Here is a 72,089-nt window from a genome sequence, read left to right on the forward strand (position 1 = left end):
CGAACCAGGTGGAACTATGTAGAACAAAGTGGAACCAGGTGGAATCAGTTCCAACCATGCTGAACCAGGTAGAACCAAATGGAACCAGATGGAACCAGGTAGAATCATGTGGAATTGGATGAAACCAAGTATAATTGGTTGGAATTAGGTAGAACCAGATGGAACCATGTGGACTTTGGTAGAACCATGTGGTTTTGTTTTTTTTTCATAAAAAGCTAAAATCTTCTGTGAAAGACTACAGATGATGCTCCTGTTCAGAACACGTTAGAAATATAATAAAGTTGCTCCATCTGCCACGAGGTAGAAAGGCTCCATTTCTGAAAGAATCACCTCTGCTATTATGCAGCCAAACATTTCCCATCTTATGAATTCATTATAAAATAAGGATCAGCATCTGCACTTGTGGCAGACAGTCATCAGTGGGTCCCTGCACTCAAATTACAGTTATTTTCAAGTTAATTTGATAAATAATTATTTGTACTTAGTACAGCTAATGTTCAAAGGTTTGTGAAAAGTGTCTGTTTTTCTGATGAAGAAAAGTCGATTTATTGTTCAGAAATGTAATGTTATCCAGCATGATGTAGTGCCAAACCTCTACCAGCAGAGGGCGCGTTCACTGCGAACTGGCATTAAAACATGTTTTTGTTGCTCTTTGCAGGTAAGAAGGGAAATGGGGAACTGTGTGATTGCTCTGTGAAAATGTTTAATGTGTGCTTATAACTAAGGTTTGATGTGTTATGCTGTATAAACGTTTCTTTTTCAGCTAACAGCCGGTTACATGCTAAAAATGGCTAGTTAGTAGCAGTGGCGGCTGGTGAAAAATGTTCTAGGTGGGGCTGACGTGACAATACATTGCTTTGCCTGGTCTAGTGTAAGAATTCAAATCAACAGTTAGACGATTACAGTTTCACAGTAATGATTTAATCTCTTCAAATCACCATTTTCATGGATAAAGAAACTTAAACAGTTTTCAGCAATATAATACTCTAAGCATGTTATAGAAAAAGCATCAAATATAATGAGTCAAATATTAAAGGTTATAAACTGAATTTATACATATCAACATTGTGTGTGAGTGAATCAGAGAAAGAAGAATGTGTTTGTGTTCCTGAGGTGAGTACAGTGTGATAGCTGAGTGGAGGGAATGGACAGTTTTTATTTGTACAGGAACTTTGCTCATCTGTCTTTTTGAGTGGCAAATTTCTCAATGACTCTGGTGTTGAAATCAGGGATGTCCCGTGTTAGTTTTTTCTCTATGGAGAGCAGAGCCAAAGCATTAAGGCGATCTTGTGCCATTATATTCCTTAGGAACGTTTTTATTCTCTTTAACGTTGAGAAGCACCTCTCCGATTCTGATGTGGTCATTGGCGTGGTAATCAGGATGTTGAGAAGACTTACAGTTTCTGTAAATGTGTCTTGGAGATTATTCTCCATCAGAACCTGAAAGAGAGCCAGTGCACCACTGCAGCTCTGGAACTCTTCATTACTGTAGATCAAGGACAGCTCTGGTTTAAGCCTGGCCTTGTCCAGTGAGGGATATGCTTCCACCGTAGTATCCAGCGCGGAATCTGGGAACTTCTTGTCGTGTTCTGGGAACAAGTCTCCTTGCAGCAGAGTGGCACTGACCAGGTGTTTGGTGAAGGAAAACCTCTCCTTGGCATGGCACATAATGGTGTCGCATACCTATAACATGAAAAAAAAAAAAAAAGTCTCAAAACAGGGCTTACATGTGATCGGCAGATTTTTACATCACTCCGCAATAAAGTGATAAAACGTTTACGTAAAGCTAAAGCTAATTTCTATATTGACATTATAAAAGGTGCTAATGGAAATGGGAAGATAATATGGGATAATCTGAATAAACTCCTAAGACGCAATACAGATGGACCTATTAGGGATCTGCAGCTTCAAGTAAATGGTACACTGACAGATGATTTAGGCAAAATTGTTAATTTGTTTAATACATTTTTCATTTGCTCAGTTGAAGAATTAACAAAGAATCTTAAATGCCCTGTAATCGCTAATACTTCTTTAGATCCCACTAAACCTGTATTTAATATACAAGAAATCTCTGTCCCTGAAGTTATAAAAACAATAGCGTCTTTAAAAAGTTCAAAAGCTAGAGATACATTTGGTCTGACAACACATTTCTTAAAACTTCATAAAGAAGCCCTTGCAAGTCCAATTGTACATATAGTAAACCAATCTATTAAACAAGGAATAGGAAGATTGCAAGGGTCACCCAGTTTTTAAATCTGGAGACAAAACAAAATCTGAGAACTATCGACCAATAAGTATATTACCAGTGATTTCAAAAATAGCAGAAAAATGGGTTGCTGCACAACTAACTCAACATCTAAACAATAGTGAAACATCTCTTCATCCAATGCAGTTCGGTTTTAGGAAACATCACTCCACAGAGACTGCCACCTTTTATTTTCTAGAAAATTTAAAACATCTACTTGACATGGGCGGCTTTGTGGGCGCTGTGTTCCTTGACTTGAAACGTGCTTTTGACACCATCAATCACAATGTGCTCCTTGCTAAACTAACACAATTTAATTTTTCTAACAGTGCTCTCTGCTGGATTAAATCATATCTGTCGGACCGGCAACAAGCTGTACAAATAGAACATTTCCAATCTACTTTTCTACCTTGTTCTGCTGGAGTCCCACAAGGCTCAATACTAGGACCAATCTTATTCAGTTTATATGTCAATAACTTACCCAATGTATGTAAAACTGTGAAAATCCAATTATATGCAGATGACACAGTATTATATGTTCATGCAAAAACCAAAAGTGAAGCCGCTGCAATACTCTGGTGCTATGGTGCCAGTATCTCACTGGCTCCATGACGCTTGTCTACATCTTAATACAAAAAAAACAGTTTGTATGTTTTTTTCCCGGCAGCCAGCAGAGGCCGAACAACCATTTGTGTTAGTCAATGGAGAGAGACTGGATGTGGTGGAACAATTTAAATATCTTGGAGTAGTTTTTGATTCTCATCTAAATTTTAAGCAACATGTGAAAAAAGTATTGCATGTGATTAAATTTAATCTGTCAAACTTCAAGCATATAAGACCCTTTCTGACCACAGAATCAGCTAAGGCTTATATGCACGCCATGATATTTAGTCATATCACCTACTGTTATACCACTTGGTCTCACACTTCAGAGGCCATTTTGAAGCCACTAAAGTCCCTCTTTAAGAGAACACTGAAAACTCTGGACAAAAAGCCATTACACTACCATTATTGTAACATTCTAAGTAAGTATAATATTTTGGATTTCGAAAGTTATCAAATTTTTATGGATGCTTGCCTTATTTTTAAAGTTGTAAATGGACTTGCTCCTCCTCCCTTAATGGATTTTATAGGTAAAAAACCTAGTGATCGGCCAAATACCAGAGCATCGGCCAGAGGAGACTGTAACGTACAGCGGCGTAGGACAAAATTTGGTCAAATGGTGGGGTCAATCAGAGGCTCACAAACCTGGAACACACTGCCAGCCCATGTCAGGAACTGTGGCATGTATTCAGCCTTTAAAACAGCTCTGAAACACTGGCTGAAAACCAACCAAGCATGCTCACACTAGGTTTTTTTTTTTTCTTGGGGCCTCTTAAACTCTGTGAGATTTGTCTATTGTTGTCTATTGTTATGATGTAATGTCTGTATTGTTTTTTTGTTTTCTTGTGTTGGGACTACGTGTTATCTGTCCTTTCCTGCCTTAGGACTACGGATGTAAATTAGCTTTGTGCTAACTCCGGCATATTTACATTGAAGCTTTTGCCGATGTGTTGATGAATATGCATTGTCCTAATTTAAATAAATAAATAAAATAAATAAATAAAATAAATGATATGTCATTTAAAAAAGGTAAGAACTAGGTTTTGACATTTCATTTTAAACAATAAGCTTTATACTTTTTTAAAATGCATTTTTCTTATTTTTATTTATATCTTATAACTTTAATTATTTTTTTTTACTTTTTGTATTGAATGTACACTGAGAGCAAGTAACCACCGGAATCAAATGACTTGTTTGTGAAGACTTGTTGAAAAAAATTATTCAGATTGCAATTCTCCTTTCCTTTCCTGAACAACTCCAGTTTTTATGAGCTACTATCCTGCAAGTTTTAGTTTTTCCCAGGTACAACACACTTTATTCAAATGAAGAGGTTCTCCAACAACTTGTTGTCATCTTCTGCACCTGCCTGTTAATGAGACATTGATTTGGGTCAGGTGTGTCACAGCAGGGAAACACTAAAGCCTGCAGGATAGTAGCTCACAAGGACTGGAGTTGGAGACCCCTGATCTATGTATTCATATCATCACATGACAATGTATATTTCAGTCAGTAGCACTATTTCAAACAGCTAGTGTGGTGAAAAATTGTTATTCTTCTGTCCACCAGGTGACAGCAGTAAGTGTTTACCTCCAATGCCAAACGGTGTTTCCGGTCTTCTCCCAATGTCCGCCATTTCTTTGTGGCTGGTTCCTGTACAGGTCCACTGGACTCCTGACCCACAACTAGGGAAGGAACAACCTCTGATAATACACAAACAGTACATATGATTCAAAAATCATTTCTGAAAACTGGTTAACATATAATATATAACTCTAAGACTGTATTAAATGATGAGTTACTGTATTTGAACATTAAGCTACATAGAGTCTATTCAGAGACAATTAACATTTGGGTAACACTGTGCACAGAAGTTTACCTGATAGCCTGCATGCTGTCAATGAATCTCTGGATGATTCCTGAGATGTAGTCAGAATCTATGTTTCTTTTCTGCAGCTGATTGTACCACATGTCCACATGTGGCATTATTTTGTGAAAGAGGGCCAGGAAAAAACAAAAATCATCATCCTGAAGCATTCTCATGTAGCCGCCAGCCTCTCTCTTTGTAAGACTGTCAAATTCAGGTCTGTTCCGGATGGTCTCAAAACACCTCTCCAGATCAGCCTTGTGTTCATACACTGTGTTAACAGCACGACTCTTGAAGTTCCAACGTGTTGCTGATACACTTGGAAGGCGATGCGCGACCACCTCATCAAGCACTGCCGTTCTCTTACTTGACTTGGAAAAAAAAGAAGGAAATCCCCCAATGTCAGAAAAAAGTGACTGATCTGGGGAATGTGAGATGTTGCTTGTTGCATTACTAAGTTTAACTGGGGAGCATAACAGTGAACATAGTAAGCGTTTCCATAGATGCCCTGGATCTTTCGCTGAACTCCTGCAGTGGCCCCCCTCATCACTGAAGCCCCATCATAGGCCTGGGCGATCAGCTTCTTTTCTTGTCCCTCAGGAAGGATGATGCGCAGCCTTTCTAATAAGGCACTGGCGATTGTGTCCGAGCTGGCATTGGAGAGCTTAATAAACTAAAAAAAAACGCTCCTGGACATTGTGGCTTCTGTCAATGTATCTTAGAACCAGGACTAACTGACAGTGTGTGGAAATGTCAGTTGTTTCATCAGCTTGGATGGCTAAAAAATCAGCTGTTTTGACTTCATCAATGATTTTTTTCTTTCAGAACTGCCAGCTTACAGTCGAGTAACTCGTTTTGCACGGTCTTTGAGGTGCCTCTAAAAACAGTTGCATTTTCAAGATGGTCCTTCAAGTCCCGGTCAATGGACGCCATTAAGTCAACTAAACCTCTGAAAATTCCAGGGTTTTCAGAAGTGTCCCTTTCATCATGCCCCCGCAATGCAAGTTCAAAAGCACCACAAAACTTAATGCAGTCTATGAGTTTCGATAAAATATGACGATTCTTATCAACCTCTTCGTTGTGCTTTCTTACCGCAATGCGGTGTCCGTCGTCCAACTGCGTTGCTATGCTAATCTTTCCTAGCACAGCTAGCTTGATGCAGTTTTTCATATGAACTCTTGATCGTTCATGCTTCTTGATGCGTTTGGAGAGGAGTTTCAAGTCGGTTTGTCCTGACTGTGTCCATGTTAAATCACATCTGTCACTTTTAAAAAGAATGCAGGGAAAACAGAAAAGTGCATTGGCGAGTCCACAGCCTGTAAGCCACGACTTCCGCTCGAACCAACTCCTGCAAAAACTCTGGTTGTAAACTTTGCCTTTCTCCTTGGTCTGCTGGTTGATGTTAAGGTCGGGCTTGTCGGGTCCAAATTCCTTAACACAGATTTTCTCCTCCATTGTCCTTCTTGCAAAGGGGGAAATAAATAAGGATCTCACCGAATTTGGTGGAAGTTGCTCCTCGCTCGTTAAACTCGCCATCTCTCCGCAAACTGACCGCACCACACAAGCTTCTCTCTCGTTCCCTCTCTCTGTCGCTATCGTTTTTTCTTTTTTTTTTACATCTTAAATATCGCGGCATTTCCTGCTGAGGGGCAATATTTTTATCGCCCCAAGACGAGAAGTTTCAGTGACACTGATTGGTCATATATTTATTAATTTGTCCTAGTTACACTACATGATTGGCTATGTGGGTGCACTGCTAGGGCAGTCAGACCAGAGCAACACGACAGTAACGTCTGTGTAAATTCATTATCAAATGAACGTCAGCAGGTGGCAAATGTAGCTGATACATTTTATATTGCATGTAAGCATATACTAGTGGGTAAAACCAACATTTATGAACATAAAATGAAGATATTATGAAAAATAAATTTTACATTCTCCCCATTTTATCAGGGGGGGGCGGCGCCCCAGCGCCCTCTATTGGCCGGCCGCCACTGGTTAGTAGCAAGCCTGGTTGCTTAGTAACCGATCGCGGTGTTAAGTGAATGAGAACACATAAGCGCGAAGCAGTTGCGTGTGGCAAAACTGGAGTTAAAACATGTTTTTGTTGCACTTTGCAGATACAAATAAAAGAGTCTAAAAATTAAATAGTAGTGGAGGACATCCCATTTGTACCACGCTACACACTGCATGATGTTGCCTTGCTTTAACACGGCAATATTTATCCCAAAAAGTCTTCAAGAGAGAAATACATCTTTGAAACTCTACCTCTTCATCATTTTAAGCTTCTGTTCACATTTACAGTTTACTCAACAATGGTTTGATACGACCATGATCATTACAGTACAATTCTATGATTCCTACATTGCAGAACTACTGTGTGGAGTAACGCAGTACAAATACTTCATAAGATTACTTCAGTAGAAATTTGGGGGATCTATACAGTATGGATACCAATGACAGGCGTTACGGGCGTTACCATAGCAACACCTCAATCAACTGACTTTTGACAAGTGAATGAGAGAAACTTGCTGTTTGAAGCCAACATACAATAGTTTTAATACTTAAGCATATTTTATATATATATATATATATATATATATATATATATATATATATATATATATATATATATATATATATATATGAAAAAAGAAAAAAAGACTCCAAGAGGTTTGAAACCCGGCTTTTGAAGGAAACATGTGAAACTATCCAGACATCAAAACAAAGCAAGGAGACACAAAGAACGTGTTTTTCACTTGTGAGAGTATTTTAGGTATGAAGGAGGAAACAATCATCCAGCACTGCCATTTTGGAGGAACTCAGGATCCATTTGGAGCCACAAGGAGTCACACAATACCTGCAACGACACAAAGCTGCCTATAAGTCTATAAGTTTTGCATTTGGGTCATTCCAGCATATGGTAGCTGTCACAACTGGGATCTTCCAAGTCCTACATGTCTTGCTGGATGGACACAGTTATTAGGTTTCCACAAACTCTGCAGTCATTAAATGAGACCAAACCCTTCTGCAGTAACTGGATTTCCCAGAGTGATAGCAGCAAATGATTGGATCCATATGCATCCTGTACACAAGGATACAAGAGCCTGTCACATTCATTCATGTTTTATTTCTTTTTTTTATTTCCTGTTTTATTTGCAGATGTTTTATTATATGCCCACTTTTCTTTTCTTTGCATTCTAATGTCTTTATACCATCTTACTTTATCCACTGTTAGGTTTACCAACAGCACTAACTTTTTTCATCAATTTGCTCTCATATAGTGTTTTTTTTGTTGTTGCAGGCAGATTTCCTTGTAGGAAATCTTTTTGATGAATAAGCCAGAATGATGAGTTGGAGCCACTTTTCCAGGCTAATACCCCTTCAGGAGTTTCTGCTGCACTGTTTTCCCTATGTGGCAGGTTAAAATCACAGAAATCTTGGTTGTACAGAAACTCAGAATAAAATACTTATACTGTGGTAGAATTGGCCTACCAATCATAGTTGAAACAAGGAAAAGTAAAAATCAACATTTATATAAAACTTGTCTGGAAGAAGAAATGAGATGCATATCAAACTGTGATCAACTGATTCAAAATATTGTTTTAGAATCAACTTGTGAATTAAAAAATTGTCACATGATCACAACAGAGGGTCAAAACAAATGAATTATTTGTCATGAGCCTTTCCTGATTGTGTAGTTGTCTAATAAATGGTCCTCCTTACGGTTACAGTGGTTCCATTCATCTTGATGACAGCTAAGTACAGCGTCTTTGCTCTGCTGACCTGCTGAGGAGGAGCGCAGAAGAAGAATGTAGATTTCAACAACAAGAAGGGTGAGATAATGGTTCAGATGCCTACATTTTATGTTATGTCGTCTTTTCTAGAACAAATTCCAAGACAAGTTTAATCTGTTTGAGAGCTAAAGGAACTGGATTCAGGTCTTCTGCCAGGAAGGAGTTCCTGCAGGACTGGTTACTGCTGTGTATGAAAGAAGTAAACACACACATCCTTAAAAGAAAGCAGAATAACCCGCTTCTGCACACTGCAACGATCAGCGACAAACCAAAGAGAAATCTCTAAATATAACGCCAAAGTTGATCATTTAGCAACACTGTCAGCTGACCACTGAAGTATGCATCTGTGTGAGTGGTATTTGAAATGGAACTGGGATTAAATACATTCATCTCTTATAATTAATTAAGTAATAATCTCTCCAAGTACCGCCATTTGAAAACCACGTAGACGGACATGAAGCCAGACCAGAGAGAGAGAGAGCGATAATTAAGGTAGACAGAGATTCTGTTTTAATGACGGAGAGATCTCTCTCATCTTTCATACTTTTGCTCTTTTCTGCTTTACTTTCCTTTTTCTGAAGATGTTTCTTGCTTGCGTGAAGGGTAACCTTGGTTGTACACATGTTTCATTGGCTTTCTGATTTTAAAACAATCAGAGAAAAGCCTACAATCCAATGAAAATCCAGATGACCCAGCTTGCCACCAGCACTTTAACGCACCGTGTAGGTCTGAAGCTGTGAGGCTCCTCGATGGTGTGAAAACTGATGGTGTGTGTGTGAACGCAGTTTCTCAGCACGTACTCGCCTGCTCGTACATGCATTTAACAATTTGTATGCATAGAAAGTTTAGTTGAACACAAAACTGTTTGATTTATGAGGCAAAGGTAAATTTAGGTGTGAAATATTAATGTTTGTGCATTTGTCCCACATGGGACATGTTTGGATATTCCAACATGATAAAGATCTAAAACATAAAGCCGACCTACAGCAGAATAAAGTGAAGGTTCCCTCCCAGTCTCCTGACCTCCACATCACTGAGCCAACGTGGGGAGATCTCAAGCGTGGAGTTCATATAAGGCAGCCTAAGATGTTACAGGAACTGGAGGCCGTTTGCCGAGAAGAATGCAGCTTCACCATCAGAGGAAATAAAGACCTTACTCCACAACTACCACAAAAAACTCCAAGCTGTCATTGATGTTAAACGGGGAAATGCATGTATTAATTGTGTTATGTTTGAAAAAGCTGAAAAGTTGTGGTTGGCAGCCCAGAAAGATGTGAAAACTGGCCAGCAGCTGTCGAGTGTGTCAGTGTTGATACATCTTGTTCAGTCAGTTTAGTGACTGGTGTGTAAAACATTCAGGCAGATGGTCTGAAATACTTCTGTCCCAGATCATTAACATTTCAGCCATGGGACACATGTTGGAAAGTCTAATGCACGTCCTGTTTCACCATAAACGGATGAATATGTCAATAACTAGTAAAAAGTTGTTGACCAAGTGTTAACAGTCAGAACGAAGGGGAAATTTAAAATCTCCACAAATGAAAAACTGCACAGCATTAAGAGCAAAGCCAGCCACAAAGTCTTGTAAAATATCTTTGCTTAATTGTTGTGACTGATGGATCACAGCACCCTGTAAAGGAGAAATGAGCTGAAGTAGAAAAGCAGAGGGGAATTTCTGACCAGAGAAAAGCAAGTCCACCACCTCTGCCAAAGGACCGAGGTGTGCTACAGATGGTCTGAAAGTGCTGCAGACAGATGTGGTCTGCAGGTCCAGCTGAGAGGAAAAGGATTTCTAATCACAAAAGCTGTTCAGTCTGGACACTCGTCTTCACGTTGCTGATGAGCAAAAACCTTTTTCCATTTTGAAAATCCTGCAAGCTGGAGTGTGTAAGTAGTGAATGTTCAATCTGCTCCTCAGGTTTACGTGCTTTAGTGAAAGCATCTCCAGCGCTGCGCCGTCGTCATGTTCAACAAGCTGCAGCTGTGAGCAGCACAACAAGCCAAGCTGGAGATTCATTCCTTCACCTTCTTCATGTGAGTCACATTGTCACACAAGAGTTCAGCATTTTAGCAGAAAACTCTTCCAGATTGTCCTTGTAGGCAGAGGGTTTATTGTCCCACTTTGGTCTCCATAGTACCAACATGACCTGGTTTAACCAGCACAGCCTACCTGAGTCCTGCTGCTGACCATGTCCTTCCCTTTCTGAGCACAGTGTAGCATCTTCTGATGGAAACTTCCAGCAGGATGATGCACCATGTCACAAAGCTCACATCATCTCCACCATGACGATGAGTTCACTGTCCTCCAACGGCCTCTACAGTCACATGATCCTTTTATGACAGAGCAGCCTCGCGATGTGGTGGAACGGGAAATTCTCATCGTGGTGTGATGCTTCACGTCATTATGGAGCAAAATCTCTGAGGAATTTTTAAAACATGTTTTTCAATCGATCACATAAAAATAAGGCATTACTGAAGGATAAAAGGGGGGGTCTAACCTGAAACTAGAAGGGGGACCTCATAAAGTAGTCCTTTCCTTCTTTTGAGTCATTAGGTGTAACAACATGTTTTGACCAGCAGAGGGAGACAAATGTCCATTCTCCTGATGTTTTCTTCAGGTCCAGCACAGCAGCAGTCAAGAAAAAAACAAAAATATTCTTTGTCACTAAAAATGTGACAAATCTATGATAAATATAGTCATTCATACTTTTTTTTTTTTTTATCATTTAATATATTTAAGTTTTAAGCTACAAAGACCTGCCTTCTTCACTGAAAACTATATTCTCTCAAAAGTAACATCCTGCAAACAAAAGTACATTGATACAAATATTAAATATTTGGGGTGAAAAGATTGAAGACCTTTTCATAAGCTTTTTATGATTTTCATCTTGGCTCATTTTTCAAGGTTTTATCTTTCTGCTTAGTTCTTAAATACTAAAATCATTCTGCTGAAATACTTGCCATAAACTACTATATAGTATTTCATTAAAGTTCTAAACAGCTATTGAACAGCTAAAATCTAATTTAATCAAGTAGCATTCATGATGATGGTTGAGGTAACAGATAATGCTGATGATGAGGCTGGTGATCACATTGAGACAGTTTGTGATGAGGATTTTTATCCTGGTGATGATGAAGCTGTGATGAAGAGTCCTGGTAAAGTTTATCAGGATGTGGTATCCTGCCAGCTCAATGATCCACCTGAAGATAAAGGTAAATTCTCTCACGCCTCTCAGGGATCATTTGTTTCGCTTCTTGAAGACAAAACATATCTTTTTGTTATTTTTTTGGACTCAGGAAAAAAAGTCAGTTTTCTCGATTTTAAAGAAATAAAAAAAGGCAAGTTGTGTGTTTTATCTTTTTAATTTTCCTCGTCATCTGCTTGATTTTTAAAAAATATTTGGAAAATGTGGATAATACCTGAACTCAAGGAGCACAGCGTCAGTGTGGGGTGTTGCATTCATGTTTCTTAGAAAGCGTACGTGCACGGTGGGTTTGCAGAGCTGCACATCGTGGTGAACGTTGTGTACTCACACAGACCTGCAGTGTGTGTTGCAGCCGGTGCAGCAGGTCCTTGTAATGGAGGAGGAAGAGCTCCTTGATCACATTTCTGTTGAACACAGTCTCTGGTTGACATCAATCATCTTCCCAAGTAGCCAATCGTACGCTGAGGAGAAAAAAATAATAGTTAGCATTTGGCGAAGTGATGCTTTTACCCGTTCATCTTTGTTTTAATCACAACAGTCCTGCAACCTCTCAGCTGTAGGCGTGAACCATTCGTGCACCAACAGCCACATGGTAAAGCTTTTATTTTCTACACAGCTTTTCTACTTCAGGGTTGGAGGGAAGCTGGAGCCTATCCCAGTTAGCATTGCAGAACCAACACAGAGAGACAAACGACCACTCCCTCCTAGGGAGAGTTAGTGAACCATTAACCTAACCTGTGTGTCTTTGGACGAGGATGAAGCTTAAGAACCTGGAGAGAACCCACACATACACAAGGAGAACATGCAAACTCCACACTGAAAAGCTGCTGTTCAAACCTCTCCACAGCCGAGACTTGACCCAGTAGGCGCGTTTCATCTCATGTACGATTCGATAATTAAACAATAATCTCAGTTTTCTTGCAACTTTTTTCCCATTGAGGGTTATTTTGTCACTGCGTAGCTCCTTTATACCACTTTTTACTCCATTCAGTATCCATTAAATCAAGCAACCAAACAAATTTTATCTCCACTTTCATTTTTGTCAAACTATAAATAAATCCAACATTATTTTATAATATCTTTAAATGTTTCCCTGGAATGTTCAGGAAAAATGTGTTAGTGATAGCTAGGAACAACACGGTCCTCTAACCTGAGCTGGAACGTAGCTGCTGTCCCATGTTTCTTGCTGTGTGTTGTTTACTATTTGCTGTCTGGACACTTTTGGGGGACGGGTCAATCACACAGGTGTCCTGACTGCGCTTGCTGCAGCAATATTATATTGTGGTGAAATTTATTTCATTTGATTAGGTTTTTCTATCTGAGGTCTGATAAAATAGGTTGCAGCTTTGTTGCATAGCTGGGACAGTCTAACTCTGCAGTTTGTGTTCCTCATTGCAGTTTTCAGACTGCAAACAGTTGCTGTTTGCCCTACTTATGAGCACAGCTTATTTATTCCAGTTAAACTATATATTTTATAACCTGCAGACAAGAAGTATAAGTTTAATACAATACAAGAGCTAAGGTGTGTGAAATGGAAGAGTTAAATTTGACTCTTAGTTACAGAGAGGTTTATTCTACAGGAAGGTCCTGAAACTGAATGTTGGATCTTCCAGATTGGACTTACTGTATGCATCCTAGGTTTCATCTGAAGTGGAATTTCTCTGTGCACGATTTTCCTCAAACAGAGAAGTTATGCAGGTTAATCACTTGAAAAGCACTCACAACCGGCCAAGAAAGTAAGGCTGGAACAGATTTCCGTGTGGCATGGATCAAGCTGACATAGAGTTACCCATTTATATGATCCTCGAACCATTCTCAGGGCTTAAAAGTATTCCAACACCGTGCCAGATTTCTGCTGAGTTCTTATGCCGAAAAAAATGTACCACTGAATAAGAATTTAGTAATATGGATACTTATGTTAGTCCTTATGCACTCAGCCAGAGGCTCAATGCTGACGGCGAAGATCTGGAGGGAGAGCGGTCACCCTGTTTTACCCCTTGTTTTATCTGGAAAAGCCATTCGGTCTCTGGCATTTCATTCTTGACACATTCCCACAATCAGATGGATGATTTTCTTATGAAAGACAATTTTTTCCAGAGTGCAAACAGAAAAGGCCACGACACTCGGTCGCACGCCTTTGCAGCATCCAGCGTAAACACCAGCATGTGTTTAGTTTGTATAGTGTAAGCAGTAATAGTAAGCATACGGCATACATTATCACTAAGAAATCTAATTAATAACTAATCCAGTTTGATAGGTTTATAATATGAGGTAAGATCCTAAAGCCAATTTATACTTGTAAATATTTGATCAGTATTCCAGAGAGAGTTTGGTCTATATAATGAGCATTGTTTTGGCTCTTTCCCCTCTTTTATTATAGTTGTTATGATTGTATTTTTTCAGGTGTCTGTCCATTTTCCTCTCTGGAGCACGTCATTGTACACTGTGACAAAGTGGGTAGGCATCACCATTTGTCACTGCTGCTTTTCCTGATTTTTAGGCTCTTTTTAGGGTCTTACCCAAGTGATGAAGGGAGGATTGAACCAAGTATGAGGAGAGGTAAGAGTTCTATTGTGTTGAGAAATTATTTAATAATTCTGTTTTTTTGGATATGTATTGTGCCTGGTGTTAGTGGATGGGGAAACTGTTTGGAGGGTTATCTAGGGTTACTGAGGAAGAATGATTTTATGTCTGTTTAGTGTGCTTACCAGGAAAATGATAGGTGCCGGGGATGGCCATTTTGGGTTTAGGCTGCGAGGGTATTTAAGGCCGGTTTCAATTGCAGGTATGTTTGGTCAGTAAAGATAATTGTTGACTTATATTATTCTTCCTTTGTGATTTAGTAGTTGTTTTGGTTACAACATGCGCCATTGTTTAATAAATGCTCATTTTGTTGGAGGACCTCTGCCTACTGCCATCGGTTAACCACTCTGGCCACGCCACCTACAACATACACTTAATAAAATACATAGATATAACCATCTTCTGCAGGGATTTGACCTAATTTTCCCTTTTACTTTTTATGATTTCTGTAAAGGAGGTGTGTTTGATCAGGCTGCCATTTTCAGTGTCCATCACTTGAACTTTAAGTTATCTAAATATTTTATTAATGTCTCTTTATCTACACTATGTGTATTAGGGATTATAAAGGTTTTGATAATAGTTCCTAAAACATGACAACATGCCACCATCTTTAAAAGTTTAACCTCAATTTTGCCTATTCCACAAGGTTTATCTTTCCTTGCTTGCAGTATTTTTTCCACACTGTTCTGTGAGTTTTAAATTTAAATGTACACTCATTTGAACATAGACGGATGTAATCTTTACATGGAGGGGGAGTAGCCTTTTATGTACAAAACAATATTCCAGTTAAAGTTAGAAGAGATCCGGCCATACTAGGGGTGAAGTAATATGATTGGTGATTCTTACCTAATCCAGCAACCAAAGAAGCATCTTTGGAGATTTTGAGCAGAAAGGTTGACAAACCCTTAAAGCTGTAACACTGCTTCTGGGCTTGGGTTATTTTCCTTTTTGTGGTCAGAAGTATATCGGGTCAACCATTGGGTTGAGATTGGATGTGTTTTTTGAACGTTTGTCTCACATCCTCTTATGATGGAGTTAAAGTCGAGGCCAATCCAGACTGTCGGGAGAGCAATGCAGCAGGATTTCCCCCATAGACCGCATATGAAAAATGGACGGAGCGTTCGACGGATAATCTGAATACAGGGAGCGCAGCTGGTGCACTGGGTTGTGGCCATGCTGCCACTAGGTGGCAGTCTGGGGATCCTGGCCCTCCATTGGTGTGGGCTGCGCCCTCTACCTGTGGGGGCGGGGGGCTCCTTTCGGGTTCTTAGGGTCCTGGCGCCCACGCTCTATCTGACCTGGGTGGCCGGTGCCCGGTGGGGCCGACCCCTGCCGGCCTGGGCCTCCTGGGGCCTGTTCCCCCTGACTGTGGGGGTCTCTGACTAAGGCCCTCCTTCGCCAACTCCTGGGTGGGTGCATGGCTGGCTCTGGAGTGGTGAGGTTGGGGTCTGTGCTTGGGGGTGACTGCCGGTTTCTCCTGGCCTCCCTTTTACCTATGGGTGGGCAGGGTCACGTTGGCATGATCACTCTTCTCTGAACACGTTCCACTCTGAATGTCCAGCATGTGTCACAGTCACTGAGTCATCCAGCAACTTTATTCATTAGCAGCAGGTAGCTTTCTTTCTGTCTTTCTGATTTAACTTGCTAGTTACTGGTGCTCCTGACACTTAATGATTTTGTTCTCCGCAGGGACCATGAATCTAGAGTTGGCTTGTGTGAGTGTGTATAAATATATATGTATGTATGTATGTATGTGTGTGTGTGTATATATATATATATATATATATATATATATATATATATATATATATATATATATATATATATATATATATATATATATATATATATATATATATTGTGTGTGTGTGTGTGTGTATATGTATAAATAATATGTATATGTGTGTGTATCTACATATCCAATTATCCAAAACAAATAGAAAAATAAAATGAGAACCCACTAAATCAAAGGGATCATTATATTTATAAAGCTCCCCTTGGCAAAGTAAATTTGCTCTGCAGGACACAGAACCCAGACCATCATTCTGCTTGTTAAAATGCTGGACAAGACACACAAAAAAGAAATCCAAACTGCGATTAAATACTTTTTTTTTTTATCTTTGTAATTTATTGTTTTCTTTTTTTTTTAAGTTTGTTAATGTACATGGAAGTGTCTCCAAGTACCACATTTAAAAATTGAAGCTCTAGAAAGAAAAAAAAATTAAAAAGGTGCACAATTCCTGAACAGAAGACAATGAATAAGCATGCTGTAAAAGAAAACACAATGATTATTACAGAGTCTGTCAGAAAGAAGCACCAGCTGTGTAACTGGTTGCTATGGTAATCCGAGCACATTCTATTCTTTGTGTGGGAGGGGCTTAAACATCAAGGCAAAGGTGTCTTAATGACATCATATGACATCATAGGATATTATAAAAGCCGGAACTGAAAGTTTGCCTTTCATTCCGTTCTTATCTCCGGATCTGAGTTCACGTTGAGTTTATTGCAAACACATCGAGAGCATTTCAGCAAGAGAATTATTTTCACATTGTGATACGAACATCCAGTTTTTTAGCGAATTTTGACCAACACTGAAAGAACAACTTGCAAAATGAGTCAAATCGAAACCTCTTCAGGTAAACTTTGGAGTGACATCGTAGAAGAAGAAATCCTGGATGATTTCTGTGAAGGGATTGTTATCTACCCTTACCAAAGCAACAACGAGGAGAGGAGCGACGTTTCCTCCATCGAGCTGCAAACTGCAACTCCTGAGCCAAAAAGCACCTCGCTTACAAGCTGGGAGTCCCAGGATTTTGCGAGCTTAGATGCACTTCTTGACGGCGATGTCTTTGACGGACCGTGGGAAGAAGTTACATCGAGGAAGAAACGTCGCAGAAATAAGAAGAGACTAGAATCCACTTTGGCAAACAACATTCCTGAAGTAATCCAAGAACTTAAGGAAGGAAGAGAAACGTGTTGTGACAACTTGTTTGTTTCAGACAAGTCTTTGTTGCAAAGTGGAGAATCCAAACCTGAAAGTCTCTCTGAACTGGAACAAGACCATGAAAAACCATCAATCCCAGAGCCAACTGAGGTCTCTGAAACGCCTGTGAAAGGAACAACAAAGAAACAACGGCGTAAAACCAGCAAAATGAGTCAAGTTGAAACCTGTTCAGGTAAACTTTGGAGTGACATCGTAGAAGAAGAAATCATGGATGATTTCTGTGAAGGGATTGTTATCGACCCTTCCCAAAGCAGCAACGAGGAGAGGAGTGACGTTTCCTCCATCGAGCTGCAAACCGCAACTCCTGAGCCAGAAAGCACCTCGCTTACAAGCTGGCAATCCCAGGACTTTGCGAGAATAGTCGCACTTCTTGACGGTGATGTCTTTGACGGCAATGTCTCTGACGGGCCGTGGGAAGAAGTTACATCGAAGAAAAAACGTCGCAGAAATAAGAAGAGACTAGAATCCACTTTGGCAAACAACGTTTCTGAAGTAATTCAAGAACTTAAGGAAGGAAGAGAAACGTGTTGTGACAACTTGTTTGTTTCAGACAAGTCTTTGTTGCAAAGTGGAGAATCCAAACCTGAAAGTCTCTCTGGACTGGAACAAGACCTTGAAACATCGATCCCAGAGCCAACTGAGGTCTCTGAAACGCCAGCTAAAGGAACAACAAAGAAACAACGGCGCAGAAATAAGAAGCGCCTAGAATCCTCTTCAGAAAACAAGACATCTGAAGTAATCCAAGAACTTAAGGACACACTTTCAAACATTTCATCACCTATGGAGACAGAACCAGAAAGTCTGACTGAATTAATGGACAAAAATGAAAGAGAATCGATTCCAGAACCAAAGGACGTCTCAGAGACGCCAGTTAAAGAAACCTCAAAGAAACGACGGCGTAAAAATAAGAAGCGGCCACAATCCAACGTGGAAAACGACGACCCTAAAGGTTGTCAAGAAATTTTGGACGCTGTGGAACTTCTTTTTGATGAACTTGGTTCAGAAAGTGGTTTTTCATCACTTGCAGAGACCGCACCCGAACGGCTTTCTGAATTAGTGCACGAAAATGAAACTCTATCAGTCCAAGAACCAAACGTGTCTCCGATGACAGTCACAGAAATCACATCAAAGAGACGACGGCAGAAAAATACGAAGAAACCAGAATCCACTGTAACAAACTACGACCCTAAATTCATTCAGGAGATTTTACAAAGAGTGGATCTCTTCTTTGAGCAACTTGGTTCAGGAGAGTCTGTACCAGAAAGTTTTTCTGAATTAGTGGACGGAAATGAAATAGAATCACTTCCAGAACCAAAGGAGGTTTCAGAAACACCAGTTAAAGAAACCTCAAAGAGACGACGGCGCAGAAATAAGAAGCGCCCAGAATCCATTTCAGAGAACAAGACACCTGAAGTAATCCCAGAGCTTGTAAAAGTTAAGGACACGTTTTCTGATAACGTGTTCATTTCAGAAAACATTTCCTCATTTGGAGAGATACAACCAGAAAGTCCAGCTGAAAAGAATGAAAGAGAATCGGTTCCAGAACCGAAGGAGGTCTCAGGAACGCCAGCTCAAGAAACATCAAAGAAACAACGGCGCAGAAATAAGAAGAGACCCCAGTCCAGCGTGGAAAACAACGTCCAGGAGCTAATAGAAGGCAGCGACGACCTTCTGGAGAACTTGTTCGTTTCAGAGAACAGCTCTTCACAAAGTGAAGAGTCAGAACCTGAGAGACTCTCTGAGTCAGTGGACGACAGTGAAATAGAATTGGTCTCAGAACCAAAGGAAGTTTCTGAAACACCCGAATCCACTGTGCTAAACATGGCTGAGGGAATCCGAGAGATTGCCCAAGGTAAGCACAGCTTTTCTGACAACTTGCTTGTTTCAGAGAATCATTTATCACAAGGTGGAGATACAGAATCAGAATGTTTCACTGAGTTGGAACACGACAAAGAACTAAAATGGGTTCCAGAACCGAAGGAGGTCTCAGAAACGCCAGCTAAAGAAACATCAAAGAAACGACGGCGCAGAAATAAGAAGAGACCCCAGTCCAGCGTGGAAAACAATGTCCAGGAGCTCATAGAAGGCAGCGACGACCTTCTGGAGAACTTGTTCGTTTCAGAGAACAGCTCTTCACAAAGTGAAGAGTCAGAACCTGAGAGACTCTCTGAGTTTGTTTCTGAAACTCCAGTAAAAGAAGCTGCTATGAAGAAACAGCCGAGTGAAAATGAGGCAGATATAAAACTAGATCTACCTAAAGTCAACCAACTTGAGGTAATTCTGGAACTTCCTGTCCTGCAGGAAAGCGTTCCCTCAGAAAACTGGTCTTTTACAGAAAACTTGGGTCAACTGATTGTTGAGCCAGAACCAGATGCTCTCTTTAAAGTGTCTGGAGAGGACCAGATAGGAATGGTCTCAGAAACATTAGAGATCTCTGAATCACTAGAAGACCAAGTTTCACACAGCCAACCTGAACCTGACCAGGAACCAGAATATCTCCCACCAAAGATTTATTTAGCAGAAGATTTTTATGAAGAAAGAAGGAAACCCAGACCAGAGAAGCCTTCAGCATGGAGGCGTTTCAAGAAGTCCATAACGCCAGCCCATCTACGGCAGTACAAAAGTAAGACGGACACCCAAAAGTCCAGCATCATCTCAGATACCCTGTCTCCTGCCAAAGATCTTCCAACTAACTGTTTAGAAGAGGTCTCTGAAGAAACAGAGACTCCTGAGAAGAACGTTTATTTTGCAGAAGATTTCTATGAAGAAAGAAGGAAATCCAGACCAGAGAAGCCTTCAGCATGGAGGCGTTTCAAGAAATCCATCACGCCAGCACATCTACGGCAGTACAAAAGTAAGATGGACACCAAACAAACCAGCACCATCTGAGATACCCCGTTTCCTGCCGAAGAGGTCTGAAGATACAAAGACTCCTGAAAAGAAAATATATTTAGCAGATTTCTATGAAGAAAGAAGAAAAATGCAGACCAGAGGATTCATCCAACACGCTTTCATATGATATATAACTGATAACTTGCAAAAAATGTCCACATTTACAATATTTTACACTCAAAACGTTGTCTTCAGCTTCATACATCAGATAGTTCTGGTTTGAAAAAGTTTCGACACATACAAATCGTTAAATACGTGTACACAAATCGCCTAGTACACACAGACGACCTGCATTCACACACAGGATCAGTTTACAAGTCATGAAGGGGTTTTGAGACGCCTTCAACAAGTCCAGGAGCTTCATACCTTCATACGTACACGGTGCGTTTAGGTGCTGGTGGAAAGCTGGGTCATCTGGGTTTTCATCAGATTCTCTTTACAGATTCATCAGATTACTTTACTGTTTCAAAGTAAGAAAGACACAGGCTGAATAGTTCGTCCTTCATGACAGGCAGGTATGAAGACAGACTAGAGAGAGAAAGACAAACGAGAGAGACGGAGATTCTGATTGGAAGAAGGAGAGATCTTCTCGTCTTTCATGCTTTTTCTCTGTTCTGCTTGTTTTTCTTTCCTGCTTTTTCTGTAGTTCTTTCTTGCTTGCATGAAGGGTGAACTATTCAGCCTGTGTCTTTCTTGCTTTAAAGCAATCTGAGAAGAGAATCCCATGGAAACCCAGATGACCCAGCTTTCCAGCAGCACTTTAACGCACCGTGTAGGTCTGAAGATGTGAGGCTCCTGGACTCATTGAAGACTTCTCAAAACCGCTTGATGGCGTGTGAACTGATGGTGTGCGTGAAGGCAGTTTCTCAGTGCGTACTCGCCGCTTTGTATTCGTGTATTTAAAGATTTGTATGTGTAGAAACTTGTTTCAAACATGAAACTGTTTGATTCATGAGGTGAAGATAAATTTGTGTGAAATATTCATGTGCATTTTTGTAATTTATTCAGATGAAAGTGTTAATAATTTCTAGATATTTGTGTTTGCATTTGAACACACATTTGCAAATACGCAAAAAAATGACAGAAAAATATAAATAAAATCTTATTAAATATGATATACTTGTGTAAAGCTGCTGAATTTACATCACATGTGATTTCCAGAGCATGTTCTTCCAAATGTTTATAGTTGAATCATTTATGTCATCATTTTGGGATCATTTAAACAACATATTTAACATCTGGATTGTGTTTGTATTTAATAAAATGATTCTTTAGATTGAGAGAACTTTAGTTCTACCTCCCAAAAACATCAGTAATTCTGCAGATATCCAGAAAGTTCAGTATAAACAATATAAATGTGATTTATTACAGTGAAACTTCAACACACCTAATTAGAAATATTAACCTAATTTTTTAAAAGAAGAATAAAGTTTATAAATGAATTAGGGGTTTTTACCAGGGCTGTCATAATTAAACCAATAATGTAGAGATACATCTGGTAAATTAGCACCTTCATTTTGTAACAACAGAAGTTACCATATGCTGTATTAAAATGGGATTTTGGCTGAAGTGGAGATGTAGATCCTTCACACAGCGAATCCTCCTGAACACACAACACGTCCAGCCTGGAAGCAGATGGTCTCCAGCAGCAGAAGACCACAGCGGGTTCCCTCCTGTCAGTAAGAACAGGAAACTGAGGCTACAATTCACACAGACTCACCAGAACTGGACAATAGAAGATGGAGAAACGTTGCTGGTCTGATGAGTCTCCAGTTCAGCTCCACATTCACATGGTAGGATCAGAATCTGCTGGAAACATCATGACAACATGGATCCATCCTGCCGTCAGGATCAAGGCTTCAGGCTGCTGCTGATGTCATGGTGTGGGAGGATTTCCTTGTCCCACTTTGGACCCCTTAGTACCAACATGACCTGGTTTAACCCCCACATCCTACCTGAGTGTTGCTGCTGACCATGTCCATCTATTAATGAGCACAGTGTAGCATCTTCTGATGGAAACTTCCAGCAGGATGATGCACCATGTCACAAAGCTCACATCATCTCCACCATGATGATAAAACCATTTTATATCTGATCAAATGTATGCTGTGTGTGTGTGTGTGTGTGTGTGTGTGTGTGGTAGATGTAGGTTTAAAATGTTACCAGCTGTATTACGAACTAATACGATGTATTGTGTTGAAATGTGTCGGAGAAAATCCGAACTACAACATGATGACAGTGAACTAATCTCCTCCTGTCCAGGATTTCCACCTGACGGCATGTCATAGCTGCTCTCTGTGCCGCTCTGAGTTCAGCACTGCGTGCACGCACACCCGTAGAGGTGGAGATGGAAAGTGTTGCTCCGACGTTACCGCGAGAACTTTGTGTCCATCACCAGAATGATCAACGTGTTATCTGAGATGTGAACAGAGTCTGTAAAAAGTAGAACTGTTGCCGTTTAGTCATCTGAAGAAAATTGATTAAGTTTAAAGTTCATAACTAAATTTTAATTGGAATTTTGATCCAGATATAATAATTCTTGTAAAAATGTTATATATTATATATACATTTGTGCTCATATGTATTCATCCCCTTTCATTAAAGAAAAGGCTGAATTTACAACAGTCACTCAAATAACTGGAGATTTAAAAAAGGAACAATAAATAAAAATTTGCAAAAATATCATTTAGTAATATAAAACACTGTTTTTTTTATTTAATTGAGTTGAAGAAAGAAAAAAAACAAACAAAAAAACAAATTGGTCCTGGACAAATTAGAGCACTTTTTTGTTGAACAGTGGGACAAAATACCTGTCAACAGGTGCAGAAGTCTGACTGAGAGGAACAGAAAACACCTGACTGGAGCGGAAACATTAAAGGATTGTTCAACTAAATATTAGTTTATGACCGACTTAATAAATGATCTTATTTGCTCTTTAAAAAATATTTCTATTGAACCAGAACGAGAAAAAAATTGTAATGATTTTCATGAAATTTTTATTTATTTATTATTACTCAATTTCAGCTTATTTTACAGGCAGCTCTTTTTTTTCCTTCTTTAATGAAAGGGTATGAATAAATATGAGCACAACTGTATATGTTTAACTTCCATACAGTCTTAATAAGTTTAAAGTAAATATCAGCAACTCTAAAAATCAGAACTGATGAATTATTTATTGAAGAACTCTGCAACAGATGACCTACCTGCCTGCTCAGTACAGTATTAGTGTTAACGGGACACGTGGTCACGACTAAACTGTTTAAACATCATATTGACTGCTTGCTGTGAAGTCGCGTCACATTTCCAGACTTCATCTCGGACTAATTGTCCATAAATGACTGAAATGTTGTGGAGAGAAAAAAAGACTCTGGACAGAGAAAAGATACTTTAGAAATGTCCTGATGAAACTGTTTTATTCAGTCGCTGCACATTTTCTTCCAGTTCAGAACTCAGATGATGTGTTTAAGTTAACAAACCCTAGAAAGAAGAGTGGCTCCATGTTAAGCTGTAATACAACGTAGACATGAATACAATGATGGTAGATTCAGCCTGTTCAGCTGTGTGTGTTCTCAGAGTGACACAGCTGCTGTGGTTGTTCCTCGATGGACTACAAGTAGTTCCACTTCCTGGTATAGAATTCATATTTTTCCATTTTCAGAAGGAAGCTCAATTTTTGAAAACAGACATTGAAGTTTGCTCTGATTGTTTAAACCTGTAGGTAGAATGTGTGTTACTATGTTGGGTTTCACTTGGTACTGGATCCATGTGGTTCTTTCTTTGGGTGGATTAAAACTCATTGAGCCACACACACACACACACACACACACACCAAATAAGGATTCAATCTAAATGAACAAAAGATATTAAAATAGGAAACCTTATGTTAGTCTTCAGTTGTGTTGTCACACTTCTCAACACAAAAGTGTGCGATGCCTCAAAGCCATCATATCATTTCCACTGATTCAGGTCACATACACACAGTGCGATGTATCAGCATGTGATGACACCTGTGGTGCAACTCACAGTTAAGAGTACAAATGGAAGAACTTACAGGAGGAGGTCCCAAGCCCGGGTAGATGCAGAGGGTTGCATCAGGAAGGGCATCCGGCGTAAAACATTTGCCAATTCATCCGTGTGATGATTTGCTGTGGCGACCTCTTCAGCAGGACAAGCCGAAAGGGCAACAACTGAGAGACTGCAGTGGATCACAGCTACTGATACCAAAGGGAATTGAACCCAAACTCCTACATAGTGTCAGTCATTTGTATGATATGGTTTGGAGCACAGATTCCACTTTAGTTTATCTTTTAAACACTAATTGTACCAGTTGACCTGCAGAGATCAGTCATGAAGAGAAACATGTGGTTTCAGCTTTTCTCTGCAGGGTTCCTTCATCCTGATCTGTTTCCCTGCAGGAACGAATGGAGGTGTCACTCCTGTTGGACTGGTCGCCAGCTTCCTGGGTGGGGCTGCGGTGGGCCTGGCTTACTTTATGACACAGCTTCTAATGGTCAGCAACCTTCACCTGGCAGACCCCCAGTGGCCGGTTATCTTGTACGGGGGTGTCGCCGGACTGCTGGGGTCCATCCTGGACTCCTTCCTGGGAGCTCACATGCAGTACTCAGGTAGGAACCAGAGTCAGATTGCTGATGGTCACAGCAGTGACTGCAAACTAACCGTCTCTTCTGCATTTCCAGGCTTCGACTCCAGCATCGGGAAGGTGGTGAGTTATGAGTCCGCCACCACCAGGAGGATCTGCGGGAAGCCCATCCTGGACAACAATGCAGTCAACCTGTTTTCCTCTGTCCTCATTGCTCTCTTTCTGCCCGGGATGGCCTGGGGAATGTGGCCACAGTAGATGGAAACAACTGAGACTTGACACTGACTGGTCACACCAACATGGCAGGGTGACTCTGTGCTACGGAACCTGCTTCATAGGTTGTCATCATGAGAAAAACGTGTGGAACAAACCTTCAAATAAAACATTTAACACTTGTAGCACCTTGCATCAAACGTCATGAAATGTCTGTAGGAGAAGCAGCAGCAGCAGAATTACACACTGTAGTAATTTACGTTTTTGAAGGAGGTCCAGTGGTTTAATAAACTTTACTGCTACACCTGTGTATTTGGTCCAGTGCATGAGATAAAATGTGTCATATGAGATGTTTTGTGTCTAAGTTGTGACAGCTTAACACTTTAGCAGATAGTTGCAAAGGCAACTTTCTAATGCAGAAAGTAGTTTGCTGGTCAGTAAATCTCAACCATAAAATCATGAACTTGGACAATTTCTTTCTCAGGTTTACAGCAGATATTGTGTTATACCAGCAGGTTGCCAGTGCATGTAGTGGATGACAGAGCCCCCTCTGCTGGAACAATAGGCAAATTAATAACCACGGTTCGGACCACTGTAATGATTTGTCCTTACCACCAGAGGGCGACTAGCTGAGTGGCTCCCACCGCTGTAATGATTTGTCCTTACCACTAGGGGGCGACCAGCTGAGTGGTGAAAATAGTAGTCTGGACCAGACCACTATTTTCACAACACCCCCCTCTCGCCGGATGTCCTGCAGGAACAGCTCGAACTGGTAACCACAAGCTCAATTGGCTGGAACACCTGGGATCTAACATTATGACAAAGTACATCAGTTTTCATGTCAAATGCACAAAATGAAGAAGATACAGTAGCTAGTTCAAACCCTGCTTCTTTCTGGAACCTTAATTCTAACCGGTCCCATGCAGAACCATAAAGGCCTCTTTTATGCAGGACCAGCAGAGGAAAGGGTCCTCGCTTGTCTTTGTGTTTAATCTCTTATTCTTTAGAAACATCCATTGTTTGTAAAAATTCTTTTAAAAAGAATCAAAAAATATTTTATTGTATCATTCATCTCCCTTTTAGTTGTTTTATTGTCTTGTGTTGCTGTTAATGTACAGTATTCTGTAAAACTGTGGTTGTTGATGATGCATTCATGCCATCACGTTTAATCAGTCTTTTCTTGGGCAGACATCTTGCGTCTGCAGTGCCGGTTAAGAGGTAAAAACAGGGACAGAACTGCAACATGATGGACTGTGTAAGAAGGTGAGTTTGCTGTCTGTGTGAGGACGATGTAGTGGAACATCACATCTTCATCCTGCTGAGAAGAGGCTGATTTAAAACAGGAAAGATCGGTTTTTCTTCATCCTCGTGTGAAACAGTAAGAATGAGAACTGTTGGAGGGTTAACGAACATTGGAAAAAAGTCAGAAAGGCAGAAGAAGAGTCTACATGAGGGAAAGTTGGAAATAAATGTGTTTGAAGGGAGAGATACTATGCTCAGAGATATCAGTCATTTGTATGATTCCTTACATGATTCACAAGTTCTGATCCTCTACTATCTGTAGGTGTTCCTCAGGGGTTTATTTTTGGCACAAACCGAGCGGCAAACTCAGGTGATTAAAAGTGAAGTCTATGAAGTGTCAAACATTGCAGTAAGTCTCTCATCCGCTAGGGGGCTCCACAACAAATTCCAATAGACTCTCATGTTAAAAAGATTAACTACACAGCAGAAATAAACGTTTACAGCCTGGTACAGACAACCATTTTAGGGTTAATAGGTCAAGTGTAACTTCTTGAAAACTGTGGGTGGAGTCATTTTTTTCATAGCTCCTCCATTTAGAAGAACAGAAACATGAAGGTAGAAAACCTCCGAAATGGACAGACCTCATGTATAAGTCATTAGCACAGTGGTAAGAATATGGGGGCTGCATACCTGGAGTGTCTTCAGCTATGACATCTAATCTTCTAGCAGTAAAACTTCAGAACTTTGGATGGCCATTGAAAGAGTGAGAGCTGCTCCAAAGACAGAAAAGGCACATGAGAGGATAGCTCAGGCTGATGAAGAACTGGCTAAAGTTCATCCAGCTGCAGGTTCAGCTACTTGTTAGGGAGGAAGTAAACTCTGAGCTTGCATCTCCAAGAAAAATAAAGGCAGTAGAGAGGTTGCAATTCTTCTTGCTTTAAAAGTTTCTTGCTGGGTCAGAGCCAAATTAAAAAAAAGAGTGAAAGTGTTCATAGTGAATCTGCTACAAACAAGGAGCAATAGCTCAGGCTGGTGGGAGGAATCTTTGGTGTAGACAAGCTGGGTGCAAATCTTATAATTAAACGCGTCAGTTTTCAGGTCCACTGACCAAAGTAAAAAAGATCAAGGCACCAGCAGTAAGAGTTCTCAGTAGCATGGTGGGATTGACAGAGGACTGTTGTGGTGAAGTGGCAAGTTCAAATCTTGTCTGTTGCTGCCATAAAAATAGTTTCTACCCTTGTTTTATTCTGATGGGTGTGTATTTGCAGACTTCATCTGGCTGGAAGAAGTACTAGCAGGCCTTAATGTCCTGCGGGAGGCAGCTGATGGATATCGACAGACCAAGCGGAACGCGGCTTTGCTGGTCAGTTAGGCAAAAACTTGGGGGTGGGAGGAGTTTGGCGAGTTAAACTTGAGATATTGCAGGTCAGTGGAAGGAATAATTTGAGGACTTGCTCAATTCTACCAACACATCTTCTGACAAGGAAGCCGACTCAGGGGTGGGCTTGCCTATTACCGGGGCTGAGGTCGTTGAGGTGGTTAAAAAGCTTCTCGTGGCAGGGGGTGGGTGGAGAAAGAAATCTGCTGATGGGGTCAGAAATGTAGCTTGTTTCCACTGAGAAGCTGAAATGTGCCTCACCTGGAAGACAAACTGCAGTTTGAGTCCGTTCATGTAACTTCTAAGGAGACAAACCAAATCCATCGTGGGACAGAAGCAGCATTACTCACATGGCCTTCTGCTGCCATGTGATTGGCTGGTTAGATATGACATCCAACTTGTTTTTAGGAGAAAATCTTTAATGCGAATCTGAATACGTTCTGTCCAGCGTGTCCAGTTGGAGCTCGCTCTCCCTGCAGTAATCGCAGTAAAAATAAAGAGTCTACTTGGTAACAGGACCTGTACCTGTGACGCAGGTTTCAGGGTTACAGCCTGCGAGCTGCTCAGCATTGGGTTCTTTGGACCTACCTGTAAAGGTGAGCAGCAGGCTGAGTGTGTGTGCAGCATCTGATCTGGATCTCAGCATCCTGTCTGTGTTCCAGCCTATAACAGCTCTAAGACTAGATCATGTGACGACAGGTGGAAAGGAACCATACAGAGCTTCCGTGAGGAAGTATGAACGGGACACAAATGTGACATCGAGCAGAGTGAGTATCGCTCTGATAACACTGGGATAAGGTCCAACATGGCCACCTACCATCTATGTGTTTGCTCACGTCCTCAGAATCACAAGCTACAGTATTCCAGTAACCAGTAGGGGACAGCAGAAGAACATCAATCCCCTGTGCAGCCCGACATATTACCTCGCTGACGGCTGAGTAATCTGGTTCAGGGGTGACTCACTTGGTTTACAGGTGACTCCTCTATAGGTGAAGTGATGATGACTGACAGTGTCTCCAGATGAGGCGTTCTAGTCTTCGCCACCCTGTTATCCCAAAGCTGTCTGTAAGGAAAACAACACCTGTGTATGTCGGCCATTTTGTAGGAGACAGATACACCTGTATAGAAACGAACTGAGTGCTTCCATGTAAATCTGTTTCACAAGGTTTACAATTTATCATCATACAATGTATGATGATATTCAGTGCAGAACTAAACAATGTTTGAGACATGTTTTACAATTTTAGAAGAGAGGCCAGCTCGTAGTTAGCTTCCACAGTGCTAGCAGTTAGCCTTTCCAATGCAAGCAGTCAGTCCTAATGTGAATGTGAGACACCTGAAGTGCCGCTGATGTCTCTGCAGTGGTGGATCCCTGCACAGTCTGGAAAGGCGGTTGTGCTAAAGAGGCTAAATGAGGTGAAATTGTGAGTGTGTGTGTGTTTGTGTGTGCGTGTGTGTGTGTGTGAGTGTGTGTGTGTGTGTGTGTGTGAGTGTGTGTGTGCGGGCATGTGTGTACATGTGTGCAGGGTAAAAAGAAGTGTACATGTGAGGACTACTCTGGAGACAGACTGTTGTGTAAGGTTAAGCAAGTACCAATCAGCTGCTGTCTCCAGGACAATGACCAGTGCCATCCGGATACTAAAGGTACCGACCTCCATTTTGAAGGTAAAAACACAACAATATCCTGAAGGGAGGGGCCTGTATTTGCACATTCTATGAGCCCCCAGTTCTCATCCAGGGAGCATGTCGGGGACTTCCTCCAGTTTTCCTACAGAGATCAGGTCTGAGTCCACCTCTGGTTCTCGTCCCTGGAACAAGTTCTGGCCCATCTCCGGTTCTCATCTTGGAAGCAGGTCCAGGCCTACGTCAGGTTCTCTTCCCATGGTACATCCAACATGAACAAGAACTGGATCAGGTACAAGGAAATACCTCAGGTTCCATGACAAGGTCCTGCACTGGAAATGTCTATTTTTCCCTTTGGGACCTGTTGTCTCCCCGAACCAGGAAGAAAATGTATCGATGTGAGACCGCCCGACTGTTAGCTTAGCAGTGTGTGTAAAATCCCTCCCGTGGTGTGTTTGTGTGCAGATGCGACTGTAGGATTTTTCCACCACCGTTCAAAGCTTGGTCATTCCAAGCTGACCTATGCTGCAGCTCAGCAGGCCTGCATGATGCAGGAGGGCAGCCTGGCTACTAACACTCAGCAAGTCAGTGAACACTTCCCACAGAGTCCTGACCAGAACCAGCAGGAGAGATCATATTTCTCCAGTTTTAGCCTCTCTTCATTGGCTGCCTGTTGAATCTAGAATAGAATTTAAAATCCTTCTCTTTGCATACAAAGCTCTCCACAACCCGGCACCACTATATATCAAAGACCTCATTGTTCCTTATATACCAAGCAGAGTACTTCGTTCGCAGACTGCAGGCTTACTTGTGGTTCCTAGAGTCTCAAAGAGCCGAGCAGGAGGCAGAGCCTTTGGTTATCAGGCCCCTCTCTTATGGAATAAGCTCCCAGTTAGTGTTAGGGAAGCAGACACCCTCCCCACCTTTAAGACTAGGCTGAAGACTTATCTTTTTGATAAGTCCTATAGCTAGGGATGGTTAGCATCCCTTAGTTATGCTGCTATAGGTTTAGACTGCTGAGGGACATTTCCTGATACACTGAGCTTCTTTCTTTTTCTCTTTATCTCTTTCTTTTACTGCCCCCCCCCCCCCATAACAGTGTTGCATCATTAACATGTATGTCTCCTGTCTCAGCAGGTCTCCCTGGCCGGGAGTAGCAGTTCCTGTTGTCTGTTGTCTTTCTGTCCTCTTCCCCCCACACAGCAGAGGCAGATGGCTGCCTGTCCTGAGCCGGGTTCTGCCGGAGGTTTCCTTCCTGTTAAAAGGGAGTTTTTTCCTTCCCACTGTTGCCAGACTGCTTGCTCAGGATGGGAGATTGAGTTGGACTCAACTCAATCTGTTGAGATTGAGTTGGACTCAACTCAATCTGTTGGTTTCCTTATATAGGCTATTATGAATTGGCCTTCATTATGTTTTCCCCTCTGTCTGTAAAGCGTCTTGAGATGGCATTGCCGTGATTTGACGCTATATAAATAAAGTTGAATTGAATTGAATTGAATTGAATTGAATTGAATTGAATTGAATTGAATTGAATTGAATTGAATTGAAATTGATCGATTTTCTTTGGCTGGGCCGAATTTGTTGATCCAGTCTCCTGCAGTTCTATTTCCTGCACAGGGCAGGCAGAACATGTGTGCTGGTGGCTGGCTGGACCAGGCCCAGGTGGCGTACCCCACCACCTACTCAAACACCAACTGTGGATTTGGAAACATTGGCATCATGGACAGTTAGTCCACAATAACCTGAGACTTGGGACACCTTCTGCTACTGGATCAAAGGTGAGATAAAGATCCATGGATGGATGGATGGATTGATGGCTGGATGGATGGATGGATTTTCATTGATGATAGATCATCATCTCATTTTGATCCAACATGGAAAAGAACTGGATCAGGTGGATGGAGACACTTCCATGCACTTGATCCAGTGATGGTGAGATTTGTTCAGTTTTTCAGAACTTTGGTTTTCAAAACTTTGGTTCTGAAGAACTGACTCGTTTCTCCTCCTCAGGCATCTTGCTACATTAAATTGGATCATCCATGTCCTTCAGGGACCTTTTAAAGCCCCACCCTCCACCAGGAGGTGAGTGATGTCATGTCATAGTGATGTCATAGTGTTTTTAAGCTTCTGAGTCTGACGTGGCACCACATAGGATGTGCAGATGCTGGCGGCGCTGTGGTGCGGTGGGGGTGGTGCTGCTGGTGGTCCTGGTGGTCTTTGTTGGGTATCACTTCCACCAACGCAACACCAAATCCTTCCACCTCCACGACTTCAAGGTGAGTTTGTTTATATGTTTATATGTTTACATGTTTACAAGTTTAGGCCTGGGATATAGACTGATCCAAGGTCCGTTTTGAGTGTGGCGCCACTTTGTGGCGGAGCCACTGTTACCGTAGCAACCTGGTTTTTGCTGCCATCTGCAGATGCAGACAGCAGAATGGACGTCTGGGCTGAAGACGTTAGACTGGCCCAACATTACAGATGAAAATATTTTATCATGATTTTCATTTGTTTTCATTAGTTAGTCACAATTTTTAGAATATTACAGTAATCTGATTACTCCTGTTATCAGGTTTTGTCAAAGCGCTAATTGTGTTCATCTTGGATGTAGCAGGAGGAAGATGGCGAGAATGTAGCAGCAACTCCAGCACCTCTAGTATAATATATCTCTAATCCAGTTAACAAATCCGGTCCAGAACCAACGGCGTCCGTGAAAGCTGCTGCCACAGTGAGTTAGACTGGTGTTCAGACCAGAACCTCAGACCGGACCCAGCTGCAACTCCATTCTGGTTTTCCTTCCAGAGCAGATCCCATCAAGCTGAACCAGCGGTGCGTTCAGGAGCTGAAGTAAAAACAAGATGCAGCATTTCCAGACAGACAGATTAAAGCATCATGTAACCAGCAAAAGATTTCTGTCTTTAAAACCTGGAGAAAGTTTTCTGCGTGGTAATAAAACCCTTTCAGTCTGATCATAAAGCTGCTGTTTGCCCTTATCTGTCATTTGACCCATCGCCACGACAACAGGGCGAAATGGACGTTCCCCTGGCCACTGGGGTTTTGTGTCTACATGTGAAAGCATCTTGAAGGAACAGAATAAAACAGTCCTAAACTGGAGGGAATGCTGGAGAAAAGTAAAGATAATGGTTTCATAATTCTCATTATTTTCTTCTTATTACCTTTGTAAGTCTTTTCTGTGATGGTGTGAACATGACTGCTTCTGCTGAACCCCGCCTGCTTCCTGGCAGTGGTGACGTCCATCCTGTGTCCACCAGATCAAGCTTTTTACGTTTTTCATCCTGGTCTATCAGGATCTTAATCTGATTCTGAGAAATTCTTTTTTTTTTTCTTTCTTCTTCCTGCTGCCCATCATGAAAATGACACTGATGAATATTTATTAGGGCGTCAGCTGATCGCTGGTTCGATTCCTGATCAGTACCAGAGAATCCCCTTTTATGCTGGACCATCCAAGGGAAGGGTCCTTGCTCGTCTCTTTGGTTCCTAAAAGGACATATCTGCTACATAGGCGACGAGTTGTAGAGCTGCTACAGCAGATAGATAGCTCCCTTGGAAGCTCATCTGCTCTTCATATGGAATGCACTGGTTCTCGTCCACCTTCAGTCAACCTGAACACTAGTTTTAATGCTCATCTCTTTGGGTCCTAAATGGACGCTTCTACGCTACATAGCCAGCGAGTTGTGAAAATACAACACCAGATAGATAGCTCACTAAGAAGCTCATCTGCTTCTCTTGCAGGTAACACTGGTTCGCTTCTGCCTCAGTAAACCTGAAGGTTATCTTTAGTGCTCTGTCATCAGAGGGATGGCTTCTTACTGATTGCTTTAGGCCATAAAAGGACGTTTCTACACTACATAGGTGCCAAGTTGTAGAGTTCCTCCAGTAGATAGATAGCTCACTTAGAAGCTCATCTGTGTCCCTTGTGGGAAGCGCTGGTTTGTTTCCACCTTAGGGCGCTCTGCCACTATGCCCCCAGGGCTAAGTGGCAGGGTGTAGTAGTGATCAGGCTTGGGGACCTAGGGCCTCTTTAGTAGAGTGGACCTAAAGTAGGAGAGTGGTAGGTAGTCCAGGTGCTGTAGACTAGCATGAAAGGATCAATAGGAAGTAGGCAGATACAGGTAGGTCTACAGAGAGTACTAGATGAATATAGATAGGAGGTAGAAAGGTACAAAGAGAGTTTGAAGATAGGCAGTAGCTGCAGAGCTAGGAGAGAAGAGAGGCTGAAAAAAGATCATCCAATGCAGAGATTAGACAGGTTCCAGTAGGGAATACACATAGGGAAGGAGTAGGTGAACTGCAAAACTGTTACCCTTGTCCTGCCTAACTTGGCCACCCTTCCTCTCCACATATATCACCTAGCCCTGTACCCTTTGCCTGTCCTGCCTCCATCTATCTCTCTCCCTGTCCTGCCTCCAACTACTACCTGCCCTGCCGACCTCTGTCACTCCTTCTCCCCTAGTCTGTATCCCCCCACCACTACCCCTGTCCTCCCTTAGTCTGCAACTCTTCCTCTGCCTGTCACTTGTCCTCTCCTTGCACTGTCCCTCTCCTACACCTGTTTACACCCCACCATCCCTGTCTATCTCCACTCCACCAGTTTCCACTGTAGCTCTCTCCTGCCTGTCTCCATCCAGCTAATCTTGCCTTCCTGAGCTCTAACTAACCTCCCTATGTCACAGCTCTACTAGTTAGAACTCCTGTCCTGCATCTATCTATGTCCCCAGTGTAACTGTAACTAGACCCTACAGCGGAAGTGAACCAGCGTGTCCCGTAAGTGGAGCAGATGAGCTTCTAAGTGAGCTATCTATCTGCCGTTGGATCTCTCCAACTCGCTGGCTATGAGGCGTAGAAACGCTGCTTTAGGACACAAAGTGATGACTGAGAACCCATCGCTTGGATGATCCAGCAAAACAGAAGCTTGTCAGATCCTGGCAATAGGTGGGAATCAAAACCATGCCCACCAGGTGCCCTCAACACCAGGGCACCCTCCTAACAGCCAGAGCTATTCTTTCAGACATGTAACCATGACAAAAGCATCATTTTTACTGGTTAGAGTTTGTCTCTGAAGGAAGATATATGTATGGAACCAGGCCGAAGCAGTTCGAACCAAGTAGAACCAAATGGAGCCAAATGGGACTAGGTTTAATCAGGTAGAATAATGTGGAACCAGGCAGAACCAGATGGAACCTGATCAAACCATGTGGAACCAGGTGGAATTAGGAACAACCAAATGAAAGCAAGGTCGAACCAGGTGGAACTATGTAGAACAAAGTGGAACCAGGTGGAATCAGTTCCAACCATGCTGAACCAGGTAGAACCAAATGGAACCAGATGGAACCAGGTAGAATCATGTGGAATTGGATGAAACCAAGTATAATTGGTTGGAATTAGGTAGAACCAGATGGAACCATGTGGACTTTGGTAGAACCATGTGGTAGCTGTCAGATTAATGTAGAATCAGGTAAAACCAGGTACAACCAGGTGGAACCTGGTAAACACATGAATGTTCCTCTAACATGATTCTGTTAAAGGAAAACAGACTTTAAAGCATGCATTCATGTTCCATGCTACGTAGTCCAGTTTGGATTTGTATTTATTTTGAGCTCCATTAGCTTTTGCAATACAGCTATTCTTCCTGGAGTCAATACAATAGTCATAATACAATGATTACACCAGTTCAGGTTTGCGGGGAAGCTGGAGTCTAATCCAGCAATTATCAGGTACGCCTGGACACCAGTCCATCGCAGGGCCAACAAACAACACAACTATCCAGGCTCACATTCATTCATGGTGAAAATATAGAACAGAAAGGCCACTGTCTGAATAACACCCCCACCTAGACTTGAACCCATTACCTTTGTGCTGTCAGGATGCAGTGCTAACCACTGTGCCACTTGACAGTATTTGCAGAGCACTTTTCTAGTCATATCTTGACACACTCATACTGTTGTTACGAGAATCCATGTGTTTTACACATCACATGTACTATACAGTCTACAGTACATGAGGTAGTGTAGTATATGGTAGATGGACAGACATGATGTCTGACTGAGGAGCTCAGTGGTTCGAAGATTAAGGAAACACACCTGGAGTCTGTGTGGACATGAGATAAAATCTTCTAACAGTAAGACTGTAGAACTTTCCTGGTGCTTTTATCTTTCTCATTTTGGTCTGAAAACTTTTTCTATAAGTTCCTCCACTTCCAGATGGAGAGGTGGTCACTCTTCATTGCTGACTACTCATCACTTCTTTTCCCCTAAAAAATGCTGGGCATGGGTCCAGACAGACCTCCTCACACACAGCTTTCTGAGTTCTCTTTGCTGTAGCATCAGTGGTATGTCGGCATGTGTGAGGTTGATGGCGTCTACTACGACAGACATGAACCCATGTGTCCCACATGAGGAGCAGATGAGCTTCTAAGTGACTTATCCATCTGCTGTTACTGCTGGACGACATGCTGGCTGTGTAGCGTAGCAACGTCCCTTTAGCCTGCACAAAGACAAGCGAGGTCCGTATAAAACAGGCCTTTCTGGTCCGGACACGAACCGGTGGGGATTCAGGTTCCAGTACGAAGCGGGATCTGAACAAGATCATTTTTCCAACATGTGCTCTGGGCTTTTGTACATGTGAAAACAGGGATGAATTCTGTGCAGTGAAACCCTGCATATATGTTGAGTTTAACTTGTAGTGGGGATCCTTGTGGTGTTTTCTTTCTTTGGTTGGAATATAATTATTGCGCTAATTATATTCCACCTACCTACCTAACAGGGAATATAGTGTAGTATGACAAAATATTAGCCCTGTGATTGACTGGCGAGCTGTCCAGGGTGTACCCTGGGTTTTGCCCAAAGACTGCTGGGATAGACTCCAGTTTCCCCACGACCCTGAACTGGATTAAGCAGTTAGGAAAATGAATGACTGACAAAATATTAGACTTACCAACAAGATAGTAAAACAGGAAACATAAAGACTGTTGGATGCAATTCATAAAACATTTCACCGACATTAAAGTCAAACAAGTCAAATCAAATCAAAATTTATTAAACCACTTTTCATACAATATAATGTAGCAGAAAGTGCTTAACTGTGGTGGCCGACAGGAGCAAACATACTGAATACAGAAAAAGATGCTGTTTATAAGAAAACTGAAAGAAGAAAATACAGCATTTTCACTCTCACAACAGAAGTGCTCAAACGTTCTCAAAGTTTCTACACGTTTGTCTTCTTAATCAGAAATAAGTTCTCGTGACACTGGATTTAAATCAGCCATTTGTTTGTTTTTTTTTTCATAAAAAGCTAAAATCTTCTGTGAAAGACTACAGATGATGCTCCTGTTCAGAACACGTTAGAAATATAATAAAGTTGCTCCATCTGCCACGAGGTAGAAAGGCTCCATTTCTGAAAGAATCACCTCTGCTATTATGCAGCCAAACATTTCCCATCTTATGAATTTATTATAAAATAAGGATCAGCATCTGCACTTGTGGCAGACAGTCATCAGTGGGTCCCTGCACTCAAATTACAGTTATTTTCAAGTTAATTTGATAAATAATTATTTGTACTTAGTACAGCTAATGTTCAAAGGTTTGTGAAAAGTGTCCGTTTTTCTGATGAAGAAAAGTCGATTTATTGTTCAGAAATGTAATGTTATCCAGCATGATGTAGTGCCAAACCTCTACCAGCAGAGGGCGCGTTCACTGCGAACTGGCATTAAAACATGTTTTTGTTGCTCTTTGCAGGTAAGAAGGGAAATGGGGAACTGTGTGATTGCTCTGTGAAAATGTTTAATGTGTGCTTATAACTAAGGTTTGATGTGTTATGCTGTATAAACGTTTCTTTTTCAGCTAACAGCCGGTTACATGCTAAAAATGGCTAGTTAGTAGCAGTGGCGGCTGGTGAAAAATGTTTTAGGTGGGGCTGACGTGACAATACATTGCTTTGCCTGGTCTAGTGTAAGAATTCAAATCAACAGTCAGACGATTACAGTTTCACAGTAATGATTTAATCTCCTCAAATCACCATTTTCATGGATAAAGAAACTTAAACAGTTTTCAGCAATATAATACTCTAAGCATGTTATAGAAAAAGCATCAAATATAATGAGTCAAATATTAAAGGGTATAAACTGAATTTATACATATCAACATTGTGTGTGAGTGAATCAGAGAAAGAAGAATGTGTTTGTGTTCCTGACGTGAGTACAGTGTGATAGCTGAGTGGAGGGAATGGACAGTTTTTATTTGTACAGGAACTTTGCTCATCTGTCTTTTTGAGTGGCAAATTTCTCAATGACTCTGGTGTTGAAATCAGGGATGTCCCGTGTTAGTTTTTTCTCTATGGAGAGCAGAGCCAAAGCATTAAGGCGATCTTGTGCCATTATATTCCTTAGGAATGTTTTTATTCTCTTTAACGTTGAGAAGCACCTCTCCGATTCTGATGTGGTCATTGGCGTGGTAATCAGGATGTTGAGAAGACTTACAGTTTCTGTAAATGTGTCTTGGAGATTATTCTCCATCAGAACCTGAAAGAGAGCCAGTGCACCACTGCAGCTCTGGAACTCTTCATTACTGTAGATCAAGGACAGCTCTGGTTTAAGCCTGGCCTTGTCCAGTGAGGGATATGCTTCCACCGTAGTATCCAGCGCGGAATCTGGGAACTTCTTGTCGTGTTCTGGGAACAAGTCTCCTTGCAGCAGAGTGGCACTGACCAGGTGTTTGGTGAAGGAAAACCTCTCCTTGGCATGGCACATAATGGTGTCGCATACCTATAACATGAAAAAAAAAAAAAAAGTCTCAAAACAGGGCTTACATGTGATCGGCAGATTTTTACATCACTCCGCAATAAAGTGATAAAACATTTACGTAAAGCTAAAGCTAATTTCTATATTGACATTATAAAAGGTGCTAATGGAAATGGGAAGATAATATGGGATAATCTGAATAAACTCCTAAGACGCAATACAGATGGACCTATTAGGGATCTGCAGCTTCAAGTAAATGGTACACTGACAGATGATTTAGGCAAAATTGTTAATTTGTTTAATACATTTTTCATTTGCTCAGTTGAAGAATTAACAAAGAATCTTAAATGCCCTGTAATCGCTAATACTTCTTTAGATCCCACTAAACCTGTATTTAATATACAAGAAATCTCTGTCCCTGAAGTTATAAAAACAATAGCGTCTTTAAAAAGTTCAAAAGCTAGAGATACATTTGGTCTGACAACACATTTCTTAAAACTTCATAAAGAAGGCCTTGCAAGTCCAATTGTACATATAGTAAACCAATCTATTAAACAAGGAATAGGAAGATTGCAAGGGTCACCCAGTTTTTAAATCTGGAGACAAAACAAAATCTGAGAACTATCGACCAATAAGTATATTACCAGTGATTTCAAAAATAGCAGAAAAATGGGTTGCTGCACAACTAACTCAACATCTAAACAATAGTGAAACATCTCTTCATCCAATGCAGTTCGGTTTTAGGAAACATCACTCCACAGAGACTGCCACCTTTTATTTTCTAGAAAATTTAAAACATCTACTTGACATGGGCGGCTTTGTGGGCGCTGTGTTCCTTGACTTGAAACGTGCTTTTGACACCATCAATCACAATGTGCTCCTTGCTAAACTAACACAATTTAATTTTTCTAACAGTGCTCTCTGCTGGATTAAATCATATCTGTCGGACCGGCAACAAGCTGTACAAATAGAACATTTCCAATCTACTTTTCTACCTTGTTCTGCTGGAGTCCCACAAGGCTCAATACTAGGACCAATCTTATTCAGTTTATATGTCAATAACTTACCCAATGTATGTAAAACTGTGAAAATCCAATTATATGCGGATGACACAGTATTATATGTTCATGCAAAAACCAAAAGTGAAGCCGCTGCAATACTCTCTGGTGCTATGGTGCCAGTATCTCACTGGCTCCATGACGCTTGTCTACATCTTAATACAAAAAAAACAGTTTGTATGTTTTTTTCCCAGCAGCCAGCAGAGGCCGAACAACCATTTGTGTTAGTCAATGGAGAGAGACTGGATGTGGTGAAACAATTTAAATATCTTGGAGTAGTTTTTGATTCTAATCTAAATTTTAAGCAACATGTGAAAAAAGTATTGCATGTGATTAAATTTAATCTGTCAAACTTCAAGCATATAAGACCCTTTCTGACCACAGAATAAGCTAAGGCTTATATGCACGCCATGATATTTAGTCATATCACCTACTGTTATACCACTTGGTCTCACACTTCAGAGGCCATTTTGAAGCCACTAAAGTCCCTCTTTAAGAGAACACTGAAAACTCTGGACAAAAAGCCATTACACTACCATTATTGTAACATTCTAAGTAAGTATAATATTTTGGATTTCAAAAGTTATCAAATTTTTATGGATGCTTGCCTTATTTTTAAAGTTGTAAATGGACTTGCTCCTCCTCCCTTAATGGATTTTATAGGTAAAAAACTTAGTGATCGGCCAAATACCAGAGCATCGACCAGAGGAGACTGTAACGTACAGCGGCGTAGGACAAAATTTGGTCAAATGGTGGGGTCAATCAGAGGCTCACAAACCTGGAACACACTGCCAGCCCATGTCAGGAACTGTGGCACGTATTCAGCCTTTAAAACAGCTCTGAAACACTGGCTGAAAACCAACCAAGCATGCTCACACTAGGTTTTTTTTTTTTTTCTTGGGGCCTCTTAAACTCTGTGAGATTTGTCTATTGTTGTCTATTGTTATGATGTAATGTCTGTATTGTTTTTTTGTTTTCTTGGTTGGGACTACGTGTTATCTGTCCTTTCCTGCCTTAGGACTACGGATGTAAATTAGCTTTGTGCTAACTCTGGCATATTTACATTGAAGCTTTTGCCGATGTGTTGATGAATATGCATTGTCCTAATTTAAATAAATAAATAAATAAAATAAATGACATGTCATTTAAAAAAGGTAAGAACTAGGTTTTGACATTTCATTTTAAACAATAAGCTTTATACTTTTTTAAAATGCATTTTTCTTATTTTTATTTATATCTTATAACTTTAATTATTTTTTTTTTTACTTTTTGTATTGAATGTACACTGAGAGCAAGTAACCACCGGAATCAAATGACTTGTTTGTGAAGACTTGTTGAAAAAAATTATTCAGATTGCAATTCTCCTTTCCTTTCCTGAACAACTCCAGTTTTTATGAGCTACTATCCTGCAAGTTTTAGTTTTTCCAAGGTACAACACACTTTATTCAAATGAAGAGGTTCTCCAACAACTTGTTGTCATCTTCTGCACCTGCCTGTTAATGAGACATTGATTTGGGTCAGGTGTGTCACAGCAGGGAAACACTAAAGCCTCCAGGATAGTAGCTCACAAGGACTGGAGTTGGAGACCCCTGATCTATGTATTCATATCATCACATGACAATGTATATTTCAGTCAGTAGCACTATTTCAAACAGCTAGTGTGGTGAAAAATTGTTATTCTTCTGTCCACCAGGTGACAGCAGTAAGTGTTTACCTCCAATGCCAAACGGTGTTTCCGGTCTTCTCCCAGTGTCCGCCATTTCTTTGTGGCTGGTTCCTGTACAGGTCCACTGGACTCCTGACCCACAACTAGGGAAGGAACAACCTCTCTGATAATACACAAACAGTACATATGATTAAAAAATCATTTCTGAAAACTGGTTAACATATAATATATAACTCTAAGACTGTATTAAATGATGAGTTACTGTATTTGAACATTAAGCTACATAGAGTCTATTCAGAGACAATTAACATTTGGGTAACACTGTGCACAGAAGTTTACCTGATAGCCTGCATGCTGTCAATGAATCTCTGGATGATTCCTGAGATGTAGTCAGAATCTATGTTTCTTTTCTGCAGCTGATTGTACCACATGTCCACATGTGGCATTATTTTGTGAAAGAGGGCCAGGAAAAAACAAAAATCATCATCCTGAAGCATTCTCATGTAGCCGCCAGCCTCTCTCTTTGTAAGACTGTCAAATTCAGGTCTGTTCCGGATGGTCTCAAAACACCTCTCCAGATCAGCCTTGTGTTCATACACTGTGTTAACAGCACGACTCTTGAAGTTCCAACGTGTTGCTGATACACTTGGAAGGCGATGCGCGACCACCTCATCAAGCACTGCCGTTCTCTTGCTTGACTTGGAAAAAAAAGAAGGAAATCCCCCAAAGTCAGAAAAAAAAGTGACTGATCTGGGGAATGTGAGATGTTGCTTGTTGCATTACTAAGTTTAACTGGTGGGCATAACAGTGAACATAGTAAGCGTTTCCATAGATGCCCTGGGTCTTTCGCTGAACTCCTGCAGTGGCCCCCCTCATCACTGAAGCCCCATCATAGGCCTGGGCGATCAGCTTCTTTTCTTGTCCCTCAGGAAGGATGATGCGCAGCCTTTCTAATAAGGCACTGGCGATTGTGTCCGAGCTGGCATTGGAGAGCTTAATAAACTAAAAAAAAACGCTCCTGGACATTGTGGCTTCTGTCAATGTATCTTAGAACCAGGACTAACTGACAGTGTGTGGAAATGTCAGTTGTTTCATCAGCTTGGATGGCTAAAAAATCAGCTGTTTTGACTTCATCAATGATTTTTTTCTTTCAGAACTGCCAGCTTACAGTCGAGTAACTCGTTTTGCACGGTCTTTGAGGTGCCTCTAAAAACAGTTGCATTTTCAAGATGGTCCTTCAAGTCCCGGTCAATGGACGCCATTAAGTCAACTAAACCTCTGAAAATTCCAGGGTTTTCAGAAGTGTCCCTTTCATCATGCCCCCGCAATGCAAGTTCAAAAGCACCACAAAACTTAATGCAGTCTATGAGTTTCGATAAAATATGACGATTCTTATCAACCTCTTCGTTGTGCTTTCTTACCGCAATGCGGTGTCCGTCGTCCAACTGCGTTGCTATGCTAATCTTTCCTAGCACAGCTAGCTTGATGCAGTTTTTCATATGAACTCTTGATCGTTCATGCTTCTTGATGCGTTTGGAGAGGAGTTTCAAGTCGGTTTGTCCTGACTGTGTCCATGTTAAATCACATCTGTCACTTTTAAAAAGAATGCAGGGAAAACAGAAAAGTGCATTGGCGAGTCCACAGCCTGTAAGCCACGACTTCCGCTCGAACCAACTCCTGCAAAAACTCTGGTTGTAAACTTTGCCTTTCTCCTTGGTCTGCTGGTTGATGTTAAGGTCGGGCTTGTCGGGTCCCAATTCCTTAACACAGATTTTCTCCTCCATTGTCCTTCTTGCAAAGGGGGAAATAAATAAGGATCTCACCGAATTTGGTGGAAGTTGCTCCTCGCTCGTTAAACTCGCCATCTCTCCGCAAACTGACCGCACCACACAAGCTTCTCTCTCGTTCCCTCTCTCTGTCGCTCTCGTTTTTTCTTTTTTTTTTACATCTTAAATATCGCGGCATTTCCTGCTGAGGGGCAATATTTTTATCGCCCCAAGACGAGAAGTTTCAGCGACACTGATTGGTCATATATTTATTAATTTGTCCTAGTTACACTACATGATTGGCTATGTGGGTGCACTGCTAGGGCAGTCAGACCAGAGCCCCACGACAGTAACGTCTGTGTAAATTCATTATCAAATGAACGTCAGCAGGTGGCAAATGTAGCTGATACATTTTATATTGCATGTAAGCATATACTAGTGGGTAAAACCAACATTTATGAACATAAAATGAAGATATTATGAAAAATAAATTTTACATTCTCCCCATTTTATCAGGGGGGGGCAACGCCCCAGCGCCCTCTATTGGCCGGCCGCCACTGGTTAGTAGCAAGCCTGGTTGCTTAGTAACCGATCGCGGTGTTAAGTGAATGAGAACACATAAGCGCGAAGCAGTTGCGTGTGGCAAAACTGGAGTTAAAACATGTTTTTGTTGCACTTTGCAGATACAAATAAAAGAGTCTAAAAATTAAATAGTAGTGGAGGACATCCCTTTTGTACCACGCTACACACTGCATGATGTTGCCTTGCTTTAACACGGCAATATTTATCCCAAAAAGTCTTCAAGAGAGAAATACATCTTTGAAACTCTACCTCTTCATCATTTTAAGCTTCTGTTCACATTTACAGTTTACTCAACAATGGTTTGATACGACCATGATCATTACAGTACAATTCTATGATTCCTACATTGCAGAACTACTGTGTGGAGTAACGCAGTACAAATACTTCATAAGATTACTTCAGTAAAAATTTGGGGGATCTATACAGTATGGATACCAATGACAGGCGTTACGGGCGTTACCATAGCAACACCTCAATCAACTGACTTTTGACAAGTGAATGAGAGAAACTTGCTGTTTGAAGCCAACATACAATAGTTTTAATACTTAAGCATATTTTATATATATATATATATATATATATATATATATATATATATATATATATATATATATATATATATATATATATATATATATGAAAAAAGAAAAAAGAAAAAGAAAAAAGAAAAAAAGACTCCAAGAGGTTTGAAACCCGGCTTTTGAAGGAAACATGTGAAACTATCCAGACATCAAAACAAAGCAAGGAGACACAAAGAACGTGTTTTTCACTTGTGAGAGTATTTTAGGTATGAAGGAGGAAACAATCATCCAGCACTGCCATTTTGGAGGAACTCAGGATCCATTTGGAGCCACAAGGAGTCACACAATACCTGCAACGACACAAAGCTGCCTATAAGTCTATAAGTTTTGCATTTGGGTCATTCCAGCATATGGTAGCTGTCACAACTGGGATCTTCCAAGTCCTACATGTCTTGCTGGATGGACACAGTTATTAGGTTTCCACAAACTCTGCAGTCATTAAATGAGACCAAACCCTTCTGCAGTAACTGGATTTCCCAGAGTGATAGCAGCAAATCATTGGATCCATATGCATCCTGTACACAAGGATACAAGAGCCTGTCACATTCATTCATGTTTTATTTCTTTTTTTTATTTCCTGTTTTATTTGCAGATGTTTTATTATATGCCCACTTTTCTTTTCTTTGCATTCTAATGTCTTTATACCATCTTACTTTATCCACTGTTAGGTTTACCAACAGCACTAACTTTTTTCATCAATTTGCTCTCATATAGTGTTTTTTTTGTTGTTGTTGTTGTTGTTGTAGGCAGATTTCCTTGTAGGAAATCTTTTTGATGAATAAGCCAGAATGATGAGTTGGAGCCACTTTTCCAGGCTAATACCCCTTCAGGAGTTTCTGCTGCACTGTTTTCCCTATGTGGCAGGTTAAAATCACAGAAATCTTGGTTGTACAGAAACTCAGAATAAAATACTTATACTGTGGTAGAATTGGCCTACCAATCATAGTTGAAACAAGGAAAAGTAAAAATCAATATTTATATAAAACTTTGTCTGGAAGAAGAAATGAGATGCATATCAAACTGTGATCAACTGATTCAAAATTTTGTTTTAGAATCAACTTGTGAATTAAAAAATTGTCACATGATCACAACAGAGGGTCAAAACAAATGAATTATTTGTCATGAGCCTTTCCTGATTGTGTAGTTGTCTAATAAATGGTCCTCCTTACGGTTACAGTGGTTCCATTCATCTTGATGACAGCTAAGTACAGCGTCTTTGCTCTGCTGACTTGCTGAGGAGGAGCGCAGAAGAAGAATGTAGATTTCAACAACAAGAAGGGTGAGATAATGGTTCAGATGTCTACATTTTATGTTATGTCGTCTTTTCTAGAACAAATTCCAAGACAAGTTTAATCTGTTTGAGAGCTAAAGGAACTGGATTCAGGTCTTCTGCCAGGAAGGAGTTCCTGCAGGACTGGTTACTGCTGTGTATGAAAGAAGTAAACACACACATCCTTAAAACAAAGCAGAATAACCCGCTTCTGCACACTGCAACGATCAGCGACAAACCAAAGAGAAATCTCTAAATATAACGCCAAAGTTGATCATTTAGCAACACTGTCAGCTGACCACTGAAGTATGCATCTGTGTGAGTGGTATTTGAAATGGAACTGGGATTAAATACATTCATCTCTTATAATTAATTAAGTAATAATCTCTCCAAGTACCGCCATTTGAAAACCACGTAGACGGACATGAAGCCAGACCAGAGAGAGAGAGAGAGCGATAATTAAGGCAGACAGAGATTCTGTTTTAATGACGGAGAGATCTCTCTCATCTTTCATACTTTTGCTCTTTTCTGCTTTACTTTCCTTTTTCTGAAGATGTTTCTTGCTTGCGTGAAGGGTAACCTTGGTTGTACACATGTTTCATTGGCTTTCTGATTTTAAAACAATCAGAGAAAAGCCTACAATCCAATGAAAATCCAGATGACCCAGCTTGCCACCAGCACTTTAACGCACCGTGTAGGTCTGAAGCTGTGAGGCTCCTCGATGGTGTGAAAACTGATGGTGTGTGTGAACGCAGTTTCTCAGCACGTACTCGCCTGCTCGTACATGCATTTAACAATTTGTATGCATAGAAAGTTTAGTTGAACACAAAACTGTTTGATTTATGAGGCAAAGGTAAATTTAGGTGTGAAATATTAATGTTTGTGCATTTGTGCCACATGGGACATGTTTGGATATTCCAACATGATAAAGATCTAAAACATAAAGCCGACCTACAGCAGAATAAAGTGAAGGTTCCCTCCCAGTCTCCTGACCTCCACATCACTGAGCCAACGTGGGGAGATCTCAAGCATGGAGTTCATATAAGGCAGCCTAAGATGTTACAGGAACTGGAGGCCGTTTGCCGAGAAGAATGCAGCTTCACCATCAGAGGAAATAAAGACCTTACTCCACAACTACCACAAAAGACTCCAAGCTGTCATTGATGTTAAACGGGGAAATGCATGTATTAATTGTGTTATGTTTGAAAAAGCTGAAAAGTTGTGGTTGGCAGCCCAGAAAGATGTGAAAACTGGCCAGCAGCTGTCGAGTGTGTCAGTGTTGATACATCTTGTTCAGTCAGTTTAGTGACTGGTGTGTAAAACATTCAGGCAGATGGTCTGAAATACTTCTGTCCCAGATCATTAACATTTCAGCCATGGGACACATGTTGGAAAGTCTAATGCACGTCCTGTTTCACCATAAACAGATGAATATGTCAATAACTAGTAAAAAGTTGTTGACCAAGTGTTAACAGTCAGAACGAAGGGGAAATTTAAAATCTCCACAAATGAAAAACTGCACAGCATTAAGAGCAAAGCCAGCCACAAAGTCTTGTAAAATATCTTTGCTTAATTGTTGTGACTGATGGATCACAGCACCCTGTAAAGGAGAAATGAGCTGAAGTAGAAAAGCAGAGGGGAATTTCTGACCAGAGAAAAGCAAGTCCACCACCTCTGCCAAAGGACCGAGGTGTGCTACAGATGGTCTGAAAGTGCTGCAGACAGATGTGGTCTGCAGGTCCAGCTGAGAGGAAAAGGATTTCTAATCACAAAAGCTGTTCAGTCTGGACACTCGTCTTCACGTTGCTGATGAGCAAAAACCTTTTTCCATTTTGAAAATCCTGCAAGCTGGAGTGTGTAAGTAGTGAATGTTCAATCTGCTCCTCAGGTTTACGTGCTTTAGTGAAAGCATCTCCAGCGCTGCGCCGTCGTCATGTTCAACAAGCTGCAGCTGTGAGCAGCACAACAAGCCAAGCTGGAGATTCATTCCTTCACCTTCTTCATGTGAGTCACATTGTCACACAAGAGTTCAGCATTTTAGCAGAAAACTCTTCCAGATTGTCCTTGTAGGCAGAGGGTTTATTGTCCCACTTTGGTCTCCATAGTACCAACATGACCTGGTTTAACCAGCACAGCCTACCTGAGTGTTGCTGCTGACCATGTCCTTCCCTTTATGAGCACAGTGTAGCATCTTCTGATGGAAACTTCCAGCAGGATGATGCACCATGTCACAAAGCTCACATCATCTCCACCATGACGATGAGTTCACTGTCCTCCAACGGCCTCTACAGTCACATGATCCTTATATGACAGAGCAGCCTCGCGATGTGGTGGAACGGGAAATTCTCATCGTGGTGTGATGCTTCACGTCATTATGGAGCAAAATCTCTGAGGAATTTTTAAAACATGTTTTTCAATCGATCACATAAAAATAAGGCATTACTGAAGGATAAAAGGGGGGGTCTAACCTGAAACTAGAAGGGGGACCTCATAAAGTAGTCCTTTCCTTCTTTTGAGTCATTAGGTGTAACAACATGTTTTGACCAGCAGAGGGAGACAAATGTCCATTCTCCTGATGTTTTCTTCAGGTCCAGCACAGCAGCAGTCAAGAAAAAAACAAAAATATTCTTTGTCACTAAAAATGTGACAAATCTATGATAAATATAGTCATTCATACTTTTTTTTTTATCATTTAATATATTTAAGGTTTAAGCTACAAAGACCTGCCTTCTTCACTGAAAACTATATTCTCTCAAAAGTAACATCCTGTAAACAAAAGTACATTGATACAAATATTAAATATTTGGGGTGAAAAGATTGAAGACCTTTTCATAAGCTTTTTATGATTTTCATCTTGGCTCATTTTTCAAGGTTTTATCTTTCTGCTTAGTTCTTAAATACTAAAATCATTCTGCTGAAATACTTGCCATAAACTACTATATAGTATTTCATTAAAGTTCTAAACAGCTATTGAACAGCTAAAATCTAATTTAATCAAGTAGCATTCATGATGATGGTTGAGGTAACAGATAATGCTGATGATGAGGCTGATGATCACATTGAGACAGTTTGTGATGAGGATTTTTATCCTGGTGATGATGAAGCTGTGATGAAGAGTCCTGGTAAAGTTTATCAGGATGTGGTATCCTGCCAGCTCAATGATCCACCTGAAGATAAAGGTAAATTCTCTCACGCCTCTCAGGGATCATTTGTTTCGCTTCTTGAAGACAAAACATATTTTTTTGTTATTTTTTTGGACTCAGGAAAAAAAGTCATTTTTCTCGATTTTAAAGAAATAAAAAAAGGCAAGTTGTGTGTTTTATCTTTTTAATTTTCCTCGTCATCTGCTTGATTTTTAAAAAATATTTGGAAAATGTGGATAATACTTGAACTCAAGGAGCACAGCGTCAGTGTGGGGTGTTGCATTCATGTTTCTTAGAAAGCGTACGTGCACGGTGGGTTTGCAGAGCTGCACATCGTGGTGAACGTTGTGTACTCACACAGACCTGCAGTGTGTGTTGCAGCCGGTGCAGCAGGTCCTTGTAATGGAGGAGGAAGAGCTCCTTGATCACATTTCTGTTGAACACAGTCTCTGGTTGACATCAATCATCTTCCCAAGTAGCCAATCGTACGCTGAGGAGAAAAAAATAATAGTTAGCATTTGGCAAAGTGATGCTTTTACCCGTTCATCTTTGTTTTAATCACAACAGTCCTGCAACCTCTCAGCTGTAGGCGTGAACCATTCGTGCACCAACAGCCACATGGTAAAGCTTTTATTTTCTACACAGCTTTTCTACTTCAGGGTTGGAGGGAAGCTGGAGCCTATCCCAGTTAGCATTGCAGAACCAACACAGAGAGACAAACGACCACTCCCTCCTAGGGAGAGTTAGTGAACCATTAACCTAACCTGTGTGTCTTTGGACGAGGATGAAGCTTAAGAACCTGGAGAGAACCCACACATACACAAGGAGAACATGCAAACTCCACACTGAAAAGCTGCTGTTCAAACCTCTCCACAGCCGAGGCTTGACCCAGTAGGCGCGTTTCATCTCATGTACGATTCAATAATTAAACAATAATCTCAGTTTTCTTGCAACTTTTTTCCCATTGAGGGTTATTTTGTCACTGCGTAGCTCCTTTATACCACTTTTTACTCCATTCAGTATCCATTAAATCAAGCAACCAAACAAATTTTATCTCCACTTTCATTTTTGTCAAACTATAAATAAATCCAACATTATTTTATAATATCTTTAAATGTTTCCCTGGAATGTTCAGGAAAAATGTGTTAGTGATAGCTAGGAACAACACGGTCCTCTAACCTGAGCTGGAACGTAGCTGCTGTCCCATGTTTCTTGCTGTGTGTTGTTTACTATTTGCTGTCTGGACACTTTTGGGGGACGGGTCAATCACACAGGTGTCCTGACTGCGCTTGCTGCAGCAATATTATATTGTAGTGAAATTTATTTCATTTGATTAGGTTTTTCTATCTGAGGTCTGATAAAATAGGTTGCAGCTTTGTTGCATAGCTGGGACAGTCTAACTCTGCAGTTTGTGTTCCTCATTGCAGTTTTCAGACTGCAAACAGTTGCTGTTTGCCCTACTTATGAGCACAGCTTATTTATTCCAGTTAAACTATATATTTTATAACCTGCAGACAAGAAGTATAAGTTTAATACAATACAAGAGCTAAGGTGTGTGAAATGGAAGAGTTAAATTTGACTCTTAGTTACAGAGAGGTTTATTCTACAGGAAGGTCCTGAAACTGAATGTTGGATCTTCCAGATTGGACTTACTGTATGCATCCTAGGTTTCATCTGAAGTGGAATTTCTCTGTGCACGATTTTCCTCAAACAGAGAAGTTATGCAGGTTAATCACTTGAAAAGCACTCGCAACCGGCCAAGAAAGTAAGGCTGGAACAGATTTCCGTGTGGCATGGATCAAGCTGACATAGAGTTACCCATTTATATGATCCTCGAACCATTCTCAGGGCTTAAAAGTATTCCAACACCGTGCCAGATTTCTGCTGAGTTCTTATGCCGAAAAAAATGTACCACTGAATAAGAATTTAGTAATATGGATACTTATGTTAGTCCTTATGCACTCAGCCAGAGGCTCAATGCTGACGGCGAAGATCTGGAGGGAGAGCGGTCACCCTGTTTTACCCCTTGTTTTATCTGGAAAAGCCATTCGGTCTCTGGCATTTCATTCTTGACACATTCCCACAATCAGATGGATGATTTTCTTATGAAAGACAATTTTTTCCAGAGTGCAAACAGAAAAGGCCACGACACTCGGTCGCACGCCTTTGCAGCATCCAACGTAAACACCAGCATGTGTTTAGTTTGTATAGTGTAAGCAGTAATAGTAAGCATACGGCATACATTATCACTAAGAAATCTAATTAATAACTAATCCAGTTTGATAGGTTTATAATATGAGGTAAGATCCTAAAGCCAATTTATACTTGTAAATATTTGATCAGTATTCCAGAGAGAGTTTGGTCTATATAATGAGCATTGTTTTGGCTCTTTCCCCTCTTTTATTATAGTTGTTATGATTGTATTTTTTCAGGTGTCTGTCCATTTTCCTCTCTGGAGCACGTCATTGTACACTGTGACAAAGTGGGTAGGCATCACCATTTGTCACTGCTGCTTTTCCTGATTTTTAGGCTCTTTTTAGGGTCTTACCCAAGTGATGAAGGGAGGATTGAACCAAGTATGAGGAGAGGTAAGAGTTCTATTGTGTTGAGAAATTATTTAATAATTCTGTTTTTTTGGATATGTATTGTGCCTGGTGTTAGTGGATGGGGAAACTGTTTGGAGGGTTATCTAGGGTTACTGAGGAAGAATGATTTTATGTCTGTTTAGTGTGCTTACCAGGAAAATGATAGGTGCCGGGGATGGCCATTTTGGGTTTAGGCTGCGAGGGTATTTAAGGCCGGTTTCAATTGCAGGTATGTTTGGTCAGTAAAGATAATTGTTGACTTATATTATTCTTCCTTTGTGATTTAGTAGTTGTTTTGGTTACAACATGCGCCATTGTTTAATAAATGCTCATTTTGTTGGAGGACCTCTGCCTACTGCCATCGGTTAACCACTCTGGCCACGCCACCTACAACATACACTTAATAAAATACATAGATATAACCATCTTCTGCAGACCTAATTTTCCCTTTTACTTTTTATGATTTCTGTAAAGTGTGTAAAGTGTGTTTGATCAGGCTGCCATTTTCATCACTTGAACTTTAAGTTATCTAAATATTTTATTAATGTCTCTTTATCTACACTATGTGTATTAGGGATTATAAAGGTTTTGATAATAGATAATAGTTCCTAAAACATGACAACATGCCACCATCTTTAAAAGTTTAACCTCAATTTTGCCTATTCCACAAGGTTTATCTTTCCTTGCTTGCAGTATTTTTTCCACACTGTTCTGTGAGTTTTAAATTTAAATGTACACTCATTTGAACATAGACGGATGTAATCTTTACATGGAGGGGGAGTAGCCTTTTATGTACAAAACAATATTCCAGTTAAAGTTAGAAGAGATCCGGCCATACTAGGGGTGAAGTAATATGATTGGTGATTCTTACCTAATCCAGAAACCAAAGAAGCATCTTTGGAGATTTTGAGCAGAAAGGTTGACAAACCCTTAAAGCTGTAACACTGCTTCTGGGCTTGGGTTATTTTCCTTTTTGTGGTCAGAAGTATATTGGGTCAACCATTGGGTCGAGATTGGATGTGTTTTTTGAACGTTTGTCTCACATCCTCTTATGATGGAGTTAAAGTCGAGGCCAATCCAGACTGTCGGGAGAGCAATGCAGCAGGATTTCCCCCATAGACCGCATATGAAAAATGGACGGAGCGTTCGACGGATAATCTGAATACAGGGAGCGCAGCTGGTGCACTGGGTTGTGGCCATGCTGCCACTAGGTGGCAGTCTGGGGATCCTGGCCCTCCATTGGTGTGGGCTGCGCCCTCTACCTGTGGGGGCGGGGGGCTCCTTTCGGGTTCTTAGGGTCCTGGCGCCCACGCTCTATCTGACCTGGGTGGCCGGTGCCCGGTGGGGCAGACCCCTGCCGGCCTGGGCCTCCTGGGGCCTGTTCCCCCTGACTGTGGGGGTCTCTGACTAAGGCCCTCCTTCGCCAACTCCTGGGTGGGTGCATGGCTGGCTCTGGAGTGGTGAGGTTGGGGTCTGTGCTTGGGGGTGACTGCCGGTTTCTCCTGGCCTGCCTTTTACCTATGGGTGGGCAGGGTCACGTTGGCATGATCACTCTTCTCTGAACACATTCCACTCTGAATGTTCAGCATGTGTCACAGTCACTGAGTCATCCAGCAACTTTATTCATTAGCAGCAGGTAGCTTTCTTTCTGTCTTTCTGATTTAACTTGCTAGTTACTGGTGCTCCTGACACTTAATGATTTTGTTCTCCGCAGGGACCATGAATCTAGAGTTGGCTTGTGTGAGTGTGTATAAATATATATGTATGTATGTATGTATGTATGTATGTATGTATGTATGTATGTATGTATGTATGTATGTATGTATGTGTGTGTGTGTATATATATATATATATATATATATATATATTTATATATATAATATATATTGTGTGTGTGTGTGTGTGTGTGTGTGTGTATGTATAAATAATATGTATATGTGTGTGTAGCTACATATCCAATTATCCAAAACAAATAGAAAAATAAAGTGAGAACCCACTAAATCAAAGGGATCATTATATTTATAAAGCTCCCCTTGGCAAAGTAAATTTGCTCTGCAGGACACAGAACCCAGACCATCATTCCGCTTGTTAAAATGCTGGACAAGACACACAAAAAAGAAATCCAAACTGCGATTAAATACTTTTTTTTTTTATTTTTGTAATTTTTTGTTTTCTTTTTTTTTTTTTTAAGTTTGTTAATGTACATGGAAGTGTCTCCAAGTACCACATTTAAAAATCGAAGCTCTAGAAAGAAAAAAAAAATTAAAAAGGTGCACAATTCCTGAACAGAAGACAATGAATAAGCATGCTGTAAAAGAAAACACAATGATTATTACAGAGTCTGTCAGAAAGAAGCACCAGCTGTGTAACTGGTTGCTATGGTAATCCGAGCACATTCTATTCTTTTTGTGGGAGGGGCTTAAACATCAAGGCAAAGGTGTCTTAATGACATCATATGACATCATAGGATATTATAAAAGCCGGAACTGAAAGTTTGCCTTTCATTCCGTTCTTATCTCCGGATCTGAGTTCACGTTGAGTTTATTGCAAACACATCGAGAGCATTTCAGCAAGAGAATTATTTTCACATTGTGATACGAACATCCAGTTTTTTAGCGAATTTTGACCAACACTGAAAGAACAACTAGCAAAATGAGTCAAATCGAAACCTCTTCAGGTAAACTTTGGAGTGACATCGTAGAAGAAGAAATCATGGATGATTTCTGTGAAGGGATTGTTATCTACCCTTACCAAAGCAACAACGAGGAGAGGAGCGACGTTTCCTCCATCGAGCTGCAAACTGCAACTCCTGAGCCAAAAAGCACCTCGATTACAAGCTGGGAGTCCCAGGATTTTGCGAGCTTAGATGCACTTCTTGACGGCGATGTCTCTGACGGGCCGTGGGAAGAAGTTACATCGAGGAAAAAACGTCGCAGAAATAAGAAGAGACTAGAATCCACTTTGGCAAACAACATTCCTGAAGTAATCCAAGAACTTATGGAAGGAAGAGAAACATGTTGTGACAACTTGTTTGTTTCAGACAAGTCTTTGTTGCAAAGTGGAGAATCCAAACCTGAAAGTCTCTCTGAACTGGAACAAGACCATGAAAAACCATCAATCCCAGAGCCAACTGAGGTCTCTGAAACGCCTGTGAAAGGAACAACAAAGAAACAACGGCGTAAAACGAGCAAAATGAGTCAAGTTGAAACCTGTTCAGGTAAACTTGGAAGCAACATCATCGAAGAAATCATGGATGATTTCTGTGAAGGGATTGTTATCGACCCTTCCCAAAGCAGCAACGAGGAGAGGAGTGACGTTTCCTCCATCGAGCTGCAAACCGCAACTCCTGAGCCAGAAAGCACCTCGCTTACAAGCTGGCAATCCCAGGACTTTGCGAGAATAGTCGCACTTCTTGATGGTGATGTCTTTGACGGCAATGTCTCTGACGGGCCGTGGGAAGAAGTTACATCGAAGAAAAAACGTCGCAGAAATAAGAAGAGACTAGAATCCACTTTGGCAAACAACGTTCCTGAAGTAATCCAAGAACTTAAGGAAGGAAGAGAAACGTGTTGTGACAACTTGTTTGTTTCAGACAAGTCTTTGTTGCAAAGTGGAGAATCCAGACCTGAAAGTCTCTCTGAACTGGAACAAGACCATGAAAAACCATCAATCCCAGAGCCAACTGAGGTCTCTGAAACGCCAGCTAAAGGAACAACAAAGAAACAACGGCGCAGAAATAAGAAGCGCCCAGAATCCTCTTCAGAAAACAAGACATCTGAAGTAATCCAAGAACTTAAGGACACACTTTCAAACATTTCATCACCTATGGAGACACAACCAGAAAGTCTGACTGAATTAATGGACAAAAATGAAAGAGAATCGATTCCAGAACCAAAGGACGTCTCAGAGACGCCAGTTAAAGAAACATCAAAGAAACGACGGCGCAAAAATAAGAAGCGGCCACAATCCAACGTGGAAAACGACGACCATAAAGGTTGTCAAGAAATTTTGGACGCTGTGGAACTTCTTTTTGATGAACTTGGTTCAGAAAATGGTTTTTCATCACTTGCAGAGACCGCACCCGAACGGCTTTCTGAATTAGTGCGCGAAAATGAAACTCTATCAGTCCAAGAACCAAACGTGTCTCCGATGACAGTCACAGAAATCACATCAAAGAGACGACGGCAGAAAAATACGAAGAAACCAGAATCAACTGTAACAAACTACGACCCTAAATTCATTCAGGAGATTTTACAAAGAGTGGATCTCTTCTTTGAGCAACTTGGTTCAGGAGAGTCTGTACCAGAAAGTTTTTCTGAATTAGTGGACGGAAATGAAATAGAATCACTTCCAGAACCAAAGGAGGTTTCAGAAACGCCAGTTAAAGAAACCTCAAAGAGACGACGGCGCAGAAATAAGAAGCGCCCAGAATCCATTTCAGAGAACAAGACACCTGAAGTAATCCCAGAGCTTGTAAAAGTTAAGGACACGTTTTCTGATAACGTGTTCATTTCAGAAAACATTTCCTCATTTGGAGAGATACAACCAGAAAGTCCAGCTGAAAAGAATGAAAGAGAATCGGTTCCAGAACCGAAGGAGGTCTCAGAAACGCCAGCTCAAGAAACATCAAAGAAACGACGGCGCAGAAATAAGAAGAGACCCCAGTCCAGCGTGGAAAACAACGTCCAGGAGCTCATAGAAGGCAGCGACGACCTTCTGGAGAACTTGTTCGTTTCAGAGAACAGCTCTTCACAAAGTGAAGAGACAGAACCTGAGAGACTCTCTGAGTCAGTGGACGACAGTGAAATAGAATTGGTCTCAGAACCAAAGGAAGTTTCTGAAACACCCGAATCCACTGTGCTAAACATGGCTGAGGGAATCCGAGAGATTGCCCAAGGTAAGCACAGCTTTTCTGACAACTTGCTTGTTTCAGAGAATCATTTATCACAAGGTGGAGATACAGAATCAGAATGTTTCACTGAGTTGGAACACGACAAAGAACTGAAATGGGTTCCAGAACCGAAGGAGGTCTCAGAAACGCCAGCTAAAGAAACATCAAAGAAACGACGGCGCAGAAATAAGAAGAGACCCCAGTCCAGCGTGGAAAACAACGTCCAGGAGCTCATAGAAGGCAGCAATGACCTTCTGGAGAACTTGTTCGTTTCAGAGAACAGCTCTTCACAAAGTGAAGAGTCAGAACCTGAGAGACTCTCTGAGTTCGTTTCTGAAACTGCAGTAAAAGAAGCTGCTATGAAGAAACAGCCAAGTGAAAATGAGGCAGATATAAAACTAGATCTACCTAAAGTCAACCAACTTGAGGTAATTCTGGAACTTCCTGTCCTGCAGGAAAGCGTTCCCTCAGAAAACTGGTCTTTTACAGAAAACTTGGGTCAACTGATTGTTGAGCCAGAACCAGATGCGCTCTTTAAAGTGTCTGGAGAGGACCAGATAGGAATGGTCTCAGAAACATTAGAGATCTCTGAATCACTAGAAGACCAAGTTTCACACAGCCAACCTGAACCTGACCAGGAACCAGAATATCTCCCACCAAAGATTTATTTTGCTGAAGATTTTTATGAAGAAAGAAGGAAATCCAGACCAGAGAAGCCTTCAGCATGGAGGCGTTTCAAGAAGTCCATAACGCCAGCACATCTACGGCAGTACAAAAGTAAGACGGACACCCAAAAGTCCAGCATCATCTCAGAGACCCTGTCTCCTGCCAAAGATCTTCCAGATAACTGTTTAGAAGAGGTCTCTGAAGAAACAGAGACTCCTGAGAAGAACATTTATTTTGCAGAAGATTTCTATGAAGAAAGAAGGAAATCCAGACCAGAGAAGCCTTCAGCATGGAGGCGTTTCAAGAAATCCATCACGCCAGCACATCTACGGCAGTACAAAAGTAAGATGGACACCAAACAAACCAGCACCATCTCAGATACCCCGTTTCCTGCCGAAGAGGTCTGAAGATACAAAGACTCCTGAAAAGAAAATATATTTAGCAGATTTCTATGAAGAAAGAAGAAAAATGCAGACCAGAGGATTCATCCAACACGCTTTCATATGATATATAACTGATAACTTGCAAAAAATGTCCACATTTACAATATTTTACACTCAAAACGTTGTCTTCAGCTTCATACATCAGATAGTTCTGGTTTGAAAAAGTTTCAACACATACTAATCGTTAAATACGTGTACACAAATCGCCTAGTACACACAGACGACCTGCATTCACACACAGGATCAGTTTACAAGTCATGAAGGGGTTTTGAGACGCCTTCAACAAGTCCAGGAGCTTCATACCTTCATACGTACACGGTGCGTTTAGGTGCTGGTGGAAAGCTGGGTCATCTGGGTTTTCATCAGATTCTTTTTACAGATTCATCAGATTACTTTACTGTTTCAAAGTAAGAAAGACACAGGCTGAATAGTTCGTCCTTCATGACAGGCAGGTATGAAGACAGACTAGAGAGAGAAAGACAAACGAGAGAGACGGAGATTCTGATTGGAAGAAGGAGAGATCTTCTCGTCTTTCATGCTTTTTCTCTGTTCTGCTTGTTTTTCTTTCCTGCTTTTTCTGTAGTTCTTTCTTGCTTGCATGAAGGGTGAACTATTCAGCCTGTGTCTTTCTTGCTTTAAAACAATCTGAGAAGAGAATCCCATGGAATCCCAGATGACCCAGCTTTCCAGCAGCACTTTAACGCACCGTGTAGGTCTGAAGATGTGAGGCTCCTGGACTCATTGAAGACTTCTCAAAACCGCTTGATGGCGTGTGAACTGATGGTGTGCGTGAAGGCAGTTTCTCTGTGCGTACTCGCCGCTTTGTATTCGTGTATTTAAAGATTTGTATGTGTAGAAACTTGTTTCAAACATGAAACTGTTTGATTCATGAGGTGAAGATAAATTTGTGTGAAATATTCATGTGCATTTTTGTAATTTATTCAGATGAAAGTGTTAATAATTTCTAGATATTTGTGTTTGCATTTGAACACACATTTGCAAATACGCACAAAATTGACACAAAAATATAAATAAAATCTAATTAAATATGATATACTTGTGTAAAGCTGCTGAATTTACATCACATGTGATTTCCAGAGCATGTTCTTCCAAATGTTTATAGTTGAAACATTTATGTCATCATTTTGGGATCATTTAAACAACATATTTAACATCTGGATTGTGTTTGTATTTAATAAAATGATTCTTTAGATTGAGAGAACTTTAGTTCTACCTCCCAAAAACATCAGTAATTCTGCAGATATCCAGAAAGTTCAGTATAAACAATATAAATGTGATTTATTACAGTGAAACTTCAACACACCTAATTAGAAATATTAACCTAATTTTTAATAAGAAGAATAAAGTTTATAAATGAATTAGGGGTTTTTACCAGGGCTGTGATAATTAAACCAATAATGTAGAGATACATCTGGTAAATTAGCACCTTCATTTTGTAACAACAGAAGTTACCATATGCTGTATTAAAATGGGATTTTGGCTGAAGTGGAGATGTAGATCCTTCACACAGCGAATCCTCCTGAACACACAACATGTCCAGCCTGGAAGCAGATGGTCTCCAGCAGCAGAAGACCACAGCGGGTTCCCTCCTGTCAGTAAGAACAGGAAACTGAGGCTACAATTCACACAGACTCACCAGAACTGGACAATAGAAGATGGAGAAACGTTGCTGGTCTGATGAGTCTCCAGTTCAGCTCCACATTCACATGGTAGGATCAGAATCTGCTGGAAACATCATGACAACATGGATCCATCCTGCCGTCAGGATCAAGGCTTCAGGCTGCTGCTGATGTCATGGTGTGGGAGGATTTCCTTGTCCCACTTTGGACCCCTTAGTACCAACATGACCTGGTTTAACCCCCACATCCTACCTGAGTGTTGCTGCTGACCATGTCCATCTATTAATGAGCACAGTGTAGCATCTTCTGATGGAAACTTCCAGCAGGATGATGCACCATGTCACAAAGCTCACATCATCTCCACCATGATGATAAAACCATTTTATATCTGATCAAATGTATGCTGTGTGTGTGTGTGTGTGTGTGTGTGGTAGATGTAGGTTTAAAATGTTACCAGCTGTATTACGAACTAATACGATGTATTGTGTTGAAATGTGTCGGAGAAAATCCGAACTACAACATGATGACAGTGAACTAATCTCCTCCTGTCCAGGATTTCCACCTGACGGCATGTCATAGCTGCTCTCTGTGCCGCTCTGAGTTCAGCACTGCGTGCATGCACACCCGTAGAGGTGGAGATGGAAAGTGTTGCTCCGACGTTACCGCGAGAACTTTGTGTCCATCACCAGAATGATCAACGTGTTATCTGAGATGTGAACAGAGTCTGTAAAAAGTAGATCTGTTGCCGTTTAGTCATCTGAAGAAAATTGATTAAGTTTAAAGTTCATAACTAAATTTTAATTGGAATTTTGATGAGTCCAGATATAATAATTCTTGTAAAAATGTTATATATTATATATACATTTGTGCTCATATGTATTCATCCCCTTTCATTAAAGAAAAGGCTGAATTTAGAACAGTCACTCAAATAACTGGAGATTTAAAAAAGGAACAATAAATAAAAATTTGCAAAAATATCATTTAGTAATATAAAACACTGTTTTTTTTTATTTAATTGAGTTGAAGAAAGAAAAAAAACAAACAAACAAACAAATTGGTCCTGGACAAATTAGAGCACTTTTCTGTTGAACAGTGGGACAAAATACCTGTCAACAGGTGCAGAAGTCTGACTGAGAGGAACAGAAAACACCTGACTGGAGCGGAAACATTAAAGGATTGTTCAACTAAATATTAGTTTATGACCGACGTAATAAATGATCTTATTTGCTCTTTAAAAAATATTTCTATTGAACCAGAAAGAGAAAAAAATTGTAATGATTTTCATGAAATTTTTATTTATTTATTATTACTCAATTTCAGCTTATTTTACAGGCAGCTCTTTTTTTTCCTTCTTTAATGAAAGGGTATGAATAAATATGAGCACAACTGTATATGTTTAACTTCCATACAGTCTTAATAAGTTTAAAGTAAATATCAGCAACTCTAAAAATCAGAACTGATGAATTATTTATTGAAGAACTCTGCAACAGATGACCTACCTGCCTGCTCAGTACAGTATTAGTGTTAACGGGACACGTGGTCACGACTAAACTGTTTAAACATCATATTGACTGCTTGCTGTGAAGTCGCGTCACATTTCCAGACTTCATCTCGGACTAATTGTCCATAAATGACTGAAATGTTGTGGAGAGAAAAAAAGACTCTGGACAGAGAAAAGATACTTTAGAAATGTCCTGATGAAACTGTTTTATTCAGTCGCTGCACATTTTCTTCCAGTTCAGAACTCAGATGATGTGTTTAAGTTAACAAACCCTAGAAAGAAGAGTGGCTCCATGTTAAGCTGTAATACAACGTAGACATGAATACAATGATGGTAGATTCAGCCTGTTCAGCTGTGTGTGTTCTCAGAGTGACACAGCTGCTGTGGTTGTTCCTCGATGGACTACAAGTAGTTCCACTTCCTGGTATAGAATTCATATTTTTCCATTTTCAGAAGGAAGCTCAATTTTTGAAAACAGACATTGAAGTTTGCTCTGATTGTTTAAACCTGTAGGTAGAATGTGTGTTACTATGTTGGGTTTCACTTGGTACTGGATCCATGTGGTTCTTTCTTTGGGTGGATTAAAACTCATTGAGCCACACACACACACACACACACACACACACACACACACACACACACACACACACACACACACACACACACACACACACACACACCAAATAAGGATTCAATCTAAATGAACAAAAGATATTAAAATAGGAAACCTTATGTTAGTCTTCAGTTGTGTTGTCACACTTCTCAACACAAAAGTGTGCGATGCCTCAAAGCCATCATATCATTTCCACTGATTCAGGTCACATACACACAGCGCGATGTATCAGCATGTGATGACACCTGTGGTGCAACTCACAGTTAAGAGTACAAATGGAAGAACTTACAGGAGGAGGTCCCAAGCCCGGGTAGATGCAGAGGGTTGCGTCAGGAAGGGCATCCGGCGTAAAACATTTGCCAATTCATCCGTGTGATGATTTGCTGTGGCGACCTCTTCAGCAGGACAAGCCGAAAGGGCAACAACTGAGAGACTGCAGTGGATCACAGCTACTGATACCAAAGGGAATTGAACCCAAACTCCTACATAGTGTCAGTCATTTGTATGATATGGTTTAGAGCACAGATTCCACTTTAGTTTATCTTTTAAACACTAATTGTGCCAGTTGACCTGCAGAGATCAGTCATGAAGAGAAACATGTGGTTTCAGCTTTTCTCTGCAGGGTTCCTTCATCCTGATCTGTTTCCCTGCAGGAACGAATGGAGGTGTCACTCCTGTTGGACTGGTCGCCAGCTTCCTGGGTGGGGCTGCGGTGAGCCTGGCTTACTTTATGACACAGCTTCTAATGGTCAGCAACCTTCACCTGGCAGACCCCCAGTGGCCGGTTATCTTGTACGGGGGTGTCGCCGGACTGCTGGGGTCCATCCTGGACTCCTTCCTGGGAGCTCACATGCAGTACTCAGGTAAGAACCAGAGTCAGATTGCTGATGGTCACAGCAGTGACTGCAAACTAACCGTCTCTTCTGCATTTCCAGGCTTCGACTCCAGCATCGGGAAGGTGGTGAGTTATGAGTCCGCCACCACCAGGAGGATCTGCGGGAAGCCCATCCTGCACAACAATGCAGTCAACCTGTTTTCCTCTGTCCTCATTGCTCTCTTTCTGCCCGGGATGGCCTGGGGAATGTGGCCACAGTAGATGGAAACAACTGAGACTTGACACTGACTGGTCACACCAACATGGCAGGGTGACTCTGTGCTACGGAACCTGCTTCATAGGTTGTCATCATGAGAAAAACATGTGGAACAAACCTTCAAATAAAACATTTAACACTTGTAGCACTTTGCATCAAATGTCATGAAATGTCTGGAGGAGAAGCAGCAGCAGCAGAATTACACACTGTAGTAATTTATGTTTTTGAAGGAGGTCCAGTGGTTTAATAAACTTTACTGCTACACCTGTGTATTTGGTCCAGTGCATGAGATAAAATGTGTCATATGAGATGTTTTGTGACAGCTTAACACTTTAGCAGATAGTTGCAAAGGCAACTTTCTAATGCAGAAAGTAGTTTGCTGGTCAGTAAATCTCAACCATAAAATCATGAACTTGGACAATTTCTTTCTCAGGTTTACAGCAGATATTGTGTTATACCAGTAGGTTGCCAGTGCTTGTAGTGGATGACAGAGCCCCCTCTGCTGGAACAATAGGCAAATTACCTCTAATATGCAACCTATGGAAATTAGGAAGCTTCTTCTTAAAATGTATACCTGCCTATTTTGTTTTAAGTAATTGGGTATTTACTTAGATGTAATTCTGTTATTGTTTAAAGATAGAACAAAGATCATAAAGTAAGGAAGGTGGTCAGCATGTCTGGCAGAAAAGCTAAACCCTGTTGGGGAGACTTTTTTAAAGTCAGACTTTCAGTTAAAGAAAAAGATGTTGGAAACGGTGCAAGAGGCGACAAACTGTTCGGACCACTGTAATGATTTGTCCTTACCACTAGGGGGCGACCAGCTGAGTGGTGAAAATAGTAGTCTGGACCAGACCACTATTTTCACAACACCCCCCTCTCGCCGGATGTCCTGCAGGAACAGCTCGAACTGGTAACCACAAGCTCAATGGGCTGGAACACTGGGATCTAACATTATGACAAAGTACATCAGTTTTCATGTCAAACGCACAAAATGAAGAAGATACAGTAGCTAGTTCAAACCCTGCTTCTTTCTGGAACCTTAATTCTAAGCGGTCCCATGCAGAACCATAAAGGCCTCTTTTATGCGGGACCAGCAGAGGAAAGGGTCCTCGCTTGTCTTTGTGTTTAATCTCTTATTCTTTAGAAACATCCATTGTTTGTAAAAAAAATTTTCTTTAAAAGAATCAAAAAATATTTTATTGTATCATTTATCTCCCTTTTAGTTGTTTTATTGTCTTGTGTTGCTGTTAATGTACAGTATTCTGTAAAACTGTGGTTGTTGATGATGCATTCATGCCATCACATTTAATCAGTCTTTTCTTGGGCAGACATCTTGCGTCTGCGGTGCCGGTTAAGAGGCAAAAACAGGGACAGAACTGCAACATGATGGACTGTGTAAGAAGGTGAGTTTGCTGTCTGTGTGAGGACGATGTATTGGAACATCACATCTTCATCCTGCTGAGAAGAGGCTGATTTAAAACAGGAAAGATCAGTTTTCATTCATCCTCGTGTGAAACAGTAAGAATGAGAACTGTTGGAGGGTTAACGAACATTGGAAAAAAGTCAGAAAGGCAGAAGAAGAGTCTACATGAGGGAAAGCTGGAAATAAATGTGTTTGAAGGGAGAGATACTATGCTCAGAGATATCAGTCATTTGTATGATTCCTTACATGATTCACAAGTTCTGATCCTCTACTATCTGTAGGTGTTCCTCAGGGGTTTATTTTTGGTACAAACCGAGCGGCAAACTCAGGTGGTTAAAAGTGAAGTCTATGAAGTGTCAAACATTGCAGTTAGTCTCTCATCCGCTAGGGGGCTCCAAAACAAATTCCAATAGACTCTCATGTTAAAAAGATTAACTACACAGCAGAAATAAACATTTACAACCTGGTGCAGACAACCATTTTAGGGTTAAAAGGTCCAGTGTAACTTCTTGAAAACTGTGGGTGGAGTCATTTTTTTCATAGCTCCTCCATTTAGAAGAACAGAAACATGAAGGTAGAAAACCTCCGAAATGGACAGACCTCATGTATAACTGAGTAGTGCAGTGGTTAGAATATGGGGGCTGCATACCTGGAGTGTGTGCGGCCATGAGATCTAATCTTCTAGCAGCAGAACTTTGGATGGCAAATGAAAGAGTATGAAAATGAAAGAAAACAAAAGCAATAGAGAGGTTGCAATTTATCTTGCTTTAAACGTTTCTTGCTGGGTTGGAGCCAAATTAAAAATAAGAGTGAAAGTGTTCATGGTGAATCTGCTACAAACGAGGAGCAATAGCTCAGGCTGGTGGGAGGAATCTTTGGTGTAGACAAGCTGGGTTCAAATCTCATAATTAAACACATCAGTTTTCAGGTCCACTGACCAAAGTAAAAAAGATGAAGGCACCAGCAGTGAGAGTCCTCAGTAGCATGGTGGGATTGGCAGAGGACTCTTGTGGTGAAGTGGCAAGTTCAAATCTTGTCTGTTGCTGCCATAAAAATAATTTCTACCCTTGTTTTATTCTGATGGGTGTGTATTTGCAGACTTCATCTGGCTGGAAGAAGTACTAGCAGGCCTTAATGTCCTGTGGGAGGCAGCTGATGGATATCGACAGACCAAGCGGAACGCGGCTTTGCTGGTCAGTTAGGCAAAAACTTGGGGGTGGGAGGAGTTTGGCGAGTTAAACTTGAGATATTGCAGGTCAGTGGAAGGAATAATTTGAGGACTTGCTCAATTCTACCAACACATCTTCTGACAAGGAAGCCGACCCAGGGGACTCAGGGGTGGGCTTGCCTATTACCGGGGCTGAGGTCGTTGAGGTGGTTAAAAAGCTTCTCGTGGCAGGGGGTGGGTGGAGAAAGAAATCTGCTGATGGGGTCAGAAATGTAGCTTGTTTCCACTGAAAACCTGAAATGTGCCTCACCTGGAAGACAAACTGCAGTTTGAGTCTGTTCATGTAACTTCTAAGGAGACAAATCCAAATCCATCGTGGGACAGAAGCAGCATTACTCACATGGCCTTCTGCTGCCATGTGATTGGCTGGTTAGATATGACATCCAACTTGTTTTTAGGAGAAAATCTTTAATGCGAATCTGAATACGTTCTGTCCAGCGTGTCCAGTTGGAGCTCGCTCTCCGTGCAGTAATCGCAGTAAAAATAAAGAGTCTACTTGGTAACAGGACCTGTACCTGTGACGCAGGTTTCAGGGTTACAGCCTGCGAGCTGCTCAGCATTGGGTTCTTTGGACCTACCTGTAAAGGTGAGCAGCAGGCTGAGTGTGTGTGCAGCATCTGATCTGGATCTCAGCATCCTGTCTGTGTTCCAGCCTATAACAGCTCTAAGACTAGATCATGTGACGACAGGTGGAAAGGAACCAGACAGAGCTTCCGTGAGGAAGTATGAACGGGACACAAATGTGACATCAAGCAGAGTGAGTATTGCTCTGATAACACTGGGATAAGGTCCAACATGGCCACCTACCATCTATGTGTTTGTTCACCTCCTCAGAATCACAAGCTACAGTATTCCAGTAACCAGTAGGGGACAGCAGAAGAACATCAATCCTCTGTGCAGCCCGACATATTACCTCGCTGACGGCTTACTAATCTGGTTCAGGGGTGACTCACTTGGTTTACAGGTGACTCCTCTATAGGTGAAGTGATGATGACTGACAGTGTCTCCAGATGAGGCGTTCTAGTCTTCGCCACCCTGTTATCCCAAAGCTGTCTGTAAGGAAAACAACACCTGTGTATGTCGGCCATTTTGTAGGAGACAGATACACCTGTATAGAAACGAACTGAGTGCTTCCATGTAAATCTGTTTCACAAGGTTTACAATTTATCATCATACAATGTATGATGATATTCAGTGCAGAACTAAACAATGTTTGAGACATGTTTTACAATTTTAGAAGAGAGGCCAGCTCGTAGTTAGCTTCCACAGTGCTAGCAGTTAGCCTTTCCAATGCAAGCAGTCAGTCCTAATGTGAACGTGAGACACCTGAAGTGCCGCTGATGTCTCTGCAGTGGTGGATCCCTGCACAGTCTGGAAAGGCGGTTGTGCTAAAGAGGCTAAATGAGGTGAAATTGTGAGTGTGTGTGTGCGTGTGTGTGCGTGTGTGTGTGTGTGTGTGTGTGAGTGTGTGTGTGCGGGCATGTGTGTACATGTGTGCAGGGTAAAAAGAAGTGTACATGTGAGGACTACTCTGGAGACAGACTGTTGTGTAAGGTTAAGCAAGTATCAATCAGCTGCTGTCTCCAGGACAATGACCAGTGCCATCCGGATACTAAAGGTACCGACTTCCATTTTGAAGGTAAAAACACAACAATATCCTGAATGATGCAGGAGGGCAGCCTGGCTACTAACACTCAGCAAGTCAGTGAACACTTCCCACAGAGTCCTGACCAGAACCAGCAGGAGAGATCATATTTCTCCAGTTTTAGTCTCTCTTCATTGGCTGCCTGTTGAATCTAGAATAGAATTTAAAATCCTTCTCTTTACATATAAAGCCCTCCACAACCAGGCACCACTATATATCAAAGACCTCATTGTTCCTTATATACCAAGCAGAGTACTTCGTTCGCAGACTGCAGGCTTACTTGTGGTTCCTAGAGTCTCAAAGAGCCGAGCAGGAGGCAGAGCCTTTGGTTATCAGGCCCCTCTCTTATGGAATAAGCTCCCAGTTAGTGTTAGGGAAGCAGACACCCTCCCCACCTTTAAGACTAGGCTGAAGACTTATCTTTTTGATAAGTCCTATAGCTAGGGATGGTTAGCATCCCTTAGTTATGCTGCTATAGGTTTAGACTGCTGAGGGACATTTCCTGATACACTGAGCTTCTTTCTTTTTCTCTTTATCTCTCTCTTTTATTCCCCCCCCCAAATAACAGTGTTGCATCATTAACATGTATGTCTCCTGTCTCAGCAGGTCTCCCTGGCCGGGAGTAGCAGTTCCTGTTGTCTGTTGTCTTTCTGTCCTCTTCCCCCCACACAGCAGAGGCAGATGGCTGCCTGTCCTGAGCCGGGTTCTGCCGGAGGTTTCCTTCCTGTTAAAAGGGAGTTTTTTCCTTCCCACTGTTGCCAGTGTGCTTGCTCAGGATGGGAGATTGAGTTGGACTCAACTCAATCTGTTGGTTTCCTTATATAGGCTATTATGAATTGGCCTTCATTATGTTTTCCCCTCTGTCTGTAAAGCGTCTTGAGATGGCATTGCCGTGATTTGACGCTATATAAATAAAGTTGAATTGAATTGAATTGAATTGAAATTGATCGATTTTCTTTGGCTGGGCCGAATTTGTTGATCCAGTCTCCTGCAGTTCTATTTCCTGCACAGGGCAGGCAGAACATGTGTGCTGGTGGCTGGCTGGACCAGGCCCAGGTGGCGTACCCCACCACCTACTCCAACACCAACTGTGGATTTGGAAACATTGGCATCATGGACAGTTAGTCCACAATAACCTGAGACTTGGGACACCTTCTGCTACTGGATCAAAGGTGAGATAAAGATCCATGGATGGATGGATGGATTGATGGCTGGATGGATGGATGGATTTTCATTGATGATAGATCATCATCTCATTTTGATCCAACATGGAAAAGAACTGGATCAGGTGGATGGAGACACTTCCATGCACTTGATCCAGTGATGGTGAGACTTGTTCAGATTTTCAGAACTTTGGTTTTCAAAACTTTGGTTCTGAAGAACTGACTCGTTTCTCCTCCTCAGGCATCTTGCTACATTAAATTGGATCATCCATGTCCTTCAGGGACCTTTTAAAGCCCCACCCCCCACCAGGAGGTGAGTGATGTCATGTCATAGTGATGTCATCGTGTTTTTAAGCTTCTGAGTCTGACGTGGCACCACATAGGATGTGCAGATGCTGGCGGCGCTGTGGTGCGGTGGGGGTGGTGCTGCTGGTGGTCCTGGTGGTCTTTGTTGGGTATCACTTCCACCAACGCAACACCAAATCCTTCCACCTCCACGAATTCAAGGTGAGTTTGTTTACATGTTTATATGTTTACATGTTTACAAGTTTAGGCCTGGGATATAGACTGATCCAAGGTCCGTTTTGAGTGTGGCGCCACTTTGTGGCGGAGCCACTGTTACCGTAGCAACCTGGTTTTTGCTGCCATCTGCAGATGCAGACAGCAGAATGGACGTCTGGGCTGAAGACGTTAGACTGGCCCAACATTACAGATGAAAATATTTTATCATGATTTTCATTTGTTTTCATTAGTTAGTCACAATTTTTAGAATATTACAGTAATCTGATTACTCCTGTTATCAGGTTTTGTCAAAGCGCTAATTGTGTTCATCTTGGATATAGCAGGAGGAAGATGGCGAGAATGTAGCAGCAACTCCAGCACCTCTAGTATAATATATCTCTAATCCAGTTAACAAATCCGGTCCAGAACCAACGGCGTCCGTGAAAGCTGCTGTCACAGTGAGTTAGACTGGTGTTCAGACCAGAACCTCAGACCGGACCCAGCAGCAACTCCATTCTGGTTTTCCTTCCAGAGCAGATCCCATCAAGCTGAACCAGCGGTGCGTTCAGGAGCTGAAGTAAAAACAAGATGCAGCATTTCCAGACAGACAGATTAAAGCATCATGTAACCAGCAAAAGATTTCTGTCTTTAAAACCTGGAGAAAGTTTTCTGCGTGGTAATAAAACCCTTTCAGTCTGATCATAAAGCTGCTGTTTGCCCTTATCTGTCATTTGACCCATCGCCACGACAACAGGGCGAAATGGACGTTCCCCTGGCCACTGGGGTTTTGTGTCTACATGTGAAAGCATCTTGAAGGAACAGAATAAAACAGTCCTAAACTGGAGTGAATGCTGGAGAAAAGTAAAGATAATGGTTTCATAATTCTCATTATTTTCTTCTTATTACCTTTGTAAGTCTTTTCTGTGATGGTGTGAACATGACTGCTTCTGCTGAACCCCGCCTGCTTCCTGGCAGTGGTGACGTCCATCCTGTGTCCACCAGATCAAGCTTTTTACGTTTTTCATCCTGGTCTATCAGGATCTTAATCTGATTCTGAGAAATTCTTTTTTTTTTCTTTCTTCTTCCTGCTGCCCATCATGAAAATGACACTGATGAATATTTATTAGGGCGTCAGCTGATCGCTGGTTCGATTCCTGATCAGTACCAGAGAATCCCCTTTTATGCTGGACCATCCAAGGGAAGGGTCCTTGCTCGTCTCTTTGGTTCCTAAAAGGACATATCTGCTACATAGGCGACGAGTTGTAGAGCTGCTACAGCAGATAGATAGCTCCCTTGGAAGCTCATCTGCTCTTCATATGGAATGCCCTGGTTCTCGTCCACCTTCAATCAACCTGAACACTAGTTTTAATGCTCATCTCTTTGGGTCCTAAATGGACGCTTCTACGCTACATAGCCAGCGAGTTGTGAACATACAACACCAGATAGATAGCTCACTAAGAAGCTCATCTGCTTCTCTTGCAGGTAACACTGGTTCGCTTCCGCCCTCAGTAAACCTGAAGGTTATCTTTAGTGCTCTGTCATCAGAGGGATGGCTTCTTACTGATTGCTTTAGGCCATAAAAGGACGTTTCTACACTACATAGGTGTCAAGTTGTAGAGTTCCTCCAGCAGATAGATAGCTCACTTAGAAGCTCATCTGCGTCCCTTGTGGGAAACGCTGGTTTGTTTCCACCTTAGGGCGCTATGCCCCCAGGGCTTAGTGGCAGGGTGTAGTAGTGATCAGGCTTGGGGACCTAGGGCCTCTTTAGTAGAGTGGACCTAAAGTAGGAGAGTGGTAGGTAGTCCAGGTGCTGTAGACTAGCATGAAAGGATAAATAGGAAGTAGGCAGATACAGGTAGGTCTACAGAGAGTACTAGATTAATATAGATAGGAGGTAGAAAGGTACAAAGAGAGTTTGAAGATAGGCAGTAGCTGCAGAGCTAGGAGAGAAGAGAGGCTGAAAAAAGATCATCCAATGCAGAGATTAGACAGGTTCCAGTAGGGAATACACATAGGGAGGGAGTAGGTGAACTGCAACCCTTGTCCTGCCTAACTTGGCCACCCTTCCTCTCCACATATATTACCTAGCCCTGTACCCTTTGCCTGTCCTGCCTCTATCTATCTATCTCCCTGTCCTGCCTCCAACTACTCCCTGCCCTGCCCACCTCTGTCACTCCTTCTCCCCTAGTCTGTATCCCCCCACCACTACCCCTGTCCTCCCTTAGTCTGCAACTCTTCCTCTGCCTGTCACTTGTCCTCTCACTCTCCTACACCTGTTTACACCCCACCATCCCTGTCTATCTCCACTCCACCAGTTTCCACTGTAGCTCTCTCCTGCCTGTCTCCATCCAGCTAATCTTGCCTTCCTGAGCTCTAACTAACCTCCCTATGTCACAGCTCTACTAGTTAGAACTCCTGTCCTGCATCTATCTATGTCCCCAGTGTAACTGTAACTAGACCCTACAGCGGAAGTGAACCAGCGTGTCCCGTAAGTGGAGCAGATGAGCTTCTAAGTGAGCTATCTATCTGCTGCTGGATCTCTCCAACTCGCTGGCTATGAGGCGTAGAAACGTTGCTTTCAGACACAATGTGATGACTGAGAACCCATCGCTTGGATGATCCAGCAAAATAGAAGCTTGTCAGATCCTGGCAATAGGTGGGAATCAAAACCATGCCCACCAGGTGCCCTCAACATCAGGGCACCCTCCTAACAGCCAGAGCTATTCTTTCAGACATGTAACCATGACAACAGCATCATTTTTACTGGTTAGAGTTTGTCTCTGAAGGAAGATATATGTATGGAACCAGGCCGAAGCAGTTCGAACCAAGTAGAACCAAATGGAGCCAAATGGGACTAGGTTTAATCAGGTAGAATAATGTGGAACCAGGCAGAACCAGATGGAACCTAATCAAACCATGTGGATCCAGGTGGAATTAGGAACAACCAAATGAAAGCAAGGTCGAACCAGGTGGAACTATGTAGAACAAAGTGGAACTAAGTGGAATCAGTTCCAACCATGCTGAACCAGGTAGAACCAAATGGAACCAGATGGAACCAGGTAGAATCATGTGGAATTGGATGAAACCAAGTATAATTGGTTGGAATTAGGTAGAACCAGATGGAACCATGTGGACTTTGGTAGAACCATGTGGTAGCTGTCAGATTAATGTAGAATCAGGTAAAACCAGGTACAACCAGGTGGAACCAGGTAAACACATGAATGTTCCTCTAACATGATTCTGTTAAAGGAAAACAGACTTTAAAGCATGCATTCATGTTCCATGCTACGTAGTCCAGTTTGGATTTGTATTTATTTTGAGCTCCATTAGCTTTTGCAATACAGCTATTCTTCCTGGAGTCAATACAATAGTCATAATACAATGATTACACCAGTTCAGGTTTGCGGGGAAGCTGGAGTCTAATCCAGCAATTATCAGGTACGCCTGGACACCAGTCCATCGCAGGGCCAACAAACAACACAACTATCCAGGCTCACATTCATTCATGGTGAAAATATAGAACAGAAAGGCCACTGTCTGAATAACACCCCCACCTAGACTTGAACCCATTACCTTTGTGCTGTCAGGATGCAGTGCTAACCACTGTGCCACTTGACAGTATTTGCAGAGCACTTTTCTAGTCATATCTTGACACACTCATACTGTTGTTACGAGAATCCATGTGTTTTACACATCACATGTACTATACAGTCTACAGTACATGAGGTAGTGTAGTATATGGTAGATGGACAGACATGACGTCTGACTGAGGAGCTCAGTGGTTCGAAGATTAAGGAAACACACCTGGAGTCTGTGTGGACATGAGATAAAATCTTCTAACAGTAAGACTGTAGAACTTTCCTGGTGTTTTTATCTTTCTCATTTTGGTCTGAAAACTTATGTCCTGATCTTAATTTTTGACCTCTAGCTGTCCACAACACAGAGCTTCTTCCTACCAGCCTGAACTATTCTTCCTGACATGGTTTACCTTCACTATGAACACTTTCTCTCTTCATTTCTAATTTGACTCTTGAAAGATCAAGAAATTTCTCCACCTGCCAAACAGGGAGTTGAACCTACAGCTTTTAAAGCTTCAGCCAGTCCTCCATCAGTCTGAGCTATCCTCTCACACAGCTCTGCCTTTCTTCAGAGCTTCTCTGACTTTTTCATTTGCCATCCAAATCTCTAAAGTTTTACCAACAAAGGCTATATCAGGTGTGTATCCTCAGCCTGCGAACCACTGAGCTGCTCAGTCAGATGTCAGCTGTTTCCATCTCGAGGGTTTTCTACCTTTAGGTTTGTCATGGTCTTAATTTTACTGAAATACAGACTTTTTCTATAAGTTCCTCCACTTCCAGATGGAGAGGTGGTCACTCTTCCTTGCTGACTACTCATCACTTCTTTTCCCCTAAAAAATGCTGGGCATGGGTCCAGACAGACCTCCTCACACACAGCTTTCTGAGTTCTCTTTGCTGTAGCATCAGTGGTATGTCGGCATGTGTGAGGTTGATGGCGTCTACTACGACAGACATGAACCCATGTGTCCCACATGAGGAGCAGATGAGCTTCTAAGTGAGTTATCCATCTGCTGTTACTGCTGGACGACACGCTGCCTGTGTAGCGTAGCA

The 72,089-nt window shown here is 41.4% G+C and overlaps 1 protein-coding gene across 1 annotated transcript; it reads left to right on the forward strand.

The window, feature by feature from the left end:
• The first annotated feature begins 24,453 nt into the window (after positions 1–24,453).
• Positions 24,454–25,302, forward strand: LOC306773280 (transmembrane protein 19-like). The gene is made up of 2 exons (XM_079263051.1): positions 24,454–24,819; positions 24,892–25,302. Exons 1-2 carry the CDS (start codon positions 24,687–24,689, stop codon positions 25,050–25,052), a joined length of 294 nt encoding a protein of 97 aa, XP_079119177.1. The 5' UTR covers positions 24,454–24,686; the 3' UTR covers positions 25,053–25,302.
• The last annotated feature ends 46,787 nt before the right edge of the window (positions 25,303–72,089 follow it).

Source organism: Telmatherina bonti (genome assembly GCF_933228915.1).
Source record: "Telmatherina bonti genome assembly, chromosome: 23".
In the NCBI taxonomy this organism is placed as follows: Eukaryota; Metazoa; Chordata; class Actinopteri; order Atheriniformes; family Telmatherinidae; genus Telmatherina; species Telmatherina bonti.

Coding starts and splice junctions, on each gene's coding strand:
- LOC306773280 (XM_079263051.1), top strand. CDS start 24,687: ATGACACAGCTTCTAATGGTCAGCAACCTTCACCTGGCAGACCCCCAG. Junction 24,820..24,891: donor AGCTCACATGCAGTACTCAG/GTAGGAACCAGA, acceptor CTGCATTTCCAG/GCTTCGACTCCAGCATCGGG.